Below are 68,312 nucleotides of genomic sequence, written 5' to 3'. Positions count from 1 at the left end.
TTTCATGTCAAAATGAGAAAAATCATGAAAGTATCAAGATTAAAAAAAAAAAAGGTTAACTGGTTTCTAAGAGATGTCAAACACTGAATGGGGTCAAATAGACCCCGATCATAATGAGGTTAACATAAGGTTAACCTGAGAATGGGCCTGGTACATACTGTACTTAAACAACAGCCACCACCCGGCTCAGTCAGAGAGCATCACAGCTGAACTCATTTGAACTCATGAGAAGGAGCGGAAAGCAAAAGAAGCCAGGTGAGATGTTCGAGGTCACAGGCAACAGGAACAGACCCATCATCACTCATAATCGAATCACATCTCCGCGTAATTCACTTCCGCTACCTCCTTGCATCTGTTTCAGTTTTATTACATTGTGAATGAGGAACACAAGCTTTGGCAGCTCGGGAGATCATTGATGGCTTGGCTTAAACAGTCTTTCAGCAGTCAACGGCGCCTCTGAAATTCAGCCTGTGCTTGCACCATCTGGCACATCACTTAGTGATCGTGGTTGGAAAGGACGATCAGCATTACAGACATTAATATAATCCTTTATACAGTGAAGGGATAGAAATCATAGCCCTTATATTGAGCCTATCCCTTATGTTTAAACATCACCTATGGCTTATTTTAACCATAGCTCTGCATCGCAAGATTTCTATATCAGTGCTTCTCAAACTTTTCAGGCCGAAGGCAGCCCTGTAAATTTCAATTTCCGCAGCACCCCAAAATGACATATAATGCAGCACCTTATACATGTCTTTTATGCAATAAAAAACTGCTCTGTGAATTGGCTGCAAATCTGGTACATCTGTATAATAGGAAAAAATGGAAGAACATAGCAAAATAAAAAAAATATTTTATTCAACAAAAATTACATTTAGGTAATTCTAACTAGCCAGTGGACCTATCAATTGAAATAACTAATGACTCAACCACTCTGAAAATTTGGTGCAGTAGTTAGCATGATAGCCTCTCCCAACGATGGTCAGGTTTGAGCTTTTCCAGATCCTTTTTTTTCCGATTCAATTAAAAAAATTAACAATGCACAAATTAATCTTCTGTGAATGATCCAACCCTATACGGTAACAATGCAAACTGATTCTGCACTTGCAACTAAGCGCAGAAACTGCAATGGTAGTGAAATACAGTGAACTGCACACAGGCTGCGGACCAGTGGTAACATGGTATGACATAATAATTAATCAATGTTTAGGTTATTTGATTTTGATCTAGTTTATCTCATTTTTAAAGTTGGACACAGACTGGGGAAAAACGTACCATGCAATATGAACTGTACTTGAGTAAAAGTCACAGTAGTGCCATTTAAAAACAAAGTAGGCAGCGGGTGAGTCAACATGTCAGTGAGCCTTTTTCAATGATTGGAAGGGATTTACAATGGTCTTGTTTTAACACAGAAATCTTTCCCATTTTACCTTTAAGTATAAAGCAATGAGTGTTGATCTGTCCTTAATGTACAGTAGCTGCTGTTATGACCCAAGTTTTGTGTTTTGTTTATCTTTGCTGTGTGTGTGATTATCTTTGGCATCCTTCCCGTTTTCACAAGTGGGTACTAGCTCTTTGAACCTTGCTTGTGTACTATTGGTTGAAATTACTTTGTTTACTTTGTGTTTGACTGTATTTTGTTCGACTTTTGATTCTAGTCTAGCTACCTTTTTATTTGTTTGCTGATTGGATTTGTGTTTGAATATTGCTTTTTGCTTGTGTTTGCCTTTATCCAAAGCGCTGTACAATTGATGCTTCTCATTCACCCATTCATACACACACTCACACACTGACGGCGATTGGCTGCCATGCAAGGCGCCGACCAGCTCGTCAGGAGCATTTGGGGGTTAGGTGTCTTGCTCAGGGACACTTCAACACAGCCCAGGCAGGGGATCGAACCGGCAACCCTCCGACTACCAGACGACTGCTCTTACTGCCTGAGCCATGTCGCCCCAGTCTGGGGACATCCTTCTATCGGGACACTATTATGTTATTTTGCTGGGTGGAAATTTAAATCTCGATTGGGGGTACGCTATTCTGGCTCTTCGTCACAGATTGCAGATGAAGTGTTCTGAAGTTCAGTGTTTAAAGCCACCCCATGCCTAATAACCTTCGGAGACTAGCCAGCTTAGTTAGTTGTATCTTGTTGGTCTGCAGAATTCGTTTCCATTACCCATTCCCCACTCCATTTCTCTATCCTTTTTGCATTCATGGTCTGATCTAGACTGGGCTACTTCCAAATTCCAAATCCCTTCTTTTTTTTAACAGCAGGCCTGCCTTTAAATTTGTAAAAAAAAAAAAAAAAAAAAATCCTTTTTCTTTACTGTAAAGCACTTCAAGACTTGCCCCAGCAAATTATTTAGCAGATGCTTTTATCCAAAGCAATGTACAATAAGTGCATACCACAGGTAATTGGAGCAGCTACAGAACAGGACAGATAAGGCACAATTCGCATCAGTTGTCTGTAGCCATGAACATCAAGTCTAGTGCGCATGGTAAATACAGGTCAAACTACAATTAAAGCCTTTGAGTCAGAATCTGACCCTGGCAGCAACTGGTGGCCAGTGGATTGACCTCAGCACGAGCAATGATATTATTATTGAATAATAATTCATTATTGTTATTATTATTACCAATTATTATAATGCGTGTGTGTGCACATGTGTGCGTGCGCATCTGTGTGTATTTCGCCTGTGTGCAATTTCCACTTCACTTCATTTCAAACCTATTAAAATGTAAGGGTGTTAAAACAGGAAAGTGGCACTGGAATAGAAGAAGGCCCTTAATTAAAAAATAAAATGAAATGGCCCTTAAATAAAATTATAAATGCAAATAAAATAAGAGAAAATGCATTCTGCATAATATCCTATGCAAATATGTACACTATTCGAGCACTTTATTAGGAACATTTTCACTTAATCACATTAATAAGTAGGTGTAATAATCTAATCAGCAAATTGTGTGGCAGCAGTGCAATGCATACAATCATGTAGATATGGGCCAGGAGCTTCAGTTAATGTTCGCATCAACCATCAGAATTGGGAAAAATGTGATCTAAGTGACTTTGACCATGGAATGATTGTTGGTGGCAGGGTGGTTTGAGTATCTCAGAAACTGCTGATCTCCAGGCATTTTCACACACACTAGTCTCAAGAGTTTGCAAAGAATGGTCCAAAAAAACCAATGTTAATGAGAGAGGTCAGAGGAGAATGGCCAGACTGGTCAAAGCTGACAGGAAGGTGACAGTAACGCAAATATCCCCACATTACAACAGTGGTATGCAAGAGAGCATCTCTGAACACACAATGCATCATAAGTCTAAGCGGATAGGCTACAGGCAGTAGAAGTCTAAAAAAATTTAGTTAAGTGCTCGGTGAGTGTATAATCGCTGCATTACAGCAGCAGCCAACCACAATGCATCCTGATCCTGCCAAAAGAATGATGCTCAGCAAGTGTGGGCCTCGGTCACTTTTTACCATAAAGAAAGTTCTGGAAAACCCAGTGTATATGGGGTGCACCATGCTTTACATTGTGAAAGAGTAATTGGACCTTGATTAGATATTCTCGCATTCAGAAATAAGAGCGTCTTCATAGACGTTATCATTTTTCAAGTCAATCTTACATGTATAATTTAACTTTTCTAAAGACTCATAGCACTTGGTTTTCTTACACTCACTCCACTAAAAAAGCTCTGTAGGACGGAATTGGATATTCACTGCACATTGGCCCCTGTAGCTAGCTTTCGAGCAATTGAGAAGAGCGTGGTGGATTTTATTGAAAGATGATTATTAGCTTGCTAGCTAGTACTTATAGCTAAACTTTCTGCAGTTTCTGGCTGCAGTAATGCTTACCACCTGCAGTAGCTAGACGACTAGAAAACTACCCCACTGATCAAGTCGTGAAATCTGTAATTTAGGCTACGCATTGTATAGGGCAATGTATTGTATAGGATAAGATTTATGTTTTTGCCTTGTTTATCTCTTAAGAAGTCATTGCAGTGATGTTGTACGAAAAATCTATTGTCTTTCATAGACTCTGCATGACCCGCCCATGTTCAACAGAAAGTGATGCTTTGGTATGTGCAGTGGCTAGCACAGCAAGGAGATCCTGGGTTCGAGGAGTTTGCGTGGGTTTCCTGACACAGTCAAAGTTCCTCACGCAGTCAAAAATTGGAGAGTCTTAATTGCCCCTCAGTATGTGTGTGCGAGTGATTGGTGTGTGCCTGTCCAGCATATTGTAGTGGGAAATGACTCAGGAATCAAGATGGAAGGAAGGTTGGAAAACTGGAGGCCAGCATAGGTTCCGAATAATTTATTGTTATGCTACGCCAGCTTCACAAGGCCCTGAAGACTCTGCCTGCTGCTCTAAGGGTTTCTTTCTGTGAGTGAGTGTTCAGTTTAATCAATGGTACAAAGTTTGGGTGAGTGTGTTGCATATGTGTGGGCTTTTGTCTTCTTGGTTAGAGTAACGATGCGATCCTGCATCTGGGGCTGGTTGTTGTTTTTCTTCTGGTTCCCCATTGGTCATCAGTGTATTCCTGCTTCTCACCCAATGCATGCTGGGATAGGCTCCAGCTTCTCCATGACTCTAACCAGGAGGGGGTTAGATATTGGATGGATGGGTGGGGGGGATATCACCCCAAAATGCACATAACACATATTTTGCGCACATGGGCATAATGGCATTCTCTGTCCCAGCTTTCTTTCGTTCTCTGGTGAAGTGCTGCTTTTGTTTTAACCTGAAAAAGGGAGATGAAGAGTGTCAAACCTTCTTCTGCATGATGAACTCTGGCCTCATTGTTTGTTGAACAACTTTACAGGTCTTTATTTTATTTTTTTCCCCTAATTTTTGTCACCTTAACCTGTCTCACACTAGTGACTGGAAGTCATTTGAAGAGAAATTCTATGTTTGACTGGTCTGAAATGCGATAAAAAGTGACATTAAAATTGCTTCTGAAACTTAGGGACAGCTCAGCAGAGTAAAGATTAATAATTGCGTTTTTTTTCCTGCAGGATTAAAGTACTGTTCTCCTTCTGATTTCTGAGGTGTTCATCAGTCATAAAAGATTAAATGCTCTGTGCTCATCTTAATTTATTCTGATTCAGTATACTAATTGCACACACTGGGCAATTAATGCTTTGGTTTCATATCAGCCTGCAGCTCAGACTTTGGCTAACACATGAAATGCCAAAAGAAATCCATCAGTAAATGGAAAAAAGAAGACTCATTGAAGACTGAAACAAAGGTGCGTGACCTTTTATTTCCTTCCCTGAGGGCTGGCCACTCAAAATTGTATCCATTTTTTTGTACAGACCTCGGACAAAACTGATCACTTTCTGAGGTCACTCAGAGGTTCACACAGTTGCGACTTCTGGGAAGTGATATTTTAAACTGAGCTTCTGATTCAGTCATTAAAGGTCCTGCCACACTTACTGCAGAGGGTTGGACATTCTCCTGGGGTCTGGATGGATCCCTAACCTGGCTTACACCTGACCATACAATCATCATATAATCATGAAAGCTCGTGGAGCCTTCTGCCACAAAATGGCTGCCATTCCTCATCCAGGAGGGTGCCACAAAATGGCTGCCATTCCTCATCCGGGAGGGTGCCACACATTGGCTGTGGTTTGAGGTGAGTTGTGCTTCGACGCCATGAGATGAATGATACTGGCTAAATGCAGTATGTTATCATTGTTATTATTATTGTTGCCATTTGCTGCAAGCTGAAGAGCGGTCTTTATTTACCGTCACAAATGCATCCGAAGGTGAGGGTGCTTTCTTTTTCGATGACTGCAAGGCTCGTGTGACGAAGGCTTTATGTGTGAACTCTACTCTTTATTTCCTTCCCCCCCGACACCCAAGTCACCACACAGATCTCTGCCTGCTTGGCTGATATATATCTCTGCGTGGATGACTTCTCACCACCTGAAGCTCAACCTTGCCAAAACTGAGCTTCTCTACATCCCTGCTAAGTCCTCTCCGTCAATCGACCTCTCACTGACTGTTGAGGACTTTGTAGTTTCCTCCTCCCGTACGGCAAAGAATCTTGGGGTGACTCTTGATAACTGCCTCACCCTGGCTCCACAAGTATCCTCCATTGCCAGAACCTGCAGGTTCTTTCTGTATAATATACGCCGTATCCGTCATCTCCTGACGGAGAAAGCCACCCAGCTCCTAGTCCAAGCGCTCGTCATTTCCCGCCTGGATTACTGCAACTCCCTCCTAGCCTGTCTCCCAGCGTGTGCCATCAAGCCCCTCCAGCTGGTCCAGAATGCTGCAGCCCGCCTGATCACCAGTCAGCCCAGGTTGGCTCATGTCACTCCGCTTCTCATTGGCCTCCACTGGCTTCCTATTGCCACACGCATCCGTTTCAAGGCCCTAGTGTTGGCATTTCAGGCTGCTAAGGGGACTGCCCCACCTTACATACAATCCTTGATCACTCCCGACTAGACCACAGCTAGACCACTCTGGTCTGCCAGCTCTGGTCGCCTTATGGTTCCCTCTCTACGTGCACCTGGCGGTCGAGCTGCACGTTCACGCCTGTTTTCCGTTCTGGTTCCTCAGTGGTGGAATGACTTGCCTACCACTGTCAGGACAGCAGAATCCCTCCCCCTATTTCGACGCAGACTCAAAACCCACCTTTTTAAACTCTACCTTAGTCCTCCCTCCTGATGTCCCCCGCCCCTCCTTTCTGATATCCCTATCCTTGTCTAACCCCCCGCCCAAAAAAAAAAACTTACGATGTCGACTATGTTTAGAACAGCATTTCATGTGTATTTCCTTGTTCTGGATGTCATGCTTTGACTTATGGTAGAACCTATGCACTTGTAAATCGCTTTGGATTAAAAGCGTCTGCCAAATGACAAAAATGTAAAATGTAAAAAGGGCCAAGTTTTTATTCTGAGCCAATGAGGAGAATAGCAAGGCTGGCTAACCCCGGCATCTCCCTGGTGAGCGATGTGCTACTCGAGTATCATGATCACCTCTTTATTCCTTTGTGCTAAAGCCTATTATCCACCCCTTGAGCAGGTGCCTTTGTTGCGTAATGTGCATCAATTCACTGCCAATCTGTCTGTACAGTGAGGGTTGTTTGTGAGCCCCCCCCCCCGATACGCAGTTTCACGTTTTCGTCCATTGCGCGGACCTCCTTGACTTTGAAGAGGAGTGGGATGCAGAATGGTGTCATCGCTGATTATTTATTCTGTGCGCACATTTTTCGAGTGGCAACAGCCTATAGAACAGGGCTGCCCAACCCTGTTCCTGGAGATCTACCATCCCGCAGGTTTCACTCTAACCCTGAAAAAGCACACCTTGCTCAACAGCTAGAGATCTCATTGAATTAATTAATAGAATCAGGTCTGCCAAATTAGGGTTGTAATGAAAACCTACAGGACTGTAGATCTCCAAGAACAGAGTTGGGCAGCCCTGCTATAGATGCAAACTCCTTCATACAACTTGGTTCTAATTTTTTAATGAATGGATATGGATGCACCAAGATTGTTGTAAAACTCATATGCGTGATTAGATTTCTGGTTAAAAATGATTATCATGTAAAGTCTAATCGACTTTCTATTGGGGTAATATCTTGATCCAGTTGTCTCAACGGTACATTTCCTTTGTGTTCTGTTCTCTCCCATGAGCGGCAGAAAGTTGATTTGCCGCCAAGCTAATTGCTTCTAGGACATAAATGTAAAAAATAAAAGCATATTGGTGTTGTGGATCCACAGGGAGCTGTTTTCCAGTTTATTTTATTATGATCCACTAATCATTTTACGCATTAAATGAGATTTAAAAGAAGTTCAGTAAGGCAATATTGTATACTGTATAATATGTAGACCTGTGCTTAGTCTAATAGTCCAATCCCATGATAATTCAGCACCTCTTCAGGGGAAAATGACCAGGGTCTGTCCGATCACTATTTCTTCACCTCCTCAGGAAGAACAGGAGGATGGAGGAATCAAAGAAAAGTTTATTAGGCTTTTAAAGTGGAAAGGCCTTTCTCCTTCAGGCACCAATTTGAAGGAATGTACATTTCAGAAGTGGCAGATGGGGAGATGTGGATGTACAAGGCGATCATTTATACGTCACCCGTTCTGAAAAAATGCTTTTGCAACAGGAGTTTCCTATTTCCTGGCTCCCTCACAGAGCGTTTAACAGGTGGGAATGTCCTTAAAGATGATGGACCTTAATCGACTTCAGGGTCAGTTGAGGAACGAGGATACGATGAAGGATAAAATAATCTATTTGAATGAACCCCCACTTGGCCCCGCCCCCAAGTCTGCTCTGCTTACCCAATCATATAGCAGTGCAGCGCAGGCTCCGCCCCCAGGTCAGGCCTGCCCAATCATTGTCCAAGCCTTCCCAACCTCTCAGTCACGACAGAGTCAGTAATATAATTTACCCAGACTGCACCTCTTTGCCTGGATTATATTCAATAGTCATTTCCTGCAAATTTGTTCTGTGCAGAAAAGAAATTGATACAAAAAACAGCATCATTCTTACTTAACCCTCTGTGTTTTGTGAATATCACCCCTGTAAGGTCCTGCTGGTATATACCATATGTCTTTAACCTACTGTGGATGAAACCTGGGGGCTGAAAAACCCTGATGACTCAGCCAGCCGCTGTGAAATGGGCCGCAGTTTTAAACTGACTAAGAAACCAATTGTGCCGGTGTCAGACAGGATAAAATTGTTCAGTCCTGTATGCTGGGCTCTGTATGACCCTGTCGCACAGATCCAGAAGCCAGTCCATTACCCCTATAAAGCACTATCTCAATCCCCCAATCATTAACCGCTTCAGTGGCCTTGTGCTTAGAGAGACTGTCCTGAGCCCAGCAGGTTGGAGCTCAATCCTGGTTGAGGTTGATGCTGGCTGACTGTTGGGTGTCTGTGTTTTGAGTTACAGGCAGAGGTAATGGCCGTGTCGAGGATGTGTTATTACCTGTGCGCACCGACGTGCTGTTATGGCTCAGAGCTTGGGCACTGCCTTCCCTCTCACAGCAAGGCTGGCGTCTTTGCTGTCTAGTCTGCCAAATACACACACACAGAAACACGCATCTATCTACAGTGCAGTCCGTAAGTATTTTCTGTTCAGCACATTGGATTCGAAATGAGACAATCAATATCAGGTTAAACTGTAGACGGACAGTGTGTATCAGGTTAAAGTGTAGACTGTCACTTTTCATTTGAGGGTATTTTCATTCATATTAGGTCATCCGTGTTGGAATTACATCCCTTTTGATACATAGTCACCCCATTTTAGGCGACCAAAAGTAACTGGACAGTTGGCTTGGCTATTTCTGATTGGTAAGGTGTATTAAATTGCTTCATTATTGCAGGCATAACAACACTTTACAAACTGTGAAAACCACTATACTGTGAAACCCCATATTAATTAACAAGTTTTGTCAATTTGTCTCCTCAATTAAACTTTTCCTTTTCCTATAAACTTTTCCATTAGCCTGAATATTTCAGAAACAGCTATGCATGTCTTGAAAAATAAAAGTCCCATGTGGAGAATAAATATGTTTTTAACTGATAAAATTAAGGAGTGAAGTGAATTTTTCCCCTAATTGCTTTGTAAATGACAAAGCAAGAGCCAAACTTGCATTGTGTTAACACTTCATTCATAAACCAGAAGGCTAGTTTTAGTGACCATGTTTTCACACTTTCACCAATCGCAGGCTGTTGATTTGCCTCAGCCTTTAAATTGATCGGTTAAAAATGTCCCCCGTGTAATCATTTGCAATATAGCACAATGTTCTATGATATGAGAATTATACAATGTATACAATACTTCTACTATGTATACCATTCATAGCTATTTCTAACAATGTCGTGTAAGTAGATAAATAATCCCTCCAAACAGGAAAAGTATAATTGAGACAAATGAACATCTTATTAAAACTATGGAATTACAGTCATTGGCAGAACTGCGTTATTGGCAGCATGAAGACCAGACTCCAAAAGCCAAGAATCAAGGCTAGATACTGAAAGCTTTCTTATACCTGCATTAAGGACAGCTGAGAAGCCAAATTACTTTTGGTCCCCCCCCCCCCCCCCCCATGTTGGGGGATGTCTGTACTGTCATTCCGATCTCTATCTCTATCTCTATCTCTATCTATATCTATGCTGTGCTCTTAGTCTCTGTCAGTGTCACATAACGTTCACACGACCGACCGATGTCTGATCCAGGGTCAGTCGTGTTGGGGGATATGGGTGGGTGCTCTGCTGTACACACAGTGCAGGGTTCTGGATGATCTGCTGTGTTGATGGCTTCCGCTACTCTTCCTGTCGGGAGATGTATCATGCTCCCTGTTAGATAATTCTGTGATAATAGCTTGTTGTATTAATGCTAAGTAGTTTCCTGCATTATTGTAAAACTAATGAAAATAGTCGGCATAATTTCAGAGAGATAGGTTTGATTTTGTAGCTTTTTTTTTAACAATCATACTCTGTGTGGTAGCCTAATATTTGAGTATAGGAAAGCACGGTGAACAGCGAAAGCACGTTCTCATTGCATAGTGCAGTTGCTGAACAGTTTCCCCACAATATAAACAAATAATTATTCCACTGATTATTCCACTATTCCCTGATTACCTTCATGTGTGATCAAATACATAATTGGCAATGGTGGTGCCAAACCGTGAACCACTTTTATGGTTCATGTTCCTCCCCAATTTAAGTTTGAACATTATTAATTAAAATGCTACGCCCATTTATGCTCTCTGGGTAGGCTACTTTATTGTAGACCTTTTTTGTAAGTGAGCAGCTAGTGATTGGTGCCCCACCAGAATTTCTATGCCAAAAACACCTGTGCTTATGTAACTATAAGATAACTAACATCCATATTACTATACCTTATGCCAAAGTGTAGGTAGCTAGTCATACTGTTTCTTGTTTTTAGTAATTTTATTGCAGTACAGTGAGTGTAGTTCACGACCAACGGGATCATGACAAAATTTGGGATATCGCTGGAGCTACTGGGACACTTGGGATATGTGTGATTTCAAGTTCAAAAAGTGAATATTCTATTTGTCAAGTTTGTATAACCTGATATGTGAGTGTGTAATGCAACTGTAAAATTCAGAAGTGGCGCTAGTCTGCTATATTGAGTAAAGCTTTAACTTTGGCGTCTGCCAAATGACTAAAATGTAAAGCATTTTAGCTAACATCAATATTACAATAATATCTTCAATTGCCTCAGGAAAGATAACTTTAGGCTCCATGTCCCTGTAAAACATTAATTAAAATAAGGACCCCTTAATTTCATGCCTGCATGGGAACTGCTTAATTAGGATGATTCTGATAGTTATAGAAAAAACCCTTAACGTTACAATTAAGGTGTATTTCAGCAACTGAACACCTTATAATGTACTTAGATTACCCCTTAGTATTCATTCGATTATTATTATTTAAAGAGTTATTAAAGGACAAATTCCACCCCTTAAAAATAATTTTCCCTTAAAAACTCCCTTAAATAGCTCACTTTTTAAGGTGTAAAATTAAGGAGTTTGGGTTCATAGTGTGTTTACTAAACTTAATGGTTTATTTACAATAAGCTTAATGTTATGTTAACTATGAAGGAAGCAGTCTGCACATCTTCAGAAAGTGTTCTAATCATTGGCCTACTGAACACGCGGCTGTAGTTAACTACAAAAAAAAAGTTAATGATGTTGCTTATAAAATGACCACCATTTTATAAGCAATAACTTGAGGCCGTGATATACAGTATTGTCAATATAGTCGCGGCTATATTGGGGTTGCAGGCACTCCGCTTCACGTTGTGCCTAACGACGCCCTTTAGCCGTGACTACATTCACAGTACACGCATTTATTTAATTTATTTACCAGAGACAGCGCACATGAATCATTTAATAACATTTTCAGGTTCAACGTCAGTGTAAATGCGCCAGAGTTAGCAAATGAGCTAATTTCAGCACGGCGTCTCGTGCCTTACTGCTTAATCGCAACAACCCCCGCCCACTAGTTGAGCGTGTGCAGCCAGAGCGTGCCGCTTCCTGGACAGCTTGCACAGACAGACTGTGGGCTCCCGAACGAACAGGAGGGTGCGCAGCTGGGCACTAAGACAAGCCCAGATTCGATAGGAGATATTGGGGCCCATCAACGCACTGGAACAGTGCTGTAACAGAATGAGATGCCCAGTAGCCCCCCCCCCCCCCCCCTTGCAGAACCAATATTTTATTTTATTTTATTTATTAAATATTTTATTAAATAAATTTTATTAAATCCCAGCCTGAGAGGTACCCTTGGTTGGTATCTGTAACTGGAACCCCGATTTGCGTGAGAGAAGACCCCCTGGGTCTATTCATAGAAGGATACTGTCGGCAGAGTTTGAAATGCGAGTGGCAGGGGGCGTGTCCCTCACCCCACCAATCCATTCCCAGCAGGAATCCTGGCCCGGGGCTCGGTGGAACATTCTCTGCGGGGAACGCTATCTGTGGCTTTCCCAGGTAACGGTCCGCTTTGCTTGAACACCTTTGCAGGGATTGGCTGGCGGTGGTATAAATGCGTCTGATGGGAGGCAGGGCTTGAAGTCCTTTCCAAAACTGGTGGCTCTTCTTGCACTCCATCCTGCCCCCTGCGTGAACTTTTTTCCATATTTAATCCTGTCTACGTTTCTTTGTTTTTGTTCATGTACAAATCCCACCTACAGCATAATGATATGTTAGGGGCAGCCTGTAGCCTACTGGCTAGGGTAGTGAGTGAGTGAGACCCCAAAGGTTGGTGGTTCAAATCTGGATGTAGCCAGGGTAGAATTTGTACACCTGTTGGGTCCTTGGGCAAGGCTCTTAACCTCGCATTGCTCCAGGGGGGATTGTCCCCTGCTTAGTTTAATCAACTGTAAGTGGCTTTGGATAAGTGTCAGCTAAATAACAAATTATGTATCATTTGAAAATGAAGTTCATTATGACCATGCTATGCTATGAGTCAAATTTGCTAATTCAATGTCATTGGTCTGACTGCAACGTTATACTGCTATCTGTCAGGATACTTATTGACACAGTTGTGGTTGAAGTTTCCAACATAGAAATGAAAACTTTTGGACTTACAGGCTGCGTACCTAATATTGTTATATCATTATACCATACCTAGCTTGTCTTGTGTAGGGTTGGTTGGCGGTAAAACCTTTCACAGTGAGAGTAACAAAAAGCCAGCTAATATATAGAAAAAGATAAAGGGGCAACACTAACTGAATTAGCACTATGTATTAAGTACAAGCGAACTTCAAACATTTCTGTGAAATAATTATATTTTGAAACATTCATGTGCTTTTTCCGCATATTTTCGTGTGACAATGAAGGTTTCAATACAAGATTTCATCTTTTGTTAAAATAAAGCAATCACACAAAAACATCCCAGTATAAGCTTTTTTTATTTTAATCTGGGCACGGAGGAAGACTTCTACAGAGGTGAAGGCCATCCTTTTAAGAGAGGTGCCAGTTTTAATGACAAGCTTCTGTAGTGAAACAAAATATAGGAACTCCTAACTGAGACAAAAGACACATCTTGATCTGTTTAATAGCTGCTTTGCTTTCTGTTTTTTGTCATTGAATACAATAGCTCAGAAAACCATTCGTTTCACAAGGATGAAAGAAGGTTCTAGGCTTTCCTCGGCTTTTACTACAACCCGAGTAATCGCAGTGAATATTTTTCCAAGCAATATTTTACTTTTAAGGATCCCAAGCTTCTTTTCCTACCTTATCCAAACCAAATACTTAAATATTTACAAATAAATTCAACCAGTTACAAAAATAGATGTATATTTCATTTAATATTGAGTGAGAGTCTACGTGCCATATGCTTTCCATATACTATTTAATGCATTTCCTTCGTGGGAAATAGTGGGATCATAAGAAGTGAAATGTAACTTTATTCTAGAGCATTCAATAGAAAGCGCAACAGTGTTTTACGATCCCCTGAAACACGAGAAGCTGATGAAGCTTCCATGTTTACTCCTTGAGGTGATCCATCAACAATAGAAGAGGTCTCATCAGTAAGAACAAAGGTTTTTCACAACAGGATACCAGGGCCTTCTCAGAAGGCAATGCAAAGCTCCGGATAGCTCAGCAGCAACAAAAGGTCTCTTCACCTGGAACAAGACACCTTTTATCCCCACGTTTCTGAAGGGTAACTTGAATTGCAGTTGATGTTCATGACGAAAACTAATTTGGCCAACGTTATCTACAGTAAGGGATTCTGGGAGGGATATCGTTTTCTCAGTATTTACTTCTTTGCAATTTTCCTTGATTACATTTGATCCAAGTCTTTACATGAACAAGAATACATGTATGGGTGGCAGACAGTCCATGGATGCTTCTCAATCTTTGAACATGATGAATATGAATATGAAGGATTAGTGAATGTGGATCTCATGGTGACTTATGCTTTGTTGTCGACCAGCTGAGGACACATAACCTGGGCAAACAGGAGATATAAATAGCATTTATCCCTCTGTCGCAAAGCGTTGAAGCTTCCTTGGCTTTCCCAAAAGGTTTCCCACCATGTGAGGATTCCTGTTGACCCACACCACGGATTCGGATGACAGCGTGATCATGGCCAAAGCAGTCAACTACATTCAAAGCAAGGACAAATTAAATCTGGCGATAAAAATCCAGCCAAAGGCTACTAAAGACAAAATATTCCACTTCGACAGAATTACCAAAAAAATGTATCGTCCAGCGACAGAGCATCGCTGCGACTGGTGACATGCAATAGATGTCGCTGGTCACAGTGGCTTTTGGTTTATATTCTGGGCAACTGTGGTGCGTTTATACTTTCTGCTAAGGACAACGACCACAGTCTATGTCAGGCGACAATATAACTTTCACAAACGTTCTGCAATTTTAGTCAAGCGGCACTGTTGCTGGACTACAGTTAAAATGTCAAAATGTATTTTTACTCTGATACCTTGCCAAGCTTACTGTAAGTAGCACACAACTTTTGTTGTAAAAGAAGATGACAGCAGAAGCTTAGAGGCTGCTGGTCGATAGGAGAGTATACTGGCGAGATAGCCCCCTGGCATTTGCCTGCCCACACTGTTAAAAATCTTTAAAATGTCTTTAATATGTTTACTTAAGTGTTCCTTTTTTTAATAGCGGGATATACCATATATGGTGCTGAAAATGGGGTGACATTGGCTCAGGAGGTAAGGGCAGTCGTCTGGCATAGTTGCCAGTTCGATCCCGTCCTGGGTGTGGTTCCCATCTTTGAACAAAACACCTAACCCCCTGACTGGCTGGTTGGTGGAGAATTTCATGACTTTCTCATTGAGCTGTTTTTTTTGTGTGCATATGAATAACAATGAAGTGAATTCAAGTGATAATGGAGATTAACCTTCACCCGTATACATGTGCAGGTCAGGAAGGTACTGCATCATCCTTGCTAGATCCAGCCAATACTCAAACCAACACCAACAGCTGTGACCGTGCTTCCGAGGTGAGGATGTTCTGTTTGGGTTCACAACCTTTCTGTTCACTATCATGGACCGGGAGGGGCTCGTCCAAACAGTCATAAGAGATTCAGTACAGTAACTACAGCCATGCAGTGGTAAATAAACATTATTCACAACAGAACTTTAAAGGGGCCGAGCAACATATCAACCAGATGAGTATTATAGAATATTGTGATGGAATTGATGGAATGAAGGTCCGGTACTTATTGCTCAGTATCTCATAATCTACTGTGTGTTTATACCATAGAGTTATTGCAGACTGACTGTGGCAGCTTGGATTCAAGGGGCACAACTCAACAGCAGAATCACTGCGCTCATAGCCCTGTTGCTAACCTTCCATGTTGCACAGATGAGCCTTCATAATTTATTTACATTTTTTTTTTGAATGCCTAAACCAGGGGTTGCTAATGTACTGGACAGCCATGGACGAAGGTTCTTTGCTCCAAGTCTTAATTAAAGGAACATAAAAGCATCTGTAACGGTATAATTGGTAATAATGTGACTGGAGCTGTCTGCCGAGTGGGAACATGGTGTGCCAGACTCCCAGCTCCCTGTAAGCTGTTAATTGAACATATGAAGCAGTATAAATGCAGATGCTGTGGTGTAAATCTGAAAGAGCTAGTCTGGCTGCTGCTTCTACAAGATCACAGCTGAGGCCTGTTCCAGAGGGCTAGTGAAGTACATTACATTGATATCTGTTAAATTTCATTTAAACATACTGCTCCTCTGGGTACTTGCACTTTAGATTAATTGTTCAAGTTGTGGAGGATGTTCCAGAACAGATTTGTGGAGATATGTGGAGTGGTCCATCTGTGGTTTTATATAAACAGTAACAGTTTAATAGCTACAGTTGTATGCAGAAATGTGGGCACCTCTGGTCTAAAAGCCTTTTACAATGAATATCTTGGAGAACAGAACCAAACCTGAACTGTACATGGTACAGAGTTAGACTTGATGCATTTCTGCTCATTTTAAAGCAAGGTTGCTTTTTATTTTTACTGTTTATAAAAATATAAAAGGGCCCTGTGCAAAAGGTGACTCAGGTGATTCACTCGTTAGGGCTTCAATGAGTCATATAAATCCAGGGTTGAACTTTTTATTCTGAAGTAACATCTGGTGGTAACAACCACAGGATCCTCTAAACAGTCCAAGGATGTCAGAATGAAGATGGTTCATTTCCACCAATAAGGAGAAGGCTACAAAAAAACTTCAAACTGCCTGTTTCCACTGTCAGTAAAATTATTAGAAAATGGAAGATAAATGGAACAGTTGAAGTCAAGGCAAGGTCTGGAAGATGTTCTGATAGAATGGCCTGAGACCTGGTGAGAAATGCTCAGAAGAAACCTACACATCACTGCAAAACAGAAACAAAAGTAGCAGGCGTAGGTCAAGCTGTTCACAGGACAACAATACAACGTACTTTAAACAACAAAGACCTACATGGCAGAAGACAAAAAGCTTCTGAAGTGACCACAGTCCCCAGACTTGAATATTATTGAAAATCTGTGGAGATATTTTCTGAAATGCCGTACATGCAAGGAGGCCGAAGAATGTTTCTGAGCTAGAGGTGTTCGGCCAGGAAGAATGGGAGAAAAAGCGAGAATTGAAAGTCTCTTAGCTGGCTATAGGAAGAGTTTGCAAGCTGTTATAGTTACCTGAGTTACAAAGTAGTAAGTGACAGGGTTCCCCAACTTTTGCACAGGACTTTTGCCTTTTTCCTGTTTTTTTTTATTTTGGAACTGTAAAAATGAAAAGAAAAAAGTAATCTTGCTTTAAGATGTGAAGAAATGTTTAACTTTGTCCCATTTCGAGGTCAGGTTTGCTACTATTCACCAAGCTATTAGTTGTAAAAGGCTTTTTGACCATGAGTGCCCAAATTTCTGCATACGACTATATGTACCTTGAATTGTTTCATGATCTTTCGACAACAAGCATTTTACAGTAGTCTTGTTATAAGATGTAAGATCTTAAGCAAGTATTTTCTACTTGAGAGAAAAAAAAAAGTTGTCTTAAGTTAGTGTTTGCTTGACAAGGGAAATCTTCTCAAATCTTGAAATGAGTAAAACTGTCTTACCTTAGTGGCAATATTTTCATCTTATTTAGCAAAAAAGTTAAATAAGATTTCTCTCAATATAAGACTAAAATACCAGAATGTGGATTTTGTCCTTACTTGCAGATATTTGTTCTTTGCATCTCATATTAAACCCCTGAAGGCAAAGCCTTTTTATCAATTAATGGTGGTGTAACATTATCAAGAACATTGCTAAATCCATGCATTAATTCCAGTCAAAATCTGCAACTTGCTTTTATATCACCAATGTAAGGAAACCGATGGCTACCTATAAACAAATAAAAAAATTTTCCCCAAACAAAAGAAGCAGCCAACCTACAGGTTCAACCTTTAAATAAAGTCCAGAATTCAAGTTCCTTTTTTGCAACCAATACAAAACTCTCCCAGACAACTTTGATATCGAGCTACTGTATTCATTTGAGCTAGTCTAGCCTCTGGCATCCTTGGTTAATCGATGGGTATCTGTAAGATACGTCTTAGCAGGGTGGCCTCTGATCCAGGTCTTCCACTGGACATTAAGGATTTCTTAATTCACTCTCTCTGAACGGGATAGGAGTCATTTTACAATTAGCACTCTTTCTTTCGCTCTTCCAGTCGATTTGAATTTTATTTCTACTTTTAAAGAGGTCAAACTCAGTGTTATACATACTGTACTTATGACATAATTACATTATTCACTACATATTTCATTGTACCTTATTTTAGATATGCACTAATCTGATGGCTGTTATTGTATTATGGTTGTGGAGCATGAAACATAACTTGTCCCTTTGTAATGAAGTGATTTCAGGCTATTTAAAACAGACCTGTTTCAGATTAAGATCCCATTTAAGTCCTGCTACAGGTGCTATTTTTTCTGCAGTTAGTGAACAAACAAGCAGTAGATTTATAATGCAGTTCTATGTTACAACACAGAGCATATGTTTCCTGATCACATAGTGATTGTGCATAGAGACGTCATGAATTGAGTTACTATCAGTGTCAGCACTGGATTGTCTTCTTGCGTTCCTGCCATTTTAGTGGCAGAACAGCAAAGTACTCTTTGATATATGATTCATACATACTTAATGGACATATATCACTGTATACAATTGAATTCATTGAAATGGGGTCATGAAAAAACATCACGTTTTGACTTGAGGTATATGTTAATTTAAAGGGCTAATGTGTTAAGCAAATTTTAAATCCTCTTATGATTTTAAATGAAATTGACTCTAAGAATTAATAAAAGCCAGCGGTCACAAAAAAAACACTTTGGCTGTGAGTCCTGGCTTCTCATCACTCACTGAAATCATCTTCCGGTGCCTTTCTTGTTGTTTTTCAGTTCAAGTATGAAGTAAATCCCACAAAGAGATAAATTGGGTGAGCATGGATGAGAGTGGCTGCACTGTTTGCTTAAACCCAGGTTTAAGAGGTTTCTTCCAGTCTGTTTCATGTTCTTTTGAACAAATCTTAAAAACCATTAAGTGCATCCAGCATTCTTGCGTCTGTTTCCTACTGGTTCCTACTTGAGTACATGATTTATATGAGCTGGATTTGTATTCATTTGTCATCAAATGCACGGAGAATAGATTTTTCACTCTGAGGGCTGAACTGCATCAATAAGCATGGGAAGAAATATACCTGCAATCGTATTGCAAATTAGATATTCATTGCTGCATCTTTGATAATTCTGACCATAACCTTTAGCATTCATATGCTCCTATCTTAGTTTGAATGTGCTGTTTAACCCCACTTAAAGGTACAATAGGTCATTTCGGACTTCCAACAGTCAAGAGAGGAATTGCAGCAACAAACACCATCAAACCACAACACTGTTTATCCCACCCCTGTAAATGCGCTGATGTTCATACACCATTGGGCTGTGGTAATCAGAACCAATTTTCAACCAGTGAGCTTGAATTATTGTACAGCTATACAATGTTTTAGTACAAGCTGTCAGTCCATCAACTGTATATTTTGAAACCCGAATTAGGACTAAAAATACAGGCAGAGGGTGAGTCAACATGTCAGTGAGCCTTTTTCAATTATAGGAAGGGATTTACAATGGTCTTGTAACAATGTTTCAATACAAAAATCTTACCTATTGTACCTTTAAGGGACATTTTCTACAGTGTTGTGCTCAGTGACACGTGGCTATGGATTTATATGGTTCACTAGCTGCTTAGTGCTGCAGTACAAATACACCACCCACCACCATGCTTTAGGTTATTCAGCACTTCTGTATGTGCAGACTGGTGTACCTTACCACCGCCAATACTACAGTCATGTGTGTACTACAAACATGTGTATGAATAACAAATTGATTTGATTTCTTTAAAATAATACTCCACACAAAACAACTTATCTAAGCAAATCTATTTACATATTAAATATGAGACAGCCTTCTCCCTTTTTTTTAAATATCTGAAATCATTGTTCATTGTATTATATAAAGCTTTCTGCTGGACTTGTGAAAAAATAAAAGGGTCTTTTTCTGACCATTTTCTTTGTCGCCCATTCTTGATATCTCTCTGAATATCTCTCTCTGATATCCTTGTTTTCTAGTCTTACTTCAGTTTCTCCCCAGATACTGCCTGTCTTGACTCTATTGCAGCAGGCATAATTCTCATATGGCACTTGCATTGTTCTGTATGTATTCATGATAAAACAACAAAATAAACCAAGAAATGACTAATAATGAGGCTGACGTCAGGGTCATATTTCTGATTCTCTCCGGTATGGCCTCTGATCCAGAGGTAGAGTAACCTGAAGTCTCTCCAGCTCCGGCCGGCTGTTGCCACCTTCGTCTCGGACCCTCTCGCCACCTTCCTCATCCTCCTCGTCCCTGTTGATGAAGGCGAGTTCGTTTTCGTAGCAGAAGGAGTTGGCGCTGGGGACCAGGAACTTGTTCTCCACCAAGTCCTTGGCACTGCAGCGAGGGGTGGAGGGCACCTCGAAGGTCTTGTGAAAGTGGGCGTAGTCCACTTTGTACTGGCTCCTCTCTTCGAAGAGGACCGGCTCGAACCTGTAGCCCCACAGGATCTCGCTGGACAGGTACGAGCTGCGCGCCTGCGTGGTCATCGCCGTGGCCTCTACCATCCCCTCCAAGATGACCACGATCTCGAAGTCGGACGTTTCCAGGTCCTGCTTGCTGATGCCGAACAGGGGGCTCTCGTCGTCGATCTCGTGGAGGATGGTGATGGGCGAAACCAGGAAGATGCGGTCGATGCCCTTGTCGTAGCCGACGTTAATGTCTATTTGGTCGAGCGGTATGTACTCGCCTTCCTCGGTGATCCGGGCCTTGATCAGCTGCGCCCGGACGTGGGCCTCCACGATGTGGCTCTTCCGGAGGTTTCCGACCCGCCACATGAGGCACAGTTTCCCGTCGCGCATGGCGATGACGGCGTTGTGGCTGAAGAGCAGGGTCTGCGCCCGCTTCTTGGGCCGCGCCATCTTGGCCATGATGGCGCCGATCATGAAGGAGTCGATGATGCAGCCCACAATGGACTGGAAGACCACCATGAACACGGCCAGCGGGCACTCCTCCGTGACGCAGCGGAAGCCGTACCCGATGGTGGTCTGCGTCTCGATGGAGAAGAGAAAGGCCGCCACAAAGCCGTTGACCTGCATCACGCAGGGCGTGAAGTTCTCGTCCCCGCCGGGCCTGTCCAGGTCCCCGTGGACCAGGGCGATGAGCCAGAAGGCCAGGCCAAAGGCCAACCAGGACGCGATGAAGGCCAGCGTGAAGATGATGAACATGTAGCGCCAGCGGATGTCCACGCAGGTGGTGAACATGTCCGAGAGGTAGCGCTGGGACTTGTCGTCCATGTGGGAGAAGTGGACATTGCACTGGCCGTTCTTCCGGACGAAGCGGTTGCGGCACTTCTGCCGGGTGTGGATCTTGCCGTTGCCGAAGCCGTTGACCCCGGGCATGGTGGTGACGCGCGGGCCCCCTTCCTCCGACGAGACGACGCTGTAGCGGCCGACCCCGCCCACGCTCATCACTCGCAGGGGCCCGGGCGGCTGGGGGCCAGGGCGTCGTGCGGCATTGAGCTCCCAGGGGGCGCCGATGAGCCCATGGACGGTGACGGAAGGAGCCGCTCGCTGTGCTGGGGATACGCTTGCGGCCGGGACCCTTGTGCAAGGCGGTATCTGCGCAGCCTTCCAACAAGCCTGTAGGAGAAAAGATTATTCAAATCAATCATCAGGCTCTGATTCAGTCAGAAACATGGCAATATAGCAGATCGTGTGTGCAGGAAATACGAATTTTGTCGAGTTTTGATGATTTTGGAAGAACGCTTTAGAGCTACACATTCCCTGCTGGTTGATTGGTGTGAAAGCAAGGTTGCTCCTTTTGTTTGAATGCGTTTCATGTGCTGACCTGCCAACCCCATACTGCTCTTATGTTTAACAAGTAAGAAACAGAATGTCCTGTACATCACTGCATGTCTCAGTTCTTCCAAAAATATTCAGCAGAAAAAGGTTGGTACAGTCAGTGTCTGTTGATCAACAGGTTTCTGAAATCCCCATCTGGCATGTTATCATATGAGTATTTTTGGTCTGCTACAAATGGCTTTTGAAACGGAAAACACAGACGTAAGATTTCTGAAATAATAATGCCGGAAGCAGACTCTCGTTCTTTGATGTTTCAGTCATTTAACCCAAACCCCTAAAAAACCACAACGCTGCATGGGGGAGCGCGTTGTCCTGTTTAATATCACTTCCAAATGTGACTGGTTGAATTGGTTGATGGGGTGTAAAATACAAAACAAACAATGAGTGGGTGGAAGAATAAGTGATCCTTGTGTAATTTGAGAACACAGTACCCTCTGTGTCTGCTGAGGACTAAAACAGAGAGACTGCACACTCTGCCCATGTAGGCTCCATGGGGTGGTAGGGGGTATATAAGCACTGGTTTGTGTGTGCTTGTATGTTCACTGGCAGCTTTTACATTTTGCTGTCATTTCGCAGATGCTTTTAATCCGAAGCGAATTACAAGTGCATAGGTTCTTCAACAAGTTCATCACAAAAAAAACCCATCACATCCATAAATGGCAAAACACACATGAACATTAAATGTACGGTTTGTTGAAACCTCTGTGAATTGCACTTTTAATAAATGACGACTTGTCTTGATATTGTACTATTTAGTGCAGTAGTATTGCTGTGCATTTAGTGCAATAATTTCTATAACTTTCCAGAATTCAGACCCACTGACAGGCACACACAAACACACTGACAGGCTCACACTGACAAGCACAGACAGACGCACTGGTGAGCACACACAGACCCACTGACACAGAGTTTATCAGAAGCATTTTATTTCCTGGACATTTCTTGCAGTTTTCCCACGCATCTTAGATGTGTGTACGTGTTTGTTTTCAGTCTTGTGGTATACAAAAATCATAACTAGCAAATGGCACTGTCATTTTTGTCTCTCGATTTGTTCACAAATCGCAGCATTGCCCAGAGCTGGGACAGTGTTCAGCTGTGTCATGGTGCCGTTCTGTTGAATGTGTCGCCATGGCAGGTGTGTTTGCTCCAGCTCCATTACTGGCTCAAACATCACAGATGACTGCATTTGCTGCATCATCACAGGCCCTGCCATCCCTGCATCATCACTGACCCTGCATCATCACTGACCCTGCCATCCCTGCATCATCACTGACCCCGCCATCCCTGCATCATCACTGACCCTGCCATCCCTGCATCATCACTGACCCCGCCATCCCTGCATCATCACTGACCCTGCATCATCACTGACCCTGCCATCCCTGCATCATCACTGACCCTGCCATCCCTGCATCATCACTGACCCCGCCATCCCTGCATCATCACTGACCCTGCATCATCACTGACCCTGCCATCCCTGCATCATCACTGACCCTGCATCATCACTGACCCTGTCATCCCTGCATCATCACTGACCCCGCCATCCCTGCATCATCACTGACCCTGCATCATCACTGACCCTGCCATCCCTGCATCATCACTGACCCTGCATCATCACTGACCCTGTCATCCCTGCATCATCACTGACCCTGTCATCCCTGCATCATCACTGACCCCGCCATCCCTGTTCCCTGCATCATCACAGACTTTGCAGAGACAATCTGCTCTGGGGACAGCAAAAGGTGAACTTCACACTGTTTCTTTTTGGCTTTACTTTCCACTTTATTTTAGATTTTAAAGTCACCCGGATTTGAGTTGTAATCATGGTGATCTGTTCTTTCTTGGTCTGTAATGGATGTCATTAGATGGTTTGTTGCTCGATCACAGAATGGAATTAAGGCAGGAAACAAACCCTAAATAAAGAAGTAGACAAAACATGCAAAAAAGTACAGTGTTTTTTTCTCCCCCCCCCCCCTCCCCATTTTTTTCAAATGATCATTTTTCTCTTCAAGCTACTGGTTCCCTGCCCTTGTGGGCACACAGACCTAATCCCCAGTCCATTAAGGTCGGTCTAATTGCCACTTTCTTAAACCATTTAGCAGCAAATCATTTAGCTGTAAGCCGCGTTAACAGCTTTTCTTTGTGCCGGAGAGCACACCCCTCAGAAGGCTTGATTAATGCATGCGGATGTTTAATAGAGATTTCTTACTCCTTGTTGCATCAAGCAGCGTTACCTCGGCAACACGTTTTGCAGTTTTTCGCCCCTCTTCCAGTCTTCCGCGGGAATAAGCACAGGTTAAAGAAGCCTATAAAAACTGGGAGACTCTGATTACACCGTTTATCGCACGCAGGCTGTTTTACCTTAGTACCCGCTAGCACACAGCTAGCACTATACTGAGAAATCATAGTTAGGGGAAGACAATGTTAGCAATCCTGGCTTGATTGGTCGAAGCTGACAGGAAGTTGACCGTAATGCAAATGATAAGTGTCAAACCTCTAAGTGGATAGGTCACAGCAGCAGAAGTCTAAAATAAGTCTAAAAAATTACTCTAATAAATACATAATAAGGTACTCACTGAGTGTATATTGCCTGCACAATGCCACTTTCAAAAGTTACTATGCTATACGGTATATCATGGATCATAAGGGACACCATTATAAGGTATTATGTAGGTTGTGTTACGGTTGGCATGGATCTTCTGTCCGTTTCTTTTAGCTTTGTTTTCATTTGGACATTGTGGTCAACCACCTCGTTAGAAGTCATTGACAACACCTGAGTTTGCTGCCCAGTTGGGATAAAATGGGGTTGACTGCAGGGTTTATCCTGGTTTTGGAGAGGCAGCGTCTTCAGCGATCTCCTGGTATTTTAGTGGTATTTGGTTGGTTCTTTGTTTTGGGATATGGGGGGATGATGCCATCACCCAACCTTGGTTTACTTCCTCCATTTGTTTCTGTGACTCCATTCTTCTCCCTTTGCTTTGGGTAGACTTTTCTGTTGGTCTCTCCTTTGGTAGAATGAGTGGGCAGCCACGGGGTGCACCGATGTTCCCCCGGTCATCTTTTCGAACCCGTTTGACCGTTTCATGAGGGGAATACAACAGTTGTCTTTTGGAGAATTTCGCTGTGGCACTAAGAAGATGATATTTAGTGATATATAGTCAGCTCCATAAGTCTTGGGATGTGTTTTTTATTGATTTGGTTCTTTCATCAACAATGCCATAATATTTGGGACAGATGGCTTCACAGGCGTTCAACTGCTACCTTAGAGCAGGTATAAGAGAGCTCTCAGCATCTTATCTAAATTCTAGGCTTTTGTTTGCCTCTGCAGTCTGTTATTGGCGGTTGTCGACATAAGAATCAGAGTTGTGCCAGTGAAAGTCAAGGAAGCCATTATGATGCTGAGAAATAAGAGAAAGAAAACAGTCAGAGACTGGGCAAAAATAATCTAAAAATTTGAAGTACAGAGCCAAAGAGCTCTGAGCCAAGAAGAAATATGTGTTTGTCCCAAGACTTATGGAGGTATGTGTAAGCTCCAACACCTTACTGGGCTGATTATGTTTAATGCTACTTATAGCAGCAGGCTGAGTTCTGAAGTGTACTAAAGCATCTCATCTGCTCAGGTTTAAGCAAATGCCAGCAAACTCATTGGACAGTGCTTCATCCTACAGCAAAACAATGGGCCTCATGCAAGAACCAGATTTGTTCTTAAGTAACTCATATAATTTAGCGTATACAGGATATACAGCAAAGTATTTAGAGTATTTCTTGATCATTTTGCTTAGATTAATATTGCCTACATTTAAGGTCAGATTTTGGTCATATCTTTGAGTGCAAGATCAAGCTGATATGGGAAGCCACTATACTGTGTGTCTATCTTTGAGTCAAAAGAGGTAGATTGTAGGAAAAGAGCATTTCGCTGAAGCTCATCCAGCTTTCAGACTGGTCAATTCCCATTTGTTGGTGAATGACACCTCGGGTAATCCTCTGCATTAACCCCATTCAGTTCACTGCTGCACAGTCAATTCTGTTTCACTCTTAAGCACCTGATATAAAACTAAATGTTGGTGGTTTGCTTTGTCCTTGAAAGGAGTCGCTTTAGCTTCACCTGTCATGTAAACTGACAATTTGGCGATGAGGGGTGACGGGGACTTGAACTCCTGGGGCGAATGAGAGGGAGGTCTGGCCTAAATATCCAGTTCTCTGGCAGGTTTCCAGCTCCTGTGCTTTCAGACAGTCTTTCTTTATTTGCCCCAAATGACTTTTCTGAGAACTTCTAAGAAGTTCATGACCAAATGCTCTGAGGGAACGGGAAGTACTGGGGACCTGGGGAAGTCCCGTGACACCTGCCTTTGTGATGTAATTTCCTTTGCATTGTTGATACTGGATGTAACATTACGTTACATGATTGGCATTTGGCAGACGCTCTTATCCAGAGCGACGTACAGTTGATTAGACTAAGCCGGAGACAGTCCTCCCCTGGAGCGATACAGGGTTTAGGGCCTTGCTCAAGGACCCAATGGCTGTGCGCCTATTATTGTGGCTACACCGGGGATCGAACCACCAACCGTGTAGGTCCCAGTCATGTACCTTAACCACTATGCTACTACGCTAAAGGCCGGATGTCAGTGGGAAAACCGTAGTGGCCAGCCCAATCCCTTCGGGAAGTGGAAGTCTGAAAGCCCCTTTAATACCCTCTAATACTCCCCAAACCCCTAGCTTTGTTTCCTACTTTGGAGCAGGGAATCCACCTGACCCATCGGCTGTTGAATCAGCAGCAGCTCACAATCTCACCCCTGTCATATGTTTGACCCATCTGGGGTTACTTTAGATTTTGCATTGCTGTAAAAATCCTTGAGCTGGTCAAGCTGGTCATAAGATGGTCTTGCTGGGTATGAGCTGGTCACCCAGCTAGTGCTGGTAGCTTGTCTGAGCTGGTAGCTGGTCTGCCAGCTGTTTCAAAACATAATTTGAGCTGGCTAAACCATGTCAAGCTGGGAGCTGGTCTGAACTGGTGAACCAGTTACCAGCTGTTTCAAAACATAACAGTTTTTTTTCAGCTGGGTGCTTAAGGAGTGGCATAAATTCGATAGGATTGGCAATTCTCATTTTTCAGGGCAAAAGAGAGACAGTAAGCAGTAAGTAAGTAAAAGTAAACATTTCATTGAATGGAAGCCACTTTCACTGAGATCCATGTGGCCCCTGTATTGTCTGGTACATCACTGAATTTATTTGTTTTTATTGCTGTTCACACCTGTTTGGACTAGCTAGGTGTGTTCTTGGGCCTCTGGAGTGCCAGTCACACCTGCACAGGAAGTACTGCAGCTAAAATGGCTGCTTTACTTCCTCCAGTAAGCATCTGGTGCATCATTTAAGAGGACCCTTAGAGACATTCTTTAAAGTCATAATTTGTGTGGCTGACTTATTGGTGCTGTTGATTTTTAGCCACTGGGTTTATCTAGGAATTCTACTGTATGACACACAACATTACATTTTATAACATTCTAGCAGGCAGATAAAGTTTAAATGAATCACAGCCTCCAAATGCAGCCCAACCTAGACAACACCACGAGCTAAATGGCCAGTACCTATCAAAGTCAGTTAATCATAGAGCCCAAGTTCAAATGAGTGATTTTGTGATAAGCCATAGGACATGGACATTGCTTTACTGAATATTCTGACCGTAATGTTCGATGTTTATTTAAGCAGTGTAGTTACTGTCTTCTTTACGACAGAAGTGCTTGCCACCAACTGGGAGTGAGCAGTAACTGAAAAGAATGAAAACGGGCCTCCCGTGGGCCTGAAAACTGGCAAATGACTTATTCTGCACCTGCGCTGTTTGACTGATTTAGAGCAGGTACAAAGACTAATTAGCGCATAGAAGTCTCTGGCTGTGTAGAAGTTCCTTTCTCGCTGATTTGAGCTTCGCCTGGAGTTGAGCGTAGTCATGATAAGTTCACTGAACCGCGTAATGACCTGTCCCTATAGCAACCCCACACATCCCACACAACGACACCTACTGCTGAAGACACCTGATAATCCCCATAGGAAGGGGCCCATCTGCACTATCTGGCCAGGACTGCTGAATTATCAGTTAGGGTCCTTGGCCACAGAGCTGTGCGCATTCACTCCTGCTATTTTACCACCAACCGTTTTCTCTGAGCGTTGAAGAGAACAAATGGCATTTATTAATTTATATAGTGTTGAGTATTGCTATACGTGCAGTTGGTCTATCCCTGTAGAAATCTCTAAACGTTCTAAATACCGCTCAACCAGCGGAAGTCGGAAGGATACATGTGTGATACACATGATACCTTGTGAAAATAAGACCACTTTGGAGTTCCTGTACGTATAAGGTGTATTTCTTCACTTTTAAAGAGGTAGGCTACTGACTCCTATAGGCTTCAAGTCTTTATGTTAAGCTAAAAGGTTATGCTAACATGGAAACCAAGCCAGTAAATGCACAGAAACAAAAATGAAATCAAACCGCTTGTCTAAGTCTGGGTAAGTCAGAAAAAACCCAACCAAAAAACTAGTTTATACAAACGGTATTTAACCCTTTAAGTATCGCCCTTTTTCTTGACACAGGCTTAAAAATGACATGACCGAAAATAAAATGGTTACTATTCTTGAACTCTTTTGCCTACAGTCATAATCCTGTTCTCTTTGGAAAGGTAACCCTTTGGGGTTTGAATTACTCAAAATATTACTAAAACAAAGTTACAGAAGCTCAAACACAGTGAAAGTGGAAGCCTTTTCTACTCACTGAAAAGATTTTCTGGTTTTGACTGGATACAGATTATTGTATCCAGTGATTGTCTAGGCAGTTTTCTAAAGAGGACATTTGGAGACTCCAAAAGGAAACATAGAAACTAAATTATGGGTCTTATGTAGTGTAAGAGACTTCATTTTGCTTACTAAACTATGCAACTCTTTTTATCTTGAAAACTTCTCCTTCCCACCATCTTCAGACAGCAACAGGTTGAGAAGATAATAAAAAATAAGTACAATAATCACAATAATAGCATCTTGTATATTAATTCATTCATTGAGGTCCACTGATTGATGCTGATACCCAACCCCCAACAACAAGTCACACACATTCCATCATTTCACATGCTATTTATTATAGAAAAGCAGGCTGGCTCCTTATTTTAAGAATACTGAATAATAATAAAATATGTTCAGAATGTATTTAGATTCTCACTGATATAAAATTGGGTCGTGTTACGTGAAAAGGCCCTCTATTGTGTTGTCCAAGGTGTTTGCAGGCACCCTCAGAAATATTCACTCAGATGAGAGATTAATTGGAACTCCTCCGAAGGAAGTAGATGTAGATGTAGACAATGCAAAATACCTTTTTTTTTGTTGTAAAGCACCAACCTTTTTCGGCATAAAATCTCAAGAGCTGTTTTGCAGAAGCTCAATAGACGGCGTGTGTTTTGAAAATGCTAAAGTTTCGTTACGCAGGTGAAAAAATGCAGTGTTGTTTTATGCTAGCCTATGAAATTATACACTGTTGGAAATGTAATGTCATTAGCTAAAATGCTTTTTTGTCTTCACTTCAATGACATGCCCGTAGTCGATTCCTTGATGAGCTGAAGTTATACAGAATTTTCTCTACAACTACGTTACAAACACTGGTCAGAGACGTACTTGGGCTCATCGTGTTCGAGAGAGCCGATACAAAACGTAAATAATAGAAGTACTTTTGGAGAACTATACAATGGCGAAACGGACAACAATGATAATTACTCCAGAAAATTTCAAGTAAACAATGGAAACTCTATAAAAGTTTCTCTGAGTTACCACATTTTTAGAATGAGACACTATTGTGCATTTTGGCCACTGGACACTTTATTTAAATTTCACTTTTTTTTATTTTATTCACAACAATTGTTAGGGGTGTCAATAATAAATGTGGTTTCAGAATTTTTTTTATTACTAAATAAAAAGCATTGAAACATGAGAGTAAATGTATTAACATAAAAGTATATTGTTTTCCCATATGTTTGAACATAAAACATAGATCATTGTCCATTCATTTTGTTTATTTTGATCTCACTCTAAAGGAACAATATCGCAGGACAATGACTCCAAACATATATCCAGATCCACACAGAAATGGTTAAGTAAAAATCTCAGTTTCCAGGCATGAATCCCATGGAAAAACCTGTGGTCTGAACTGAAGAGGGGGGGTATCCCAAGGTTATTAATGATTCTGAAAAGTTCTGCAAGGAGGAATGGTCAAAAATCCCTCCATATATGTTCTCTAACCTTATCACACATTATAGTAAAGGACACATGGCTGTCATCTTTGCCAGGGGTGCTTGCACAAAGTATTAAACTAGGGGTGCCAATAATTGTGGAACCTGTTTTTGAGGAAATATATTTTTTTTATGATTCCATTGAATAATTCATAAAGCTCACTACTTTACGCATGTGGAAAACAAAGCTTCTGTCAATAGCTATTATTTCTTTATTTTTTAACACTTTTTGTGCCAATACTTGTGGCCCACTGTGGACCCACTGTATATGTGATAATTGCATCTATAAGTAGGTGTAATAAAATAAAAATGTTCTAAATAAATAAAGTGCTTGGTGAGTGTATATGGTAGGCTATGATGTATGTACATTATACATGGTAAACTGGTATTAAGAGTTAATAGTGCCTGCAAACAAAGGATTCATTAGAGGTGAATATTGCGGTTTCATCTACCCATCAGAAGAGCACTTCGGCGTTCCCTGTTGGTGGAAAGGTACATGTGGAAGAAGGGTTAAAAAAGCTCATTTAAAATCTTAATTACAATATACACATTAGACATAATAACCAAATATTCACTTTATAACAAAAAACCCCCGCTATTATTATTATGTGCATGCAGTTGAAATACTGTTCATGTCTTGTGTAATATGGATTGCTGTTCTGTTTTTATACAGGTCTCCATTCCACCTTCAAATAACTAACCTGTATGTATCCACTATTTTGGTAGCAAGATATATTACATCATGAGAGTGCATGTGTGAAAATGTGGGATTGATCTTATTACAGCATGAGTGTGCATGTGTGATAATGTGGGATTGATCTGCATGTGTGATGATGTGGGATTGATCTTATTACAGCATGAGTGTGCATGTGTGATGATGTGGGATTGATCTTATTACAGCATGAGTGTGCATGTGTGATAATGTGGGATTGATCTTATCACAGCCCGATTCTGCATGTGTGATTGATCTTATTACAGCATGAGTGTGCATGTGTGATGATGTGTGATTGATCTTATTACAGCATGAGTGTGCATGTGTGATGATGTGGGATTGATCTTATCACAGCCCGATTCTGCATGTGTGATTGATCTTATTACAGCATGAGTGTGCATGTGTGATGATGTGGGATTGATCTTATCACATCATGAGTGTGCATGTGTGATGATGTGGGATTGATCTTATCACAGCCCGATTCTGCATGTGTGATTGATCTTATTACAGCATGAGTGTGCATGTGTGATGATGTGGGATTGATCTTATTACAGCATGAGTGTGCATGTGTGATGATGTGTGATTGATCTTATCACAGCCCGATTCTGCATGTGTGATTGATCTTATTACAGCATGAGTGTGCATGTGTGATAATGTGGGATTGATCTGCATGTGTGATGATGTGGGATTGATCTTATCCCTGCGCGAGTGTGCATGTGTGATTTTGAAATATCTGATGTTGTGCTATGAAGTTAGAATGGCTAATTTGGGCAACAGTGAAGCCTAACCCTTTCCCAACATTAAAATAAAACCTGAACATACGCTTTCTGCAACCACCTCCCTCTTGATAACCGTATGCGTTCCTGCACTACAGCAAGTCCAGCAATTCCATGTTAGGCATAATGGGCTCATAGCTTAGGCTATATTCAGCTCATAGCGTAGGATAGTTTGGCTTTTTAGTTTGAGTGGGCAAGACGTCATGAAGAACATTAATCTTACATTTCAGCAGTTTTGTACTTTACAGTATCAACTAATATGTGACAATAAGATATGTTTTATGCTTAGTCTTCACCTCTCTCTTTGGTAGTCACAATACAGGTAAGAAGAAAGGCAAGCTTTCATGTTACATGTTACATGTGCAGCACAAGAGGTCTGTGTGTTTAACAAATGTGAACAATAATACAACCCCTGGGTCTAGCCGGCTCTGATAATGACAAAAATAGCAAAGTCAGTCAGTTTCAGTTAAAATAAAACCTAAATGGTGGTAAATCGCCGAGGCAAAAAAGAGCTGAGCAAAGAAACAGAACTTTCAGTCTCAGTGAATAGAGAGCAATGTTCCAGATAGCATGCATCCAACCTGAAAATAACCTTGCACATTAATTTAATCTGTCCTCATGTGATCCTGTCTGTTATTTCAAATATTTTATTCACTTTCAGTGCCATGAAAGAGTATTTGCACATTATTCGTCACTTTGAATGGTTTCAAAAAATGTAATATTAGACAAAGGGAACCAGAGTAAACACAAAACACAATTATTTAATTTATTTAATTTTAAAAAAAGATCAAACGCCAATATTACCCATGTAAAAAGGTAATGCCCCATGGTTGCACCAAGTATTTCACATAATTTGATATCAGTCTTTCGTATTGGTAGGTTTTTCAGCATGAACTGCTTGTTTGAGATTCTGCCAGAGCATCTCTATTGGATTCAAGTCAGGACTTTGCCAAGGACACTCCAAAACCTTGAATTTGTTTCTTTTCAGCCTTTCACAGATGAATTTCACAGATGTCTTGTTGCATAACCCAATTACACTTCAGCTTCAACCCCCATTTTCTTTAAGAATGTTATGGTACAGAGCATAATTCATGGTTCGTTCAATAATGGCAAGCATCCCCCCACCATCACATGACCACCACCATTGACACCATTGACCCCCGTTGTCCACATTTAACTCATCTGTCCAATGTAACCCTTTCCAGACTGATTCACAGTATTTCAACAACTCTTCAACACTCTGATGGTAAGGTTCCATATGAGTGAGGTTTAGACGGGGCTGGCTGCAGTCAAGCCTGGCCGTGTTGAATTAGCTGAATTTAATGATCATGTCAATTTGGTTAATTGGTTGATTGAATAACTAAAGGGAAATTACTTTTTCACATGGGTGATATGGGTGTTTATTTAATAACTTTTTACATTAAATAAATGAAATTTTTAAAATGTGTTTTGTGTTTACTCGGTTTCCATTTGTCTAATATTACATTTTATCTAAACATCAGAAACGAATCAGTGTGACAAATATGCAATAATAGAGGAAATCAGGAAGGGGAAAAATACTCTTTCATGGCACTGTATAGATGGCTTTTAATTATTAGTGAATCTATTAATAAAGATCCCTTTGCAAAAGTGTAACACTATAGACAGTTATTCTGTACCTTTAACATAAGACACTGTGTTTACAATTTGGGAAAAAATACAATAATATTAAAACAAAAGATGCTTAGAAAGAACACGAGGAAAGTAATGAGGCTATCATAACAGGAGACATCAATCAAACTCTGATAAAAAAGAGACATCAATCAAACTCTTCCCAGCCGTAATAAAGTCTGTGGCCTAAAGCGACTGCCTGAGCTTAATAAAGTTTTGCCTGTTCATATTTTTAGCATGCCAGTGAAAGGGGAGAGGGTTGTTTTCAGTGGGTGCCTGGAGGTATTTGATGAGCTGTTGAACAAGAGGGAACATCCAGCACCAGCTGGCACCCATCTGAGGAGCAATGCATGCTGGGAGCTGAGCGAGTCCCTGCTCGACATTCATTTCACACCCGCTGCCTCCCCCGTTTCAGGCCACCAAATAATGTCAAAAATAGATGCATCACCTGCGGGACGCAGAGAGAGCGTTTTGACCGTGCACACCGATGCTGGGGTTGGTCCAGTACGGGAGGAAAGGCCTACAAACCTCTGTCACGTACTGACTCACTCAAACAGTCTGTGTCAGACTTGGATCCAGTCGTTCCAGTGAAGCAAATGTGAAACCAGAGCTCTTTGGTGAAACTGCAGTCTCTGCCACAGTTCTGTATAGCAAGTCGTTTAGACATTTATTCGACTTCCATTACCGTCTTAGTCCTAGCTAGCTGGCCATTTGTTTTTAGGGTTGTCAAAATTGATTTGTGAAAAACCGGGACATTTGACGCGTGATGCAAGGCGTTAAACCATATTTGCAAATATACTGTGTTAACAGTTTTAGGAGTTGTATGTTGTATATCAGGTTTTTTTTGCTGCTGCTGGTTGCTTGTCTGATTTTGTTCTCATCTTCCTCGTACGTCTCTCCCCCCATTTTATAAAACTGACAAAATAAATCTAAAATCAGAAGAATTAGGTGATTACCTCTCGGCTAGTCTCTAGCTGAACTTTCCCATGGTGGGGTCGTTGAAGTGAATGCATGCGCCAGACTAACAGCCTGTGCAGCAGTTGCTAGGTGATAAGGTAAACTTTCGTATTTCTGCTACCAATTAAAAAGAAGTATAGACATATGGCCCATCGTCACTGTGTTTTACACATTTTTACCTGTCTACAGACACAGGATTGGATGTCTAAACGTAAAGAGAAAAAAAACTGAATAGTAGTTGAAGAATCCAGTTATATTTGGAACTCTGACAAAAATTTGTGTCCTGGGAAAGGACATTTTCCGGGGCAGTCACTCAAAATAGAGAACAATCCTGGGAAATCCAGAACCTGTGGCAACCCTATTTGTTTTACCAAGCTAGCCATAACCAAGCTACGCTAAATTGCCAGCTAGTTTACTAGCTAAGGCATGAACACTGACTAAGTGCCTTGAGTTTACTAGCTATGTGGAAAATTGAATTTTAATGTTAATGTAGTTAACTCACTTAGCTTTTCAATGTAGTTTGTGATCTAACTTGCTACCTAGCTAGCTAGCTGACTGGCTGATATTGTATAGCCTATTTCACATAACACATCTTGTTAGCAAGATTTAATATGTAAATATCAAGTTGATGGCAGCCAAAGGGTCTCCTTAGCCTAAGATTTGACTGAAGAAATGTGTTTCAGACAGGCCTAGGGTTGTGGAATTATCATTGAAATTGAATGAAATGAGCTATTTGGAGAGTACCTTAATTCTCCAAGATTGTCCAATCATACAACGTTATATAGCCTGTGCTATAAACCTTTGTTTGAGAACTCGACAGAGAATTTATCATCTATGAAAGGAAAAATACCATTTTTCCCCAGTAGACGCCATCCATGTATCGCATAAGACATGGGGAGAAAGGGCTTTTCTTTAGCTAATGCGCCAAATAGATTCTTTAAGCCAGGCAAATGAACAAGGAAATCAGGACCCATTGCAAAATAAGTTCAGTAGAGGAACGACATGACTCTCCTCATCTCGTCAAAACAATACCCTTTATGCTGTATCATGGAATTGAATGATCGCCCACTTCCTACATTTTGAAATGGGGTATCATTTTTTCATTTGTCTTCATAGGCTGATAAGAATCTTGAGCAGTCTTCTCTTGGAATTCAGTAAACAAATTTTTTCAAGACTACCCTGGTGTAAAATCCAACAATGACCAGTTTGAAATGACCAACTACCAGCTATTTCAAACTGGTCAGAGCTGATCAAACCCTGTTGAGTGGTTGAACTGGTCAACCAGCTTCCAGCTGATTTAAAACCTAGCTTGATTTGTTTTTTTTTGGGTAATCAAATAAAAACTGTATAAAAGCATAATTCCTTCAGAAACATTTACAATTATAAAATGGGCAGGACAGATCTTGAAATATGATTGGTTCATAGGTTTTGTTTTCAATGCATATGTAAGATGACCAACCAAGTATTGAACCTCCCAGTGTGAAAACTAAGGAAATTAATCATCCATCCATCCATCCATTATCTGAACCCGCTTATCCTGAACAGGGTCGCAGGGGGGCTGGAGCCTATCCCAGTATACATTGGGCGAAAGGCAGGAATACACCCTGGACAGGTCGCCAGTCCATCGCAGGGCAGGAAATTAATCAGAAAAATAAAATATTCTCAGTGAAATGTTTGCATTTGCAGAAAGCCTCTAGAGACAGGAAATTAAATTGATCAGCTTGAATGCTCAGCCTGATCTCTATCAAGGTGTATCAGCACAGATATTTTAGTATATTGGTAGTTATGAAATTTGCTTCTTGTTCAGATTTAATTCTTGCCCCTCACATTTTGTCATATTTTAGAATTGCCAGTTGTGCTATGCTGCTATTTAACCACTATGTTACCCATAGTCACCATATTGGTCTGCTATCCAGAGATTTGTTCTACTGTGAGTTGTATTGCAGCTCATACACACCATATACAGTCCCCTCCAAAAGTATTGGGAGAGCAAGGCCAATTCCTTCGTTTTGCTATAAACTGAAGAGAATTGGGTCAAAAGATGTGATGAGATGACAGATCCAAATTTCAGCTTTTATTTCCTGGTATATTTATCTAGATTTGTTAAACAACTTCTCATATCACCTTTTGTATCAGACCACCCAATTTTTTTGTGAGCAAAAGTACATGTGACTGACAGGTGTTGCCCAGATTGTCCTGTTGGATTGATTGGTTAAACAATAAATTGTTTTGAATGTCTACCCTTGGGTTTTAAGACTGTATTTGTGTTAGAAAAGATAAACCAATATGAAGAGAGCTGTCTTTGGGAGAAAAGCAAGCCATTTTGAAGCTTAGAAAAGAGCCATTGTGGATAGCTTGTACAACAACTCGGAATGTCCTGAAAAAGAAAGAAACCGCTGGCTTACTGAGCAACAGATATCGAACAGGTCGACCAAGGAACACAACAGCAGTTGATGACAGAAACATTGTGAGAGCTGTGAAGAAAAACACCAAAACCTCAGTCAGTGACATCACAAACAATCTCCACAGGGCAGAGGTGAAGGTATCTCAATCAACTGTTCAAAGAAGACTTATAGAGCAGCAATATAGAGGCTAGATGCAAACCACTCATCAGTATTGAGAATTGGACGGCGAGATTACAATTTACAAAGAAGTACAGAGATGAGCCAGAATAGTTCTGGAACAAGGTTTTATGGACTGATCACACCAAGATTAATATCTACCAAAGTGATGGAAAGGGGGAAGTTTGTGCAGAAAGAAGGGATCTGCTCATGATCAAGAACATACAAACTCATCTGTGAAGCACGGTGGAGGAAGTGTCTTGGCTTGGGCTTGCATGGCAGCTTCTGGAGTGGGCTCACTAATCTTTATTAATGATGTAACTCATGATGATACAAGCAGGATGAATTCAGAAGTCTACAAAAACATTCTGTCTGCCAACTTACAGAGAATTGGGAGGAACTTCATCGTGCACAACAAAGGATTGCATTTCACTTCCTGAAGAGGAGATTGAATGGAAACCCCCCCCCCAAAAAAAAACAAACAACAACAGAAAGAGGCTGTAGTAAAAGTCTGGAAAAGCATCACAAAAGAAGAATGCAACAGTTTGGTCATGTCAATGGATTGCAGGCTTGAAGCAGTTATTGAAAGCAAGGGATATGCTACCAAATATTCAGTGTTATTTACTTTCATTTACTTATATACTCTCTGTTCCAATACTTTTGTTCACCTAAAAATTGGGTGGTCTGATACCAAAGGTGCTATGTCTTAAGTAATTTAACATCTACAGTGCATCCGGAAAGTATTCACAGCGCTTCACTTTTCCCACATTTTGTTATGTTACAGCCTTATTCCAAAATGGAATAAATTAATTTTTTCCCTCAAAATTCTACACACAACACCCCATAATGACAACATGAAATAAGTTTTTTTGAAATGTTTGCAAATTTATATTAAAAAAAACCAACTAAGGAATCACATGTACATAAGTATTCACAGCCTTTGCTCAATACTTTGTTGATGTACCTTTGGCAGCAATTACAGCCTCAAGTCTTTTTGAATATGATGCCACAAGCTTGGCACACCTATCTTTGGGCAGTTTCGCCCATTCCTCTTTGCAGCACCTCTCAAGCTCCATCAGGTTGGATGGGGAGCGTCGGTGCACAGCCATTTTCAGATCTCTCCAGAGATGTGTCGAGGACCCGGCCCTAGGCCCCCCTGATGAGAGATTGACGGGGGATGGGTTTGGAAGGAATGCATTGTTAACCCCTCGCACACGCCATCGAGGTGGTAGTAAGAACGCCCGTCAGAAGAAAAATATGTGGTTCAGAGATAATGAGCAGCCATACTTGTCAGTAGAGGAGTCTGAAGTCGGGGGACTTAGATTTAGAGTTTTAAGGAGCAAGGTTAAAGTTCTGACTGAGAATACCCCAACCCTACAGGGGAGGGGCACAATGCCTGGCTAAAGAAAAAAAATAAGGAAAACGGAAGGGATGTCAATACCGAAAGAAGATTAAGAGGCTTCAAGGGCCTTCCTGATTATAGCACAAATAATTTATCGGATAGATTCAAAGGACTGACTATAGAAGAGTTGGAGGATGATTTACACTCAGCTATTGGCTGGATGTCCTTTGTAGATCCCTTAAGGCGCCGCGGAGAGGGGCACCTGAAGAGTGTGTTGAGATGGTGGAGGGCACTAACTTCTGGCTTGTATGAAGTCAAAGTTTGGAGAGAGTCCAAGGAGAGATTATGACAGGGAGACAAATACCAGTGATGAATAGGTTCATTAAAAAATTACATAAGAGCTAGTGTTTTTCCACTCGTATATTAAGATGGTGGAAATTCCCAACCGGAGGGACACATGAGATAAAGTATTGGGGAAATGACAGGTATGAGAAAATGACAGTGGGAAAAACAGAAGTGATGAATATGGTCACTAAAAAACAAGTTGCATAAGAGATAAATGTCTTCCCGCTTGATATATTGGGGACATTTCTTATCAAAAAGGTAAACTTTTGTATGCAAAAAAGATATATAAGGAATAAGCTTTTAGACCTTAGGATGGGATCTTAGAATTTTGCTTCAGAAGATATCTATGGGCTGTTGAAGAGAGCGCAACACAAGACAGCTGTAGTCAAGCTGGAGGGATATGGATATGGAGAGAGGAGTGGTGTACGCGGTGCGGACTCAGCCCAAGAGTTGTGGCAGCGGGACTGATGTCGAAGAGGTGTTCATGCGCATCCCTCATCATACAGAAAAGCTGGTGAAAGAGTTAAAGGGCTTTTACGACATGCTTGGAGCCGTGAACTGCACCTGGAGGCCAACAGACGGGACGCGGGGTTCCTCCACGCTACAGAACACCTTCCTGCTGGACCCACGCAAGAACCTGAAGCCTCCCCCCCTAACCTCAGTGTCAGTGAGGAGAGGCATATGCTGCGGCTGCACTGCAAAAACTCCCGACGTGTTCGAAGACATACCAGTGCACATCCCATACAACAGGCAGGAGAAGTACGAAGTGCAAAGTCACGTCTTTCGAAAGTCTGGGTCCTGATCCTGCCCCAGATTCCCAAACCAATGCAGCTGTTCAAAGAGCTCATCAACAGCAAGGAGGAAGGATCAAATCCCGCAGAAAACGAGATGGCTATATTTAGGGCATGGGTGGTAATTATAATCTATATTACTTGTAAAAGTAGGAAAAGTAGTACATAGAAGCTCAACGTTATAAGTTTCCTTTCATTTTTATGTCTTTTATTTTTTAGAAAGATACTATATACGATATAAATAAGTAGTAGACTTTAGGGGTGTTCGTACCTATTGTATTAATGGAAGTTCAGTAGCTTTTATCTCCGTGAAGGGGGAGCCATAAGATAAGGTAAAGGCCAAAGAGGAGGATGGATATTTGAGGGGTGTACCTTGATTTTTAAACATCATGGTGGAAAGGTCAATTAGAAAGAGCTAAAGGGGTATATGTAACTTGCATGTGATCAGCAAACTGCAAAAGATGATATGTACACTGTAATCTGTATAACTCTATTCTTTTGATTGATTATAATAAAGTATATCTTACTATAATCATATGTGATAAAGATTCTTTAGAGGAATACATTGAATACAGGACATCGAATACCAGATTTGCATCACACCCTTCACTTCGAGACTGGGCTGGAAGTTCAGTAGAACTTACCAGGGCTCCAGGACGTTCGGAGTACTTGAGTTCGTCCCCGAGACACCTCATGGTGAGGTACTGCTCGTGGGAACGTGAGGTCTGAGCTCGGCTCACGACAGATGTTCAATCGGATTCAAGTCTGGGCTCTGGCTGGGCCACTCAAGGACATTCACAGAGTTGTCCTGAAGCCACTCCTTTGATATCTTGGCTGTGTGCTTAGGGTCGTTGTCCTGCAGAAAGATGAACCGTCGCCCCAGTCTGAGGTCAAGAGCGCTCTGGAGCAGGTTTTCATCCAGGATGTCTCTGTACATTGCTGCATTCATCTTTCCCTCAATCCTGACTAGTCTCCCAGTTCCTGCCGCTGAAAAACATCCCCACAGCATGATGCTGCCACCACCATGCTTCACTGTAGGGATGGTATTGGCCAGGTGATGAGCGGTGCCTGGTTTCCTCCAAACATGACGCCTGGCATTCACGCCAAAGAGTTCAATCTTTGTCTCATCTGACCAGAGAATTTTGTTATTCATGGCCTGAGAGTCCTTCAGGTGCCTTTTGGCAAACTCCAGGCGGGCTGCCATGTACCTTTTACTAAGGAGTGGCTTCCATCTGGCCACTCTACCATACAGGCCTGATTGGTGGATTGCTGCAGAGATGGTTGTCCTTCTGGAAGGTTCTCCTCTCTCCACAGAGGAACGCTGGAGCTCTGACAGAGTGACCATCGGGTTATTGGTCACCTCCCGGACTAAGGCCCTTCTCCCCCGATTGCTCAGTTTAGACGGGCGGCCAGCTCTAGGAAGAGTCCTGGTGGTTCCAAACTTCTTTCATTTACAGATGATGGAGGCCACTGTGCTCATTGGGACCTTCAAAGCAGCAGAAATGTTTCTGTACCCTTCCCCAGATTTGTGCCTCGAGACAATCCTGTCTCGGAGGTCTACAGACAATTCCTTTGACTTCATGCTTGGTTTGTGCTCCGAAATGCACTGTCAACTGTGGGACCTTATATAGACAGGTTTGTGCCTTTCCAAATCATGTCCAATCAACTGAATTTACTACAGGTGGACCCCAATTAAGCTGTAGAAAAATCTCAAGGTTGATCAGTGGAAACAGGATGCACCTGAGCTCAATTTTGAGCATCATGGCAAAGGCTGTGAATACTTATGTACAGGTGATTTCTTAGTTTTGTTTTTTTTTTTTATAAATTTGCAAAACTCTCAAAAAAACCTTTTTTCACCCTGTCATTATGGGGTATTGTGTGAAGAATTTGGAGGAATAAGGCTGTAAGCGCTGTGAATACTTTCCGGATGCACTGTAGGTATAAATACCAGGAAATCCTGAACTCTTGTCTTGTGTCTATCTTTTTATCTCAACCCCAAATGTATTCAGTATATTGCAAAACCAATACTTTTTGAGGGGACTGTATATTTATGCAGGCAAAATTGGTGCCAAGTGGAAGACATGCACACCTCTGATGATGATTGGAAGGTAGCCTTGGTGCACAGAGTATGGTATGGGGGCACTTTTCCCAGAGTAAACTGAGGAAACCTGGCTGGCCTAGACCCACCTTTCCTGTGCTTGGCCCATTCAGACTACGGACTTGAACCAACGGGAAGGTTTTTACTCTAATTTGCAGAGCTTTGATGTTTAATTACCTTCATATTACCTTTGGGGTCTACTTAAGTTCAGCATATCTTAAAAACCATTTTACCTTTTCTTAATCTTGATACTGTATGATTTTTCTCATTTGGTGGGATTAAACATTAAACATGAAATAAACATAATGCTATATTTTATTTTCAAAAGTGCTGTGTGGGGCTAGCTTTACCCTCTGTAGCTGTATAAAATGGAAAAAAATATACAAGCATTTTTATTTTTATCTCAGATTTCTGGATGATTCTGGTGGTACTTTCCCATACAGGTGTCAAGCTTTCAATGACCTCAGGCTCAAAAATTTCTCACATATTTATGGCTAAAACGGTTGGGCTCAATTTGACCCCAAAGATAAAAGTGGTCATAAAATCTTAGATAATATGAGAGTTCATGGTATTTGCAAACATTCAGCATTAACCTTTGACTCTTCACCTAATGAAGAAATGTATTGCCACCCAGACTGTTTGACCCCTAGGGGACAAAATGGTGGAGCTTAATTCTTTCCGGCGAAGCCAACCCTACTGGAAAAAACAGCTCAAGCTAGGGTTTGAAACAGCTGGTAGCTTGCTGACCAGTTCAGACCAGCTCCCAGCTCGACATGGTTTGACCAGTTCAAACTATGTTTTGAAGCAGCTGGTAGTTGGGAATTTCAAGCTGGTCTAGCTGGATTTTGCAGCAGGGAAACACACAGAGAAGGCGAGGGTACACTTAAATGAGCCATTGTGTGGGCACAGGAAGATGGCTGTACCTGGCAATAGATTAGAGAAGGTGCAGACATCAGCTGACAGCAATCATGCTTACTGGTGCTTAGCAACGCACTGAGCTCCCTGCCTGAACTAGTTTTGCGTTGCCACTTGCAGAGCCCTTAAAATACATGCTGATTAGCAATACGTAAGGCTTTTATACAACACAATAGTGATGCAGTGATTTTTTATTCCAAGAATATGGAAGTGATTTCTTAAAAATTGGTTTGTTTCTGTGACCATCTGCATGTATGTGTTCATTCTGGCTCAATCCCTGTGCCAAAGGCAGTGATCTCATGCAGAGGCAATGGTGCTCTTAAATCCGTCCGATCTTGCTGCTGAAATGGTTCTGCTTGTGAATCTGCTATCCCAGTTCTCCCAATGTCTTTCAAGAACACTGATTTAAACAAGCGCAGTCCAAAAACATAATATATATTTGACAATATTAGATGCTACTTTGATTAGATAATAATACAAGTTTAAAACATTTGTTTAGGTCTCAGAGCTGCCTTCCATTCAGTTAATTCATTTAATTTCAAACCGACAATACTTTCTTGGGATATTCCATATTCTGCTTGGTAGTCGGTCCATAGAAAATATAATTGTTGTAGTCGCGCGCACATTTATTTAATGACCTCAGGTTAAGTATCTGGCTCAGAAGTGCAAGATTAGTGTTTCGGGTCCAATAGCTTCTGGCCTCTGCAGCCTCCTGTGGATACGTGTGTGCAGTTTTCTGCCCGCTAGGCCACACGCTGCTGTATCGGTCTGTATGTGGTGTAGATGTAACTGAAATGTCACTGGATATAGGACATTGTTCTGGCATGTTCCGCTAGCGCTCAAGCGCATTGCTCGGCTACGGGAGAAGTGTCAGGAGGTCCGGAGCCCTGAACAGAACAGAGGTTCTTCAGTGGCCCAGGGTCTGATTACCTACGACACGCGCAACCAGACAGCTCCATTATTGCAATCTGTTGTTTCCATATCATATCGTGTGTCACATGAATTGTTAAAGCGAAAGTAAAGACCAGCTCAGTGCATGACATCATGAAGACCTGTTCTCCGATCTCAATCTTCACGCACATCTCCCAGTTTGCATGTAGAGTGGTCTCTTCTTTTTCTTTTCTTTTTACCTATCATCCTTTGTTTTTGAAAAAGGTCTCACTTCCAAAAAGTTCTATTTTGGTATTTTTAAGCAAATCTACGGCGAAATACACTCAGTGAGCACTTTATTAGGTATTATTAGACTTATTTTTTAGACTTATTGGTATTGCCCTCACTGCTGTTTTTTGGTTTAGCACCATTCTCTGCAAACTCTAGAGACTGTTGTCTGTGAAAAGCCCAGTTCCTGAGATATTCAAACCACCCTGTCTGGCACCAACAATCATTCCACGGTAGATCAAATGTTGCATGCGTCTGCATGCCTTTATGCATTTAGTTGCTGCCACTTCATTGGCTGATTAAATATTTACATTAACAGGCTGGCGTACCGGTCTGCCTAATAAAGTGCTCACTGAGTGTAGGTGAAGATTTTCTTTAAAGGAGACCAGAATGCAGGTCATGATGATGTAATGTGCTCAGGTGGGGCGGTACGTCCCCTGAGGATACGTGGGCGAATGTGCAGGATGCTCCGCATAACCAGCGGGATTCCAGCTCCATTTTATATACCAGTGAGAAAGGCCAAAAGGCTCCTTCACCTCCGTCTGAAATGCCACAGACGGGAGGGAGACCCTCGTCTTCCTCCATGACAGCGTGAAACCCAATCGGCTCAACGCAACAGGGGCAGTCACTCTGGGCCTTAGCTCATACATACCAGCGCTTGGTGTCAGTTTTCCTACAGGTATTTTCCAATAGCTCCCCACTTAGCTGGGATTAGCCCGAGGGCCCTGTGTGATCTGTGCATCCACACACAGCTCCATGGTTTAGCTCAAGCTACTGTATCATTTGAAACAGCTGGTAACTCCTTGACCACCTAACATCTCCATCTTGGATAAGCTACCAACACCAGCTTGTTGACCAGCTCATACCCAGCTAGACCAGCTTGCCCATGCTGACATGACCAACTCATATCCAGCTAGACCAGCGTATGACAAGCTTGATCAGCTCAATTTTCAAGCTGGTCAAGCTGGCATAGCTGGATTTTACAGCAGGGCTGACTTGAGACTGCTCCAGTTTACCAGTCTGTGTCTGCACAGCACAGCTCCGCGCCCTGCTTGGCACAGTCACATACAGTGACTTCAGAAATGATTCTTAAGAAAGTATTCAGACCCCTTCACCTTTTGCACACTTTACTGTGTTGTAGATTTAATTCTAAATGGATTGATGTTTTTGCCCATCAATCTTACAATCAATAACCCATAATGACAACGTGAAAACAATGAAAATGTATTAAAAATGTAAAACTGACATCGATCACACAATAAAGTGTGCAAAAAAAGTGAAGGGGTCTGAATACTTTCTGAAGCCACTGTGCGTATATCACAACAATGTTCACGTTTATGAAAATTCCATTCCAATTAACCCAAGGAGTATCGTAGCAACATAACATTTCTGCTATTTGACCACAGGGATTAATTCAGTAGAAAGTATATGCTTTTCCCCCATGGACTTACAACCATGAATAATCATTTTGTTTGATCCATGACCTTTAGGGGGCACCTCCAGAGTGAGACAGAGATACAGTGCCGCCCTCCACAGCTATTTGCTCAATATTCGCAAGATTTCATGACATGTGAGTGTCCGTAGCCCTGCGGGAGGACAACCAAAGCAACTTTGGCCTCTTTTCCTTTTTTAAACATTATTAGTTCCTATCACATGGGTGAGCCACCCTGCTATCTGTAGAAAGAAAGATAATGAGTTGATTCATTTTTGGTTCAGATGTGGCAAATAATTAATATTTTACTGTTAGAGCATCTGTCTTATGTAATTACGATGACTAATGCTGGGCTGAGAAGCTTAGATCTGAGTCATATTATGAAAGCTACATATTTTTAATTATACATGCAAAGTATACATACAGTTAAATGCAAAAATATTGGGACAGTGACACAATTTTTGTCTTCTTGGCTCTGTACTCCAGCACGTTGGAATTAAAATAAAACCGTGAATATGAAGTTTAAATGCAGACTGTCATCTTTAATTTAAGGGTATTTATATCCATTTCACACAGGAATTGCAGCCCTTTCTATAGCCTACATTACCCCTCATTTTAGGTTGCTGAACTTAATGAGACAGTCGGCTGCTCAGCTGTTTCTTGGGCAGCTGTGTCTCTTTGCATATTTATTTTTTTTTTTTTTTTTATGTTTGCACTGTACAGTGCTTTGAGCTTGGGAAAAGCACTTCACAAATATAATGCATTATTACTATTGTTATTATTATTATTATTATTATTATTATTATTATTATTATTATTAGGTGTAGTATTTGTCTTTGGAGTCTTTTGCTGTTCTCTCTCCATCTGACTGCCAGTAAAGCAGGCCCTCATGAGGTAGAAAAAACATTGTGTGTGTCGAAATTAACCGTTTGATACATAGTTAGGAAGCGGCAATATCAAACAATGACTCGATTGTGAATGATGAATAATCTCCAGGATTCAGCCAGATATGTTTGAATGATGGCTGCATAGAGAGGACTACACCAGCATAACATCAGAGGGTGCACTGTGAGATGCAGACCCCTGGCAAGCCTCAAGGAGGGAATGGCCAGGTTAGAGTAAAAAAAAAAATACTGCAGTTCTGGAACAATGTTTTATGAAAAGATGTGACCGTTGCCTGCATGAACCAGTACCGAAGTGATGGAAGGAGGAAAGTGTGGAGAAATAAAGAAACGGTCCACGAACACCCTCTCCGATCTGTAAACACCTACTGCGGGTAGTGTTATGGCTGCCACTGGACAGGTTTACCCACACAAAAAGAGGTCTAAATCACACATTGTAAATAGACATATTGTGTCAATGAATGTTTCATATTTTATTTGCTCAGATAACCAATTTTATTCCCTGGTTACTTGGGAGAAAGGTGCCAGGCTTGATCCATAAATGACCTGTTGCAGTCTCTGAAAGGGCTTCAAGGTCATATCTGATAATATTTGATTAGAAATAGAAAAGAATACAAATATTTGAAAAATAAACAATGATGATTGATTCTAATGAAAGCAAATCTCTCTGTCTCTTTCTATTATACATATTAAATTATTATTATTATTATTATTATTATTATTATTATTATTATATAAAGAGAGAAATACACAGAACCCAGTATATAAGAATACCATAATTATAAGTATTATTTATTTATGTTATTACTGGAAAAAGCCTTAGAAAAAGGGACTAAGCTGAATTATCAAAAAAGTATATAATTTAATACATTAAGCATAATGTTTCAAAAGTGCTCACACTTATTATTGTTCATTCTTATTATTATTTTAGATGTATAAGAGACAGATATTTTATATATTATCAGATTTAACCGTTATTTAAATCATTATGTACTTTGTATTCATATGTACGTCGGCATTTGAATTTGAAACTAAAATAAACTGTTTAAACTAAAATTCCTTAAAAGGTAATGGAGATTATAGATCACTTTTACCGCCCTTGTTGTGATGTGTGGACATCCTCTCTCTGTTGATTAATTATTTATTAATTATTAATCAGTGTTGTCTCTTTTTTTCTAACACAAAATATTAAAATGCTGACCCGTACAAACAAGCTCACATTCTAAACAGCCTGCAGCTAGTAGTAGTAGTAGTTCTCGGCTCTGCATATACCATGAAATTAGCGCCTTCTCTGTACAAGAAGTTACTTTAACACACACACACAGGAAGCTGGCTCACTGCACTCCAGGTACTAATAACGCATGTGCACGTGCATGTATGCCATATATGTTATATAAAATATGTTTGTTTAACTTCAGAAAGAAGCAGTTGCTTATTATATAACCCTCAGATTTGAGAGGGCAGGTAAAAAGCCCTTGTTTACCATTTCAGAGCTGCACAATTATCAACTAGTTGCTAGGATGCGAGTCTCACCTCACACGGTTATGCTGACACCTGTAAATTAATGTCCGGTGTGCTCACTCAGGTGCTTTTAGAACAATAGAAAGAAAAAAAAAAAGAAAAACTTTTGAAGTCAATCCTTGCCTGTGTCTGTGGGGTGTTGGAGGAAGGTGACACCTTAAAAATGCCGAAACCACAAAATATACAAAAAGGTCCTGCTTACCTTGAAAGGAGCTCCACTCTAGAATTGAGGTTAAGAATCGTCCCTCGTCTTCACAGCTAGCCGAACTGCAGCATGTTCACGGTGTGCAGCGTGCTGATTCCGTTCACACACCTATGGGAAAAACCATTCCTTCCATTTTAGCCAGTAAAGCAGAACACCTCTGACACTCCTCATCCCTCGTTTCTTCTCTTCTCTTCTTCCTCCGCAGATCTCTCCGGATATAATATTATACTTCCCAGAAACTCTCTTTTAGGTTTTTTCTTTTTCTTTCCTTTAAAAAAAAAAAAAATTCAATTGCAAAATGAAAGAAAGAAATCACATGAAATAAAGTCCCCTTTCAAGCAGGCAGAACACCTGTGGTTTAGGCTGGGCTGCTGGAGCAAGCAGTCATCTCCCCAACAGAAAATCACATGGCATTCTGTCCTTCCAGCTTCTTCCCATGAGATCCTCTACAGTAGGTCGGTGCAATTGCTTGTAACCAGTACAGTTGTTAAATTTTCCACAACAAAAAAGAGCTTCCACTTATTCTCTCTCTCCCTCCCTCCCTCTTTCTCTCACAGACACGGTGACACTGATATTCTCTCTCATACACTCTGCCGCTGATACTCTCTCTCTCCCTCTCCCTCCCTCTCTCTCTTTCATAGAGTCACTGAAATATTCTCTCATGCTCTATTGCTGATTTTCTCTCTCTCACAGTCTCTCCTGGCTACAGCTCTTACTGCAATCACTGTCCCTCTCCTCCTCTTTCACTGTTGCTTGCCCCCCCCTCTCTCTCTCTCCTCTCCCTCTCTCTCTCTCTCTCTCTCTCTCTCTCTCTCCTCTCTCCCTCTCTCTCTCTCTCTCTGTCACTATTGTTGGCATTCACAGTCACTGTGGGCTCAAAATCCATACAATCGTGTAGATACGGTTCAGGAGCTTCAGTTAATGTTCACATCAACCATCAGAATGGATAAGAAATGTGATCTAAGTGACTTTGACCATGGAATGATTGTTAGTGCCAGACAGGGTGGTTGGAGTATCTCAGAAACTGCTGATTTCCTGGGATTTTCACATGCAGAATTTACAGAAAATGGCACAAAAAAAAAAAAACAGTGAGCAGCAGTTCTGCAAACAGAAACAGCTTGTTAATGAGAGGTCAGATGAGAATGGCCAGACTGGTCAAAGCTGACAGGAAGGTGACAGTAACACAAATAACAGTGGTATGCAGAAGAGCATCTCTGAACACACAACGCATAAAATCTCTAAGTGTATAGGCTACAGCAGCAGAAGACTTAATAAGTCTAATAAATACCTAATAAACTATTCACTGAGTGTATTTCCATCATATGCACTCAGTGAGCACTTTATTAGGTATTTATTAGATTTATTTATTTTTACTTCTCCTGCTGTACTCTATCCACTTAGAGTTATGATGCTTTGTGTGTTCAGAGATTTTCGTCTGTGTGATTATTTACGTTACTGTCACCTTCCTGTCAGCTTTGAACTGCTGCTCGCTAGATTTTTTTTTGTTTTTTGCACCATTCTTTGCAAACTCAAGAGTCTAGTGTGCGTGAAAATCCCAGGGGATACTCAAACCACCCTGCCACCTACAATCATTCCATGGTCAAAATCACATTTCTTCCCCATTCTGATGGTTGATGTGAACATTATCTGAAGCGCCTGACCTGTATCTACATGATTGTATGCATTGCACTGCTGTCACACAATTGGCCGATTGGATAATCACATGAATAAGTAGACGTTATAAAGTCAAAATAAAGTCAAAATAATGCACTCGGTGAGTGTGTGCCTTCATCTTGACTTCATCATATATAATTTGTTTGCGTTTGTTAGGAATTTTCTTGAATCCTTTCTTTTAAGGCAATTTCTTTTTTTTTTTACATATCATACCCTTGATGACTACTGATTTCCGAGGCACATTTTCTGCATCTTGATTCTTCACAAGAATGTTATGACCGTTTCTATGGTGCAGAGTTGAAAATACACTTCAACTAACTAAAACAGCTTTTACAATGCTGCTTTACCTCCAGAGATTGTACAGTAAGTATATATTACCTGATTATTATTATTAAATCAGACGGATCGCTATTTCTCCATTTATTGTGAAATAAATCAAAACGCTAAAGCTTTTCGGTTAACACAGTAAATATATTTTGTTTATAATAGTGAACAAATGCTATAAAATGAATATTTTCATGAAAAGATAATGCCGTGGAGTTAACAGACTCCAAAGACAATCAAAACTAGATATTGAAAGCTTTCTTACACCTGCACTATGGTGATTGAATACACCTGACTAATCAGAAGCAGCTGAGAAGCCAACTGTACAATTACGTTTGGTCCCCTAAAATGGAGGGACTATGTATAAAAAAGGTACGCAATTCCTACACAGATAACTTGATATGGATGTAAATACTCTCAAATTAAAGGTGACCGTGCATTTTAACTTCATTATTCAGTGCTTCACTTCAAATCCAATGTCCTGGAGTACAGAGCCAAAAGAGCGGAAATTGTACTACTGTCCAAATACTTACGGACTGCTCTGTAAGTATACGCTCACCGAGCACTTTATTAGGAATATTTTTACTTTATTACACCTACTTATTCATGCGATTATCTAATCAGCCAATTGAGTAGCAGCAGGGCAATGCATACAGTCATGTAGATATGGGTCAGGAGCTTCAGTTAATGTTCACATCAACCACCAAAATGGGGGAAAAAATATGATCGAGAGTTTGTAGAGAATGGTGCAAAAAACTACAAAAAAACCAGTGAGCAGCAGTTCGGCAGACAGAACTGCCTTTTTTATGAGAGACATCAGAAGAGATCGGCCAGACTGGTCAAAGCTGACAGGAAGGTGACCGTAACACGAAAAACCACACATTACAGTGGTATACAGAAGAGCATATCTGAACACACAACGCATCATAACTAAGTGGACAGGCTACAGCAGTAGAAGTAAAAAAAAAACAAGTCTAAAATACCGAATAAAGTGCTCACTAAGTGTATAATACACAACAACACATAGTATTATATGTAAAAGTGCATGCTGGATAATATGCAATGTAGAGATGAAGAGCCTCCTATACATGTGAGGGATGCAGGTCCCTTTAATACCTACAGGTTTAATGTCAACTAGGACATTACATTCCAAAAGTAATTCATCACTCAAATCAGGTACTGTATTGAAACATTTTATTTTAACAGTGTACAAAAAGAATTGCTGCAGTCTGCACAGCAAGTGTTTATTGCTTTCGAGAGGCACAAATAATCAAGTGGAAGCGAAACATTGCGACCCAGATTATAATCACACTCAGGTGATCACGGTAATGATAGGTAGCGTTTATACGGCGCCTTTCCTGATGAGAAACCGAACGACGTCCCTTTCCATAGTTCCACTCATCACAAGCCCTCTAATGAAACGGGGCTGTCTGAAAACGGAAAACATCCCAGAAACGCTGCTGTCACTCAAACGGCTCCTGTGGTGCCAACCCCACTGCCCCTTCCACCTCCAATTAACAGCGCTGTCAATACCACTCTGGAGGTGTTATCACAGACTGCATTTCACACATGGAACCCGGAACATTCCACCGCAAGGGACTTCTCCGGTTCACACAACCCACAACTATCCGACGGAAGGAAAAGTGCAGGGTTATTACCACTTCTGTTTTGGCTGTACGCTGTTTATCATAGTTCCCGCAAAAGTGTATGCTTGTTTTATTATCAGCCTTGTGTTTGCTAAAATGTTTTAGTGCTACTTTCATTTGTTTGGCTCATCAGATTCATCTACCAGGTCCAAGTTCTTTGTGATCAGTCCTAGCACTTCCCTCTTGAGACTTTCAGCACCCTGTTTATGGTTATGCACTTTGTGGTACACTCAGGGAGCACTTTATTAGGTATTTATTAGACTTATTTTTTAGACTTGGACTTCTACTGCTGGAGCTGGATCTACTTAAGAGGTTTGATGTGTCGAGTGTTCAGAGATGCTCTTCTGCATACCACTGATATAATGTGTGGTTATTTGTGTTACGCTCTCCTTCCTGTCAGCTTTGACTAGTCTGGCACTTCTCCACTGACCTCTCTCATTAACAAGGCATTTTTTTGCCCCAGAACTGCTGCTCACTGGATGTTTTTTGTTTCTCGCACCTTTCTCTGCAAGCTCAAGAGACTGTTATGCATAAAAATAAGCAGTTTCTGAGATATTCAAACCACCCTGTCTGCCACCAACAAGCATGGTCATGTCAATGATTCTGACCTTTGGTCTGAATACCAGCTGAACCCCTTGACCATGTCTGCATGCTTTTATACATTTAGTTGCTGCCACATGATTGGCTGATTAAATATTTGCATTAACAAGCTGGTGTCCAGGTCTACCTAATAAAGTTTGTCACTGAATAAGAGCGTCTTTCAAATGTCTGTAATGTAAAAAATGTATAACTATGAGAAACTTTAGAAACGCTTAGGTGAATATATAACATTTGTTGAGCATGGTGTGGTGCTCTGGCATGGTCAGAAATGGAGGGTTACATCATTGGACCTTGGATAGGGCTTGACATACAGTGAGGCCAATTTATTTATTTCTTAACAGTTAGCTACTCCACAGGTCTGAATGAGAAGCATCGATTGTACAGCACTTTGGATAAAGGCGCAATATAAATGCCAGCCATTGACCTACTAGCTGATGCCTTGAAGACTAGCTAGTCTTCCTGGGGTCCAAGACAACATTACACATTACTCATAGACATGAACATCAAAACAAGAATAGAACCATACATTCTGGGTACCTAATCATCAGGATAGCATAGATGGTGGTTAAGGTACAATTAGAGCTTCTTTCTGAAACATGCCTTTTTTTGGTATTGAACAAATGTTACCAGGTAGAACAGAGCAGAGATACAGTGCATCCGGAAAGTATTCACAGCGCTTCACTTTTCCCACATTTTGTTATGTTACAGCCTTATTCCAAAGTGGAATAAATTCTTTTTTTTCCCCTCATAATTCTACACACAAGACCCCATAATGACCACATGAAAGAAGTTTTTTTGAAATTTTTGCTAATTTATTAAAAATAAAAAACTAAGAAATCACATGTACATAAGTATTCACAGGCTTTGCTCAATACTTTGTTGATGCACATTTGGCAGCAATTACAGCCTCAAGTCTTTTTGAATATTATGCCACAAGCTTGGCACTCCTATCTTTGGGCAGTTTCGCCCATTCCTCTTTGCAGCACCTCTCAAGCTCCATCAGGTTGGATGGGGAGCGTCGGTGCACAGCCATTTTCAGATCTCTCCAGAGATGTTCAATCGGATTCAAGTCTGGGCTCTGGCTGGGCCACTCAAGGACATTCACAGAGTTGTACTGAAGCCACTCCTTTGATATCTTGGCTGTGTGCTTAGGGTCGTTGTCCTGCTGAAAGATGAACCGTCACCCCAGTCTGAGGTCAAGAGCGCTCTGGAGCAGGTTTTCATCCAGGATGTCTCTGTACATTGCTGCATTCATCTTTCCCTCAATCCTGACTAGTCTCCCAGTTCCTGCCGCCGAAAAACATCCCCACAGCATGATGCTGCCACCACCATGCTTCACTGTAGGGATGGTATTGGCCAGGTGATGAGCGGTGCCTGATTTCCTCCAAACATGACGCATGGCATTCACGCCAAAGAGTTCAATCTTTGTCTCATCTGACCAGAGAATTTAGTTTCTCATGGTCTGAGAGTCCTTCAGGTGCCTTTTGGCAAACTCCAGGCGGGCTGCCATGTGCCTTTTACTAAGGAGTGGCTTCCGTCTGGCCACTCTACCATACAGGCCTGATTGGTGGATTGCTGCAGAGATGGTTGTCCTTCTGGAAGGTTCTCCTCTCTCCACAGAGGAACGCTGGAGCTCTGACAGAGTGACCATCGGGTTTTTGGTCACCTCCCGGACTAAGGCCCTTCTCCCCCGATTGCTCAGTTTAGACGGGCGGCCAGCTCTAGGAAGAGTCCTGGTGGTTCCAAACTTCTTCCATTTACGGATGATGGAGGCCACTGTGCTCATTGGGACCTTCAAAGCAGCAGAAATTTTTCTGTACCCTTTCCCAGATTTGTGCCTCGAGACAATCCTGTCTTGGTGGTCTACAGACAATTCCTTTGACTTCATGCTTGGTTTGTGCTCCGACATGCACTGTCAACTGTGGGACCTTATATAGACAGGTGTGTGCTTTTCCAAATCATGTCCAATCAACTGAATTTACCACAGGTGGACTCCAATTAAGCTGTAGAAACATCTCAAGGTTGATCAGTGGAAACAGGATGCACCTGAGCTCAATTCTGAGCTTCATGGCAAAGGCTGTGAATACTTATGTACATGTGATTTCTTAGTTTTTTATTTTTAATAAATTAGCAAAAAAAAAAAAAAAAAAAGTTCTTTCATGTTGTCATTATGGGGTGTTGTGTGTAGAATTTTGAGGAAAAAAATGAATTTATTCCATTTTGGAATAAGGCTGTAACATAACATAATGTGGAAAAAGTGAAGCGCTGTGAATACTTTCCGGATGCACTGTATAACAGAGTTTTTCAAATAATAAGATATATTCGTCTTGGTAGTGTGATCAAATAACACTTCAACATGACACAATTTCTGTTGTTTTGGCTTTGCACCCCAGAACAATGGACCTGTCCAAATACTTATTGTCAAGACTGCAGTGTACGTTGGAATACGTGTGAGCAGCAGAATCGCCTTCTCACCCTCCTCACTTCTCCTTCCTGATACGGGTCCGTATAATTTCTCTCTCAGGAAATGTCGGATACCTTGTAGCCCCGTAAAGCTGGTTCCTGTTCATCGTGTGGTGGCAGAAAAGTGAAGCTGTTGTGGTGTTCTCCAGCCATCGGCGCAGCGGGGAGTCCACGGGTGCGTGTAGGAGAGCGGAGGCTTGGGCGGTGAGAACGTGTCAGAGGCCCCCGCGGCGTGCGCCAGTGACTCACCACCAACTGTAAGGCTTTGCACCCGGCAGGTGGCACTTAGCCTGGACCCAGGCGCATTAATCAACGGGCCCTTTCCAGCAACCGCCGAATGATCACGACGGTCTGACGTCTGATAGGCGATGGCAACCGGGGAAGGAGCGTCGCCATCGGCTACGTGTCCCGGATACGGTCGTCGTCGGGGAGCGTGGTCAATAGCCATTACATTACATTACATTATTGCCATTTGGCAGACGCTCTTATCCAGAGCGACGCACAGTTGATTAGACTAAGCAGGAGACAATCCTCCCCTGGAGCAATGCAGGGTTAAGGGCCTTGCTCAAGGGCCCAACGGCTGTGCGGATCTTATTGTGGCTACGCCGGGATTAAAACCACCGACCTTGCGTGTCCCAGTCATTTACCTTAACCACTACGCTACAGGGCGCCCGTTAGCCGTTGGATTCGGCGCAATTCTCCGTGCCGGCCTCAGGATGCGAAAAGTGCGGTTCTCTGTAGACTGTGTAAGAGCAGAGAGGCTGCTGGGAAACGGGGCGAGGAAGGTGAAGAGAGGGAACACCGGTGCTGAACACACCGAGTGCGATCTGTGGATCTGTGCCCACGTTACCTCACAAATGACCTCTGACCCCTTGGCTGCTCAACACTGTCATTGTTTCAGCAGCAGTCTCAACAGTGGCTCATATAACACGCTCCCCCACATATTATAGCCATCGGTGGTAAGGCACGGAACTAAATACAGCGACAGTACAAGCAGTGAACAACAGTGAGCTGTCTCCAATAGCAGGACATGGACGCCACTGTATGTCTGAGATCACGTGTACACACGTGTTCCTGTGCCCAAGTTTCCCTTCAATGGCGCTTTTCAGAACTGGCACAGAATGAGGAGAATGAGCTATTATCATATCAGTAAAATTGCCATTATTATAATCATAATAAATAATGACGGCAGCAGTATTCTCATGAACCATCAAACAATCTGTATCTGCGATTATGTGAATCTGCAATTGGAGACACTCACTGTTGTTCACTGCTTGTACTGTCACTGTATTTAGTTCCGTGCCTCACCACCGATGGCTACTATATGAGGTTGGATGGAGCGTGTTATATGAGCCACTGTTTAGACTGTTCCTGGAACAATGACAGTATACTAATGACATAAATAAATGAAATAAATAAAAAATTAATGTGCAAAAGTGAATTGTGTGTTTGGGAGCATTTTGGGAGCTTTGTCTTTGAATTGGTGTACCAATGACCATATGGTAGCACCTCAGTCTATAAAGTTGTGGAAGGGTTTAACAGTATTGAATTCCTTATGATGCCAAAGCCATTAAATTTCCTTTAAGTTAAATAAGTTAAGAAATTATATTGTCGTTATAATTTTATTTTATTTTTTTTGCTAGTAAGATACAACAAATATACATTATACATACAGTAGTGTGCAAAAATGTGGGCACCCCTGGTCAAAAAGCCTTTTACAATTAATATCTAAGTGAACAGAAGTGAACCTGACCTCCAAACGGTACAACGTTAAACAATGACACATTTCTTCAAATTGTAAAGCAAGATTACTCATTTTTTCCCCCTGTCTTCTCCCGATTGTGCCCGATCTACTCCAGTCGCCCATGTTGCCGTGGCTACGCCACAACGGCCCCGTCGCTCGGCAGCCCGGGATTCCCGAGGTCCAGGATTTGGAGAGAACGACACGCCTTCTACGAGCCGCATCGCCCCTCTCAAGTTCCCGCGGCCGTGACTCCGAGGCGAGTGCAATCACGACTCTATTGTCTACGCCGATCCGACAGCCCCCGCTGAGTCCCCCCCCCCCCACCCTCTGAGCGGCGAGCCAATTATGCCGCTCCACGTGTGCCGGCAATCTCGCAAGACTACTTTTTATTTTTTACAGTTTCAAAATAATTTAAAAAAGGAAAAAGGCACTCTGCAAAAGTTTAGGAACTCAGTTGGTAGTTTGTAAGTCCTCCTTGGGCAAATTGAACAGCTTATAGACACTTCCTGTGGACAGCTAAGAGTCTTTCAACTCTTACTCATTAATAATATTGGGCTCCTTGCATGTACGGCATGTTTGAGATCTCTCCACAGAGTCTGGGGGCTGTGGTGGCCATTCCAAAACCTTCATCTGTCTTTCCTGGAGGTACTTCATGGTTGATTTTGAGGTATGCGTTGGATCATTGTCTTGCTGGAATACCCACCTATCCAAAAGATACCTTATTTGGTGGTTGTGAAAAAGTTCAATTTTGGTTTTGTCAGTCCAAAGCACATTGTTCTAAAAGGCTTCATGCTTCTCAATTTTTTATTTTGCTGCTTAATTTTGTGTTGATGTCGTTCTTTCTGGCAACTCTGCCATGTAGGTCTTTGTTGTTTAAAGTATGTTGTATTGTTGTCCTGTGAACAGCTACACCTGTATTTGTTACTATTTTTTACAGCTCTTTTGCAATGATGTGTGGGTTCTTTAGAGCTCAGATTTACTTTTGATCACAAACAGATTCATTGTAACAGACATTTAAACCACGGGTGCCCAAGTCTCTGTATTCTAACCTTATCCCAGGGAATATCATGTCAAAATAAACTTTCTTTTATTTGAAAATACGGTCTGAGAGGAATAGGCAGGTGCAAATAGCGAACAAAGTCTGCTGTCAGTAAGCAAATGCTAAATGCATGAATAAATAGTGCCCACTCACAGTTTGCAGTGTGTGTATGACTGTATATGTGTACATGGGAACGTGTAGGTCATTATTTAAGGACACCAGCAATCAGGTGTAGCACTAGCCGGGCTGCAGGGCATGGCATCAGGGCATGGCATCAGGGCGTGGCAGCAGACTCTGTGTCAAATTAACTCTTACAGTGGTCCCTCCTGGAATTATAAACTCTATGGGGTTCAGTGAACACTGGACATTTTTCTGTGTGCAGAGTAATTTGTCACACAGCACTTAGGCACTGCTCTTCAGCCGCTTCATCCAGATTCAGGATTCTACAGCGCACACCACCCTGAATGGCATGGCATGTGTGTTGGATTCCTGTTGATGACGCTGTCTAACCCAGCATCCATTTGTGTTGGCTTTCCAATGACATAATCCTGCCCACTAAAGTCCGTAAACCAATTTCAGCCATCTTTAGTACAGATATAGTAACCTTAATTTAATCTTGAATCCAGCTAATTGTGTTTCTTCATTAGCTACTGGGGCAGTAGTGTCCTCCCCCTGAACTTTATATCTTATAATGCTTAAAAATAAACATAATTCTTATGTTTCCATCTGGTTGTCTAACAAGGCAACAAACCAACAGAGGGAAAATAGCAGTGAAATAACAACTAAGTGCAATTACTGTACTCAGTTCAGATGTAGGTGGCACGGATTGCAGTGGGTAGCACTGCCGCCTCACAGCAAGGAGGTCCTGGGTTCGAATGCCAGTCGGCTGGGGCCTCTCTGTGCGGAGTTTGCATGTTCTCCCCGTGTCTGCGTGGGTTTCTTCCGGGTACTCCGGTTTCCTCCCACAGTCCAAAGACATGCAGGTTAGGCTGATTGGAGAGTCTAAATTGCCCGTAGGTATGAGTGTGTCAGTGAATGGTGTGTGTGCCCTGTGATGGACTGGTGACCTGTCCAGGGTGTATTCCTGCCTTTCGCCCAATGTATGCTGGGATAGGCTCCAGCCCCCTGCGACCCTGTTTAGGATAAGCGGGTTAGGATAATGAATGAATTAATGAATGAATGAGTTCAGATGTTTTGTGTATAACAGGACTGTTCATTGTTTTGGGGGATATCTTATAATTTCTTGTATTCACATACCACAGCTGAGAACAGTCACGTATTGCAATACATTTCCTTGCAATACATTACTACCACTAATCTAACAATGCAATTCACTGTTTTCAACTATTTCAGCTAAGAGCTTTCTCAATATTTGTTTGTGTTAGGTTTCGTGTTTTTCATGTATTGAATTCTGTCTATGTCGTTAGCGTTTCCGTGCTTTCATTACCTCCATGCACACCGTAGTCACCCCCTCACTTCATTAATTCGTTCCACCTGATTGTTTCCCACACCTGATTGCTATTCCCTCTTGTTACCTGTCTTATTTAAACCCCTCAGTCTCGTTACCTGTATTATTTAAACCCCTCAGTCTCGTTACCTGTATTATTTAAAACCCTCAGTCTCGTTACCTGTCTTATTTAAACCCCTCAGTCTCGTTACCTGTCTTATTTATACCCCTCAGTCTCGTTACCTGTATTATTTAAACGCCTCAGTCTCGTTACCTGTCTCATTTAAACCCCTCAGTCTCATTACCTGTCTTATTTAAACCCCTCAGTCTCGTTACCTGTATTACTTAAACCCCTCAGTCTCGTTACCTGTATTATTTAAACGGCTCAGTTTGTATGTCTCGTTGCCAGATTGTTATGGGGTTGTACCATGCCTTCCAGCGTTTTCGGAATGATACCTGTCACAACCTGTTTTGCACCCGACCGCTGAGTTTTGTGTAAAGTGTAAAGTGTAAAGTAAAGTGTAGCTTTTCCACCCGTTTCTGTACCTCGACTTTTGTTTCTGAATTTTGTTTGTGTCTGATTAGCCAATTTGTTTTCGACCCTTCGCCTGTGACCACGACTACTCTTTGGATTACTCCTGATACACCTGTTTGCTGGAATTCTGCCTGGCCTTTGTATTACGAACTGCCTGATCCCGTATCCCTGCTGTATCTGTTTGCTGTCTATTGAACCTCACCTGTCCCGGTCCCCTGTTCTGAGTGCCTGATAGTTTGTCTCTTTAAGCAAGCTATCAGATGGAACAACTTCATTATTTGCCTTTTCGCATACCATATGATTTTCATACTTCTATTACTGTATGAAATCAGATTTTAGGTACAAGGCACCAATGTGAAGACTGTGTAGCACACTACGCAGGACAGCTGACTCTAATCCCATAAACACATCTCTCTAAGCGCCAAAAGTTTCTGCACTGTGACCCCATCTCTATTTGTGACCCCCTCTGCTTCCCCCTGTCTGAATAAATGTAAAAATACATAAGAAGAGCAGACTGTCCAGTGAGCTTGAAAAAGTTAATAGCAAAATCTAGTTTATTGTCCTCAATCTCTGCTCAGTGCAATTACCAATTATGCATTAAATGTGAAAAGAAAATGTGCCCTATTTTATTTCGTATCCATTCAATTTATATCCCAAGTGCTGTAATGTCAGAATACTTAGTCAGCATATAACTATCATATTTCTTCCCAGTAATTCTGGGCCCTTTTTATATTTCCACTTAAGACGGGTGAAATGGAGACCTGTAGGTTCATCAGGTTATACTGATCTGGCAAGTAATCACCTCCTTAACTCTGGATTTGCTGACCTCAACTTTGCCAGCAAGTGATTTGGTGATACTTCACACTAGAATAAACTTGACCCATGTTTGTTATACAATCTGCTTTAGGGTAAAGAGACACAGTGAAGAGGTCAGTGGAAGTGAGGAAGATCTGAGTGTAAATCAAAGTAGGTGATGATGATGGTGGTCATCGCATGCATTTCTCATTCCCCGGACCAAGCTCTGTCTAGTCTTTATGTCGCAGATTCAGCTGACATAGCAATATGACATAATTTAACACTTGAACCACCAAGCCTGATGCCCAGCAGTCTTTTGGCATTGATTTCTGTCCCCATGGCGACCTAATTTCATGACTAGTATGAAAGCAAATTTAGCAAAACAATAAAATAAAAAAATAGTAAAGAACACAAATTAATACATTTTGATATTTCTAAATTATAGTGGTTTCGCGATATAGGTGAAGGGAAAAAGGTGTCATGGCATTACATTACATTACATTAATGCCATTTGGCAGACGCTCTTATCCAGAGCGATGTACAGTTGATTAGACTAAGCAGGAGACAGTCCTCCCCTGGAGCAATGCAGGGTTAAGATTAAGGGCCTTGCTCAAGGGCCCAACGGCTGTGCAGATCTTATTGCGGCTACACCATTGTCGAGGACCCGGCCCTAGGCCCGCCTGATGAGAGATTGACAGAAGATGGGTTAGGCAGGAATGCATTGTTAACCCCTCGCACACGCCAATGGGGTAGGAGTAAAAGCTCCCGTAAGAGGAGAAGTATATGGTACAAGATAAATATACAACCGTTTATGGACACTGAGGAGTCTGAAGTCAGAGGACTTAGATTTAGGGTTTTAGAGAGCAAGGCTAAAGGTCTGACTGAGGCCATGCGTAGAATGTGTTCTAGCATGACTGTGGAAGATACTCAACATGCTGAACGGGCAATTGGTGACCCAGGGAGTCTGGCTTTCAAAGAAACGGTAGATGTGATAACATACTTAGTTGACACCATTACAAGCACACTGAGAATGGCATTTAAATGTGAAAACAAGACAAAACACAAAATGGAAAAAGTAAAAGTACAATTTATTTTTAAGTAATGTCTTCAGTCATTATGAATTTAACACACTTCTCCCATCCCTTACTTCCGCTATTTGGAGTGTGCTCTCCTCTTACTCATCAACTCCACAGAGAGTGCTGATCTGTTGGTGGTGGTTTGTGTGTGCAGGGACCCTGCTCACATCAGTTACTTTTCACATACAGTAGTCATGTAGTCCATTCAGTTCACTCAAAGTCTCCATTGCAATGACAAATCAAAAATATGTCAGAGGCGTTATCTCCACTGAGTTATATACTATTTAAAAATAACAACTACTGTCTGTTCTGGCTCCACGGTGGTGGAACGAACTCTCCATGGAGGTCAGAACAGAATCTTTTGCCATCTTCAAGCGCAGACTGAAGACGCACCTCTTCAAGCTGCACCTCTCCCTGTCCCTCCCTACCTCCCTGTAAACCTTAACTGTTGTCTTTACCTGTGTTATTTACTTGTTTTTTTGGATGATAGTACTAGCGTTGTTTGGCTAGGTAAGCAGTTTATTCATATGTGTTGTGGTATTACGATTTTTAAAAATAGAAGAAAAAAATCTGATGATCAAATAGGCCCTGGTCCTTGTACAGATAGCAGTTGAAATTGTACTTTCCTCTAGGGTCTTTCAGTGCACTTATCCCTGGTTATGGGTATGCACTTTGCACTTTGTTGTACGCCGCTCTGCCCAATGCCATTAATGTTATGTAATGTAACAACATCCACATATACTTCCTCACTGTAGTCTTAATCAGCTTCACACAATTTCAATGAATTAACTATATGTGATTATATGTGATGAAATTCCTCTCTGTACATTACCTCTGTCTAAATATTCAGATTTCAACATATTTTTTAATGCCAGAATTATTACCTGGTTATAAATAATGAAAATAGTGAAAGATCTGTATGGAATCTGCGATTGTCTATATCACATGGTGCTAATTAATTGATTCCAGTGGCTGCAATTAAATGAACATGAATGTTTTATATAAATGAATTTTCCTATGAGGCTTTTGTGAGGAATGAGAGTGATCAGTGTGTTTGTGTGTGAGAGTGAATGAATGTGCTTGCTATGTGTGTGTATGGGTGGAAGTGCATGTACGTGGATGTGTCTATGCATTTATGTGCGGGTTGCATGTGTGTGTATGTGCCTGTCAGCTGGTGTGTGTATGCATGTGTATATTGGTTTCTGTGTGTGTACATTCGTATGTGTGGTCATATGGTTTTGTGAATGCAGCTATAGTTTGTGGGTGTGTACGTGTGTGTGTGTGTGTGTGTGTGTGTGTATGTGTGTGTGTGTGTCTGCATGTATGTATGTGTGCAGTGCATTCCGTAACTATCTATACAGTGACACAATTTCAGTTCTCTTGGATCTGTACTCCAGCACATTGAATTTTAAATAAACAATGAATATGGGGTTAAAGTGCAGATGGTCATCTTTAATTTGAGGGTATTTACACCCATATTGGGTGACCTGTTTAGGAAATCCATCCCTTGCCCCATGGTAAGAATTTTTCGGTCATCAACTGTGGAAGTTTTCCTTGGCCTACCAGCCCCTTTCGCAATTACTGAGCTCACCAGTGCTCTCTCTAGTCTTAATAGTGTTCCAACTGTTTATTTTGTAAGCCTATTGCTTTTCCTGTGTGTCTGACTGTTCTTTTCTTATTTCTCAGCCTTATAATCACTTCCTGGACCACCATTGGCAAAACTCTGGACTTCATGTTGAGGAAAGCCAATAACAGAATCCAAAAGCAATCAAAAGCCTGGAATCAAAACAAGATACTGTGTCAGTGAGAATAAATACCAGTATTAGGTATTATTTTTTTACTTCTGCTGCTGTAGCCTATCTGCTTAAAGATTTGACACATTGTGTGTTCAGAGATGCTCTTCTGCACACCACTGTTGTAATGTGTGGTTGTGTGCGTTACTGTCACCTTCCTGTCAGCTTCAACCAGCCTGACCCTTCTCCTCAGACCTCTCTCATTAACAATGCGTTTCTTAACTGCTGCTCACTGGATGTTTTTGGCAACATTCTTTGCAACTCTAGAGACTGTTCTCTAGAGTCCCAGAAGATCAGCAATTTCTGAGAAACCACCCTATCTGGCACCAACAATCATTCCAGGGTCAAAGTCACTTAGATCACATCTCCTCACTATTCTGAGATTTGGTCTGAAAAACATGATTGGTTGATTAAAGTTGATTTGATTATACAAGCTGGTGTATATGTCTAGCTAATAAAGTGGTCATTGAGTTGCATAGCTGTCAGTTTATAATGAGTACTCTCCTAGGAATACAGTGAGCTACAGGAGATTATGCACATTGATTTTGAAGGTACGATACTCTCTCCATCTTCCTCAGATGGGGCTGAGATGGTGAACAGGTCTATTGACCTGCAGTTACATAAGAGGGTAGTGTTATTGGAACTTCATCATCGTTGTTGGCAGACTGGTGGTTTAGCAGTAGATCGATTTGCTGGGTGGTGCCTTCAATGAAGACTGAATATACTCTGTTACTGAGTGCTAATGTCCCAGAGTGAAAGAGTGCTATTTTCAGCTTGAGCCCAAATGTGACATGCAGTACATTGGGACTGCATGGAGAACTCCAAAAACATATGTGTTCGAGGGATGAGTGTCCTCTTTGATGTTTCACAACGCTATTTAATATAATGTGCCAAAGACAGAAAGCACAGCAATATATAGGCCTGATGGGTCTCTGCTTTGTTTATCAAATATTTCAATTAACACCATGTTTTTAGGAGTGGTCTACATGAGTAAGTCATTATGAACACAATTAATAATGCATTTCACAATAATGTCTGAGGTAGGATTTGCTTGTAGAAAGGTAGTTAGGCTCAGTGCCTTACCCATATGACAATCCTAAAGGGTATGAAGGCCTGGAATCATACTCATGGCCTATGTTCAGTCAGCACCTCAGAGAGCTGATCAGTTTTGCCATTAAACCCATAACGGATATTGTTAGGATGTGGGAAGGAAACCTGATCCTTGGGCCCTTTTACTTCAGTCCATGTTCCAGATTTGGGAGGGTTCTGGGTTTTAGTCAGTGCAGTTATCCAGCTAACTCAGAAATCCTGCTTCAATAAACAGTGCCCAGGTGACCAGAGTCAGTCTTTTAATCAACTGCTTTAAGTGGTTAATTGCTGAGTAGCTCTTGAGTACGAAAAGGCAGCAGACTCAGCTGTTCTCAAGCACCAAGATTGAAGACCACTGATTTACCTCTCTACCATCCACCCTTAGTTTGACCTCCTCTCAAATGCTATGCTTGTCTGGGGGCATTTCAGACCACATTTGGGCGACATTGGCTAAGGCGGCAAGAGCAGTCGTCTGACAGTCGGAGGGTTGCCAGTTCGATCTGGCCCTGGGTGTGTCAAAGTGTCCCTAGCAAGACACCTAACCCCCAAATGCTCCTGAGGAGCAGTTTGGTGCCTTGCATGGCAGCCAATCGCCGTTGGTGTGAGAGTGTGTGTATGGATGGGTGAATGGCTTTGGATAAAGGCGCTATATAAACGCCAAACATTTACATTCACTCAGAACATTATTGCTTATGGCCATCTCCATCACCCATTATGTTCAACTTTAATATGAGAACAGTCTTTTTCAGTGACAGTTTTGTGGAAGGGGGGGTTAGTGAAAGGAGTAGGAACGTTTTTATGAGACCCACCCCCACCCCTCCAGAAGTCGTCCCCCGTCTCCTTGGCTCCACTGATCTTTGTGCCATGAGCTCAAACAGATGGAATCACACTCAGCCCGTTTGATTAAGCAGTTCCCCCCTCTCTCTCCCTCCCGGCACTCTCTGCCGGTATTTTTAGAACGCTTCTGCCAAGCTTTGTCAACTTACAAGCACTCAGCTTCAACTGATTCATGTTAAAGGGCTTATTAGTTCCACCTATCCAGAAGAACTTGCCAAATTCACTTCTGCCATAATGTTGCAAATGGATCGTTATCCTTTATACTCAGTTTAGTAATCGCCATCATTTTATTGGTGTTGAAAGGGTACTCAAATCAAGTATTTGACTCAAGTCTGCAGTGTGCATTATTTAATCAGCTACAAAGAACTGAAAACTTTCAGTTTCTTTGTGCTTTTGAACATCCATGTTGGACATTCAATGCAATACCACACCAACTTCACAACACAACCTTACCTTCCATTTGTGAGATATTGTATTGGTAGTAAATGCTGATGAGGAGCGAGCAGTGTTACAATATCTGCCTCATTCTGTTTCCCCAGCCCTAGTGTTTTCTGTTATCCTGTCATGTCTTTCGTGCCATATGTCCCAGTTCACTTTCAGTAGTCTGTTCATTCATTCATTCATTCATTCATTCATTCATTTCACCTTTCTCGTTACCTGTTTGTCATTTCAGAAATGTCTCTGTGTATTAATACTTGTCTGTTTGCCTTAGTTCCCTGCCAGATTGTAATGTGTACCCCGACCTATTGGATAACCCATTTGTTTGATTATGTCTTTCCGGACTTTTGGTTCACGATTCCCGGATTACTTTCTGTACCGTCGTCAGTTCAGATTGCCTAGCTATGTTTGGATGTTTGCTTTTGACCGTGACTACATATTGGATTACCCTTAATGATTGTGGTTGCGCTGTGCTTGGACTTTTGCTTGTGACCCCAACCACTGGACCAAAGGGCCGAGTCCCTGGACCTCCTCTTGTCGTCATTCCTGGGGTATCCAGAGGTATCCAGAAGTGGGCTGCCCCCTGAATACCAAGGACACTGAAAAAGAAAGTGTCTGTCCTTTCTTTCTCAGTGTCCTTGGTATTCTGGTGGCAGCCCATTTCGTTCCGGACAGAACGCTCCAATGTTGCCTATGTGATCACGCTGATGGCTAGAAAAGTTTGTGACTGGGGAACAGCCTTCTCTGACTTTGAGGCCCCTGAGTGCAACGACTATCCCCTCTTCACCACTGCCATCAAGAAGGTCTTTGACCAGTCTGCAGTGGGCCTCTCCACGGCTCGTCAGCTTCTCCGCCTACGACAAGAAAACTGCTCTGTGTCAGACTATTCCATTGAATTCTATTGAATTTCGGACTTTGGCAGCCTCTGCTGGCTGGAACAACGAAGCGCTCTATAACACATTTCTTCATGGAATTTCTGACCAAATAAAAGATGAAGTCACCACCTGCAAGCTTCTTCAGACCCTTGACGCCATAGTTTACCTGGCCATCCAGGTAGATTCTCGACTGCGGGAGAGACGGACCGAGAGACGGGCTCCAGGTAGACCGACCGACTTCACCCCACGTTCCAGCGAACAACCTCTGGCTGACGTCTCCACACCCAAACCTATGCAAGTCAACCGTACCAGTTTATCTACACGGGAGAGGCAGAGTTGGTTGGTCGAGCAGCTGTGCTTGTACTGTGCCGGACCTGGATATAGTCGCCCATTGTCCAGTTAAAGAAAATGCAACAGTAAGCGAGGGGGTTCTGACAGACACCTCCTTGGATTGAACCTCCTCTACTTTCCGCTCCATCCTATATGCACTGGTTTCCCGGAAGGGAGCCAGCTGAAGCCAGCTGAAGATCCCCACGTCCCATCAGACAATGGATCTCCAAACCAACACACCCACACAACACACAGCTCCCCTTGCCGAGGACGACCGCATCACCGCTCCCCGTGGGAATTCTGGTCTCTTGGAATCATCTCAATGTGGTTTTATTTTACGTTATGAAGTCGCTTCACTTTCCCCTGGTGTTGGGCAGACCTTGGCTCCTGCATCTCAATTCACAAATCAACTGTGTCTGGGGGACCATCACCAGCTGGATCCCTGGCTGTCATGTTTCCTGTCTCGGCTCCAGCTCTGGCCTATCCAGACATGTTCTGCCCTCTGAGGAGGTGCCCACTGACCTGCCATCCCTGTACCACAATCTCCACCTAGTGTTGAACAAATCCCAAACCGGCTCCTTACCACCTCACCGTTCTTACCACTGTGCCTTCAACCTGCACCCAGGCACCATGCCCCCCAGAGGTCGACTCTTCTCTCTGTTTGTGTCTGAAACCCAAGCCATGAATGAGTATATTACCCAGAACTGCCTACTTTGTGGTTGCTATTGGCTCTTCTGTCCTGCTACTTGACAGTATCTGTTACAGTCTTTGTCAGCAGTGAGTGTAATCATTAGTGGAATGAGTATCTAAAAAGATCTTTGCTGATGGAATTTCACTGGTTGATTGCAGGGACAGCATGGGATTGAAACAGGCCAGGTTATTAACATTATTTCTTTCATGCACTGTGGTATATTGTAGTTTATGCTGTGTATTGTAACCTCTTATCTATTCATGGCTCTCTTGAAACTTTTTATTATCTCTATGGGACTAAAGTATTAAAGTTTTATCAGAAAGATAAAAAGTTTAGTGAGAATTTAAAATGTATGTACATTGTTAAAAAGGTAGTACATGACACAATGTTACGTAAAATAGCACTCACATGGAAAGGTATACCTTGGTTAACAGTCAGTTATAATTACAGCCTAACTTTGCTCAGTAACCTACTTATGGGAATTGTAATAATATGATCATCAAAAAGAGTGGGGTTGACTAATTGCACTAATTGTCCTCTATCATGAGTTTCCAATCCCTGCTCTACAGGAATTCCCATGCCCTGGAAGCCTCTACCATGGCAACATCAGACAGATCTCACAGAGCTCAGCCTTCAGTGACGGCCCAGGAAACCATGGGATTCCCTGCCCCAGTGGACCTGTGTTCCACAGTCCATTCACATTTGTACCTTCTGCTAAACTGAGTGTCCCCTTTGGGAGCCTTTCGTAACAGGAGTGCAATTGGGAGCGATTCTGTTCAGGTCCTGTTCGCGGGTCTGGAGCCAAGCGTAGTATTGAGAATACAGGTGCACAGCGCTGGTGATGGCATTGTCCCCGTGGTGCCCAATTTGTGTGGAGAGCTATTTACAACTGCTCCAGGGTCCCTGGGAACTCTACCTCCATCTGTCCTCCCAGCACTGCCCAGTGCAGGGCTAATTTTACCATCGCTGGTACCATTCATTATCACCTGAGTGCTTGGAATGCACACATACACCAGACTCAGATGAGCACTCACTCCAGAAAACACCTCCACACTAAACTATGGCCAAAATGAACATTCTGGAACAAGGGCCAAACTGAACATTCTGAAACTAGGCCAGGCTCACAAAACCCTGAGCCCTTAAACTTCCACACGTGTGTTTAACTAAATTCTCCAGAATGTTGAGCCCTGCACAATACTCTGTGTATACTAATGACACAACAAAGTAATGCAAGTCATCAAGTAGTGCAATGTGTGCAATGCAATGCAAACAGGACATGTCTGCAAGTCACCTACGTGACTGAGCAGTTCACCAAATACTGTATGTTTGCATCTAATTCTGTTCCTGCTGCCCAAGTTCTATTA

The 68,312-nt window shown here is 41.9% G+C and overlaps 1 protein-coding gene across 4 annotated transcripts; it reads right to left on the bottom strand.

Annotated features, from left to right (window-relative positions):
* Nucleotides 1–13,380: 13,380 nt before the first annotated feature.
* On the bottom strand, nt 13,381–48,155 carry LOC133114412 (ATP-sensitive inward rectifier potassium channel 12-like). Of its 4 annotated transcripts, none has more exons than XM_061223762.1 (3): nt 47,550–48,155; nt 36,688–36,756; nt 13,381–21,704 (listed from the first exon to the last, which is right to left on the bottom strand). In XM_061223762.1, exon 3 carries the CDS (start codon nt 21,531–21,533, stop codon nt 20,247–20,249), a length of 1,287 nt encoding a protein of 428 aa, XP_061079746.1. In that variant the 5' UTR covers nt 21,534–21,704; nt 36,688–36,756; nt 47,550–48,155; the 3' UTR covers nt 13,381–20,246. The 4 variants fall into 4 exon arrangements, with proteins under 4 accessions (XP_061079746.1, XP_061079747.1, XP_061079745.1 ...); XM_061223763.1 differs by lacking the exon at nt 36,688–36,756 and adding an exon at nt 30,640–30,665; XM_061223761.1 differs by lacking the exon at nt 36,688–36,756 and having other exon boundaries at nt 47,550–47,820; nt 47,904–48,155.
* Nucleotides 48,156–68,312: the final 20,157 nt, after the last annotated feature.

Source organism: Conger conger, chromosome 16, assembly GCF_963514075.1.
Source record: "Conger conger chromosome 16, fConCon1.1, whole genome shotgun sequence".
Lineage (NCBI taxonomy): Eukaryota > Metazoa > Chordata > Actinopteri > Anguilliformes > Congridae > Conger > Conger conger.
Note: the sequence above shows the minus strand (reverse complement) of the source record. Positions and strands in the feature narration are given on the sequence as shown.

Coding starts and splice junctions, on each gene's coding strand:
- LOC133114412 (XM_061223762.1), bottom strand. CDS start 21,533: ATGAGCGTGGGCGGGGTCGGCCGCTACAGCGTCGTCTCGTCGGAGGAA.